This window comes from Phascolarctos cinereus, unplaced genomic scaffold (assembly GCF_003287225.1).
Source record: "Phascolarctos cinereus isolate Bilbo 61053 unplaced genomic scaffold, phaCin_HiC Scaffold_7;HRSCAF=346, whole genome shotgun sequence".
NCBI lineage: Eukaryota > Metazoa > Chordata > Mammalia > Diprotodontia > Phascolarctidae > Phascolarctos > Phascolarctos cinereus.
The window spans coordinates 98,600,146-98,672,234 of NW_027556180.1; the positions used below are offsets into that span (position 1 = coordinate 98,600,146).

The window sequence follows — 72,089 nt, forward strand, 5'->3', positions numbered from 1 at the left end:
AAAAATTGAAATTAACATTTAATAAACCTACTTGGATAACTTTTCTGATCTTTTCAGAAATAAGATTTCACCCATAAGCTGTTGATACAATTGCTTTGTTTAAATTTGTATAACCTTAAATATTATGAATGGTTATTAATCTTAAAAAATTAATCACTGCTAAAGACCATGTTTGCATTAATGACCATAGACATTGAATACCTACTAGCCATTTAAGACCGTTAATAATTTGGGGCAGCTAGGTGGCACAGTGGGTAGAGCACTGGCCCTGGATTCAGGAGGACTTGAGTTCAAATCTGGCCTCAGACACATCACACTTACTAGCTGTGTGGACCCTGGGCAAGGCACTGAACCCCATTGCCTAACCAAAAAAAAAAAAAAGACTGTTAATAATTCTATTGGTTTTTTTTACTCCTTTTAAGGTTGTTATCACTATATTCTGGATTGTCAATGTGCTAAGATATTTAAAATTCACAAGTACATGTGGATTGAGCACATTTTTAATTTCCTATAAGAAACCTTCCCCAATTGATAGGTTTAATGAATGACCATTTTGAAACAACAAGATAAATTAAACAGATAAAAGATAGCCTTCACAATAGAACCACAAATACCATACTAATTAGTGGCTTTACTAATAGTTATTCTTTCATTAGGGACAATCCTCCAATTTGGTTTTTGGTATATACAGAGTGAATGGGTCTTAATGAATTTCCCTAAGGTAAACAGGGCATGTACTCTGATGAAGTGTAGTGTCCTAGAAAGTGTCCTAAACTTGGAGTTAGGAGATCTGTGTTAATAAGATAATTCATTATTGTAGGATAGCACTTTTCTGACAGTTTTTCTTACTCTGTCATAATTTCCTGCACACACTCCTTCAGTCTCAGTTTCCCTAGCAATTTCCCAGGTGAAACTCCTACACACACACACACACACATACACACACACACACAAATCTGATTGGTCCCAATCATGAGAACTCTCAGACTATTTTTTCTTTTGGCTGGCTTGAAAAACGTTCTGTGATTCCTAAATGCCTCATTTCATTCCACCAACCAACCTGAACTAAGAGCGTTGCTGGCTGACTTTAGAGTCAGGCCTATAAAATTTGGTACAGTAGGCTGATTGGGAAAAGATGGCATTGAGGCTTACATCACAGTTGGTTGAAGGAAGAGCCCTCAAATATGGAGGAAGGTGGTATGAACACCTGGAAAAACAGTGCCTGGCTCCCAATCTCCCAAGGCCTCCTGAATGTGTATGGGCTTTGTGGTTCCCACTCAGGCAAATGGATTAGCTTGGGTGGATGCTGAGGGAGGCTGTCCAAGAGGATAAAAAAAGTGCCAAGGCCAGCATTCCTTGGTTATTGTTGACTGCATTGCGTAAAGTGGACAGATTGAAAGTAAACTAGATCAGTGCATTCAGTAACTAGAGGTTTAAGAGGCCAATCAATTAAAGCTAAGTGGCAATGAGCGTAGCTGATAACCAAAGGAAATGAAGAGATCTCTCCTGAGAGGAGTGGGGAATGAAGAGACCCAACTAGGAACCCTCTCTAAAGTCTCTGCTTGTTTTGTTTTTGTTTTTTTAGTGAGACAATTGGAGTTAAGTGACTTGCACAGAGTCACACAGCTAGGAAGTAGTATGTGTCTGAGGCCAGATTTGAACTCTGGTCCCCCTGACTCCAGGGCCCATGCTCTATCCACTGTGCCACCTAGTTGCCCCTCTCCCTAAGGTCTCTGATCCAGAGCCTCTGGCTCCTGCTAAGATAAGCATTACAAGAATACAGAAAGGAAACAGACTTGGCAAAGACTGGGGAAAACCTTAAATGGGGTCACAAAAAATTGTAGAAGACTGAAACAACAGAACAACTGGGAATTAACACCAGTAGTTAGATAGCCTCAGGCTTACCCTAGCACTGCCCTAAGAAGGATTCTAACTCCCTGCCCTGAGGAAACAAACTATGAGTGCAGTCTCTACCCAAGAGCTATGCTAGTTAAAGGAGTTCCAATGGTAATAGAGGAGTCCTTAGAACAATAGCTTCTTAGGCTGCGGTCTGAAGTTATTAAAGCTGAAAGGTTCTTTGATTTCAGACTTACAAGGCCTGTGGGAAGGCCTGTATGGCTTTCTTTTACAGAGCTAATTAAATATATTATACTCTCCACATGGAATGTACTCTTTATCTCTTTTTTGGTGGCTGAGATCTAGAGTTATTCATACTTGGCATTTTAACCATGAATTCTCCTTGCAGCCTTCTTGCCAATGAGAATCTCTAAGGGAAAGGGTGAAGTTCCTAAAGGAAATGGGCTTGATAGGTTAGATTTCTTTGGTACCCCAGTCTCAGGACTGCTCCATCCTATGCTATGTCTCTGGGGCAATTGATACTGATGTCTGGGTGAAGCCCCACCAGAATGGTTTAAATTTTAGCTCCTGGTCTCGCCAATCATTTAACTGTACAGGTGTTGGCTGATCAACTGGTGAAATTTGAACAGAATGTTGGCTTGCGCAAACACTACTGTCATTGCAAAAAAAGAAAAAAAAGGTCACTCAGGGAATGGAATAAGAATTTTTAGAACTCCACAGCCAGTGTTTCAGTGCTAGATGGGCGGAAAGGGCTGACACTATCCCCAGGAGAGAGCTTTGATTGTAGCTCCTAAAACATGGGAATGACAAGAAAGTAGTTGATGGCCAATCCACAGAGTATACTTGTAAAACTATACAGGGTAATTAAGCCTCAGGGCATTAGACACCCTTTAGTCCCACCCAAGCCTGAAGTATCCTCCAAAGCCTCTGCTCTATTTGGATCATTCAGAGAAGGCTACAAAGGGCAGTCCAAAGAGGAAAGGGGTGCTATGGGTTTGGTATTTGTGCACACCATTTCAGCAACCTATAGGCATCTTACTGTGTGTAGGGCCAAATAAAAACCCAGGTAGTTAACACTGTACAATACCAGGTCCCCAGGAGAGTGAAAGATATTTTTTTCTTAGTAATGGAGATGAAGGAAGCCGGAGCACTTCTTTATACCAAATCCCCTTACAACAAATTGATGCTGCCTTAGAAGGGCTCCTTTGTCCAGTGGTTTCTTGGATCCATTCTCCAGTTAGATTTTACCTGAGAACAATGAACTGTTTGGGCACATAGCTTTGGTTGATTCTTTCCAGTCTTTCCTAAACCTCCAGGTTTTTGTCCTCTTGGAGGGCTTCACATATCCTGGAGAATACCTCAGGTCCCCCTCAATAGGTAGGTTTCCTTTTCCATTCTGTTTCAGGGATCTGCTTCCCAGAAAAGTCTTGGAGACCATGGGGTGCTATTGTTAGGAGACATCTTCCTTTCTAATAGCACAGGGTAGATGAAACTGTTGCTATATAACCATGGTGGGTGTGTATATACCTGAAAGAAAAGAGATCCCTTAGTTGACTTAGTCATTCTGAGTCACTGGATGAGGGTGAGGAAGAATATTTAGTCACTGTGGAAGACTGAGGCAATCATTCCACAGACGCCTGTAACAAGGTACTCAGTGAGAGAGATGTTTTGTGAAATATTCCAGGGAATACTGAGTGGGTGGTGGTACAGAGAGAGCCTCGCTATCAACTTAGATCCTGAAATAGTTTTCATACAAAAAGCTTAAGACCTATTCACCATTTTACTTCAGATGACCTTGATGCAAGATGAAGGACTGCTGATTCTGTCAGAAGTATTCACGCACAAACCCTGATGTTACTAGAGCTACTCCTGCTCATCATTGGCCACCTCATTTCAGGAGAAGAGATACCTGTGCTGTTGCCTTGATGTTTTTGGTGCTGTCCTAATTCATCATCACCACTTTGTATTAGGAGACCCACTGTGAATTTCAAAGATGGGGCATCACCCATCACATGGACCAACCTGTGAGACTCTAAAACTTCATGTTTTTGAAGGAGTGGGGAGAGGCTTAGGACTTCTGGCTTTTGTATTCACATTTTTTTTTTAGTATTTTTTGTTTTTGTTTTTGTTTTTTCCCATTCTCCTTTTTTTCTAGTAAGCCATGGCAGGAAGACTGTCTAGTTACTTAAATGATGAAAGGTCCTCTGGAATATCATTAAGATTGTGCCACCAAGGAGTAGTGTGTCTAGGGCAGCAGTTTCCAGAAACAGCTGTCCTCACACTGGTGCAGCTCCCTCCCCACAAACAATTCTTACACAACTTCCTCTGACCCCAGATTCCTTAGTGGCTCCCTGATGGAGATTCCTCCCCTCCAACTCCCCAAACAAAACAAGATTAGCTTTACCTTCTCTGACCTATTTTCCTTGCATAGGGCTTATAAAAGGCCTAAATCATGAGGACTTTTTACCACTTGGACTTGAGGGGTGCCTAACACACCATGATAGCTATTCTTCACTGTGTTAGGGCAAAGTAAACTTCCTCCTTGGTTAAATGTTCAGTGACTCACAAGTGCCTCTCTTTTCATCCCAACATCAAACCTGAAGTAAAAGATACTGGCTTTGGAACCATGCCTACAACAGTCGGTCATTTTCGAGTTGTGAACTACTATTACTGGAGGCTGTGCAGGTACATTCAGGTGCAGAGTCTGGATAAACATTGGTCAGTGACACTGAAGAGGACATTGCATTGATGGATGGGTTGGGATGGATAATCTCAGAGGTCTCTAGAAATTTGGTGAATCTGTGATCTTGAGCTAAATTAAGGTATTTGAGAGCATAGGATTAATTTACAGAATGCTTTAGTTTTAGCTTTTTTCCCCATATTCTTGGACACCTTGGCCACCCTCATTTTCAGCCAATTATCCTTTATTCTTATTGAAAGAGATTTTCTAAGAGCATGTACTTCAACTCAATCAGCAACGACAAAAACTACTCTTAGCACATGCCTCACTAGTCTTGTCATATGCGTTATGTTTGTTAAAAAAAAAATAGCGTAAAGCATCTTTACTTCAACTTACCTGGCACTTATTTTCATTTCATCTGAAATGGAATCATTTTTGCTTAATGTTACTAAATTTGAGCATGTTTCCTTTTTTATTGTCAAAAATAAAGTGGGTTAAAGATGGTTTTCTCTCACAGCTGTCATGCAAACAGGGACAGTGCTTCAGTGAGGTAAGGTACAGGGATGAATAAATGAGGGAAAAAGTATTTATTTATCAAGTGTATACTATGACAAAACTGTGAGGAATTTGTGGGTGTGGCACTAGGAAGGAATATAAGCACTCAGAGAATCACAAAACAAGCAATTTATTACTTAAATGAATACAAGTGTGTTACTGCCCACCACTACAGTCCCATAGGAAAGTATAGTGACTAAGGTGTGGAGTGTGATGCCTAGCATGGTGGAGAGTTCAGATCTCTGAGTCTCATCCCTTGTATATGAGTATAATTGCTGGGCAGATTTACAGGTACTGAAAAGAAAGAGGACCTGAAGCGCAGTCAATCATCAACTGATCTAGATTGAAAACCCCTTTCCACCCCACTTTATCAACCTCAAGGGCATTGTGATAGGAAAAATTTGCTAACCTTGAATACTTGAATTAGATGAAATTTGATAAGCTAATTATAATCAGGAGAGATTTGCATTCCTTACCTAAATGAAGTTGATTAAACCAAAAGTGTATGCAGAGGAACTTTCTGGTACAAGCAGACCAATCAGTGGTCAAACATGGAGTCACTCCTGTCAGCTAGGGTGTAGCAATAGACCAATCCTCAAAACAAAACGAAACAAAACAAAAATGTAGCTGGATGATGTAGTGAGTAGAGTGCAGGGCCTAGAGTCAGGAAGACCTAAATGCAAATCCAGCCTCTAATATTTACTAGTTTGTGACCCTGGGCAAGTGTCCTCAACATAAAAGGAGAAAACAATAGCACTTACCTCTCCCAGGGTTGTTATAAAGACCAAATGATATAATTGTAAAAAAAAAAAAGAATTTGGCCAACAGTAGGCACTATATAAATGCTTATTACTTCCCTCAGTCCCTTCCTATATACTGGGGTTAAAAAAAGAAAAGCAAGATAAGTCTCTTTTCTCAAGGAACTCACATTTTTATTCGGGCAGAACAACAGGTAAAGGAGGTTTCAGCAGCAAATCACATGGAAAGTCTTAGGGGTCTGTACAGTATAGCAATAAATCATATGATAATGAATCTTTTTAAATATAATACTATACCTCTTTCTGATAGTGAACCAATGAAAGTATCAAGGTCTTTGGTGTCCAGAAATTTCTTTTCCAAAGCTTTAGGATATGTAGCTCCTGAGGAAGAGACAGGGGCTAAGGCACCTGCAAAGGAAACTGACTAGTCACATTTCCATGAATTTTGCTCTTCTAGACAGTGACTTCAGGGGCCAAAATAGTGCAGGATTAGTGTTCTTGAGAGCACAGTATTCCTGGGACTCTTGAGTTTAGTTGTGAAATTGTGAAATCTACTAACCATAGGTGTCCTGGCCACTATATTAGCCCCACCCCTTTTCCTTCCTTATATTCTTTCACCTGGTGATCTCATTAGCTCACACTGATTCAGTTATCATCTCTTTGCAGGTGATACTGTATGGGGTACAAAGACCCTTACCAATAAATTGGAGACTCAGAGATATTAGCAAAAAGAATAGTTCATTTATTGGCTTTCTCGAGAAAGGGCTCCCTCAGAGCACCCAAAAGAAGGCTCCTACTGAAGAGAGGCGAAGTGTGTTCAGCTCAGCAGATTATATAGATTCTAACCGCAATTCCCCCACACACACATACACACACACACACACACACACACACACACACACTGGCTCTTCTTCCCATTGGCTGGGCTTCTGAGCTCACAGTGTAGGCGTGAAAGAAAATCTTCCTATCCCATTAGCCGGGAGGTGGGCTTACATTCTAGGCCCTAAAATTCAAAGACAAAGAACAAGGAAACAGGGTATAGCCAATCCAAACATACATGTCCTTATTTAGTAAACCTAATGCTGACACAGCAGCGGTGTGGTGATCAGGAGGGGGTTTAGGGCCAAATTCCCATGAGTTAGGTAATTCCTAGGAAACCAAAATATACTGCAATTTCCCCTCCCTAACCTCCTTCCCCCTTATCCCAGAGACAAGAGAAGGTGGGAAGCTAAGGGCAAGCAGTTCAGGTTGGGGGCAGGGCTTATTCTTTCTGTTATGTGCTTAAAAACAGGGTGGGGGGGGAAGGGTTTTGAAAGCATCAATCAAGAAATATTAACAAGAACTGTTGATCCCCTGAGGACGCTTCACTTTTAAAAGAGCATCTCTCACAATACTCCTGACCTTCAGTTTTGCATCTCCAACTGAAGGGTGTTCAACTTGCATGACCCAAAGACATTTTATACTCAACATATGTAGAAAGGAATCCATTAACTCCTCTCCTCTCAAACCACCATTATCTTCCCTGTCACTGATGCTTAAAATCTAGATGTTATCCTCAACTCCTCTCTGCTGCATATCCAGTGACTTGATAGGGCCAGTTTATTCTCTTAACCATCACTCATGTACATCTACATTTCTCTTCTGACATTGCCACCACCTTACCCCTTAAAGGCAGGAACTGTCTTCTGCCTCTTTTTGTATCCCCAATGCTTAGCAAGGTGCCTGAAACATAGAAAATGCTTGCTAAATGTTTGATTGTTTGATTAATTGATTGATTGGTGCAGAGCAGACATTTATCACTGTTTAGAGGGACAATTGAAATAGTCTTCTGATTGATTTCCACTCAACACTTTCTTGGATTCAGCCCACAAAGCTTACTTATCTGATCAAGATGGACTATTTGACATTTGTTTTCAGTTGGACCTCTACAACACTTTCTTGTTCTACCCTTTGTGAAACATATCCCAGACTTTAAAGATTTTGACCCTGGGAAGGCTCTGTACAACTTGCTGAAATAATTCTGGTGGGGCTGATGGGGCAATGGGACCCCTAAAAAGGAAAAGTCCTTGAATTTTCCACAAATTTCAGCAACCAAGTCCCTGTCATTTCCTTGAGGCATCAGGCTTATCCCAGTATAATCTTTTTAAGTTCCCTTTCACCTTGGCTCTCCAGCCATTTAACTCATTCAATTGTCTGTACCTGTCACACTCCAAATTACTTGCCACTCCTGAATCCCATCCAGATCGTTCCACCCTATATAAAATACCAATCTAACCCCGATTGAATTGCACAGATTCTTAGAATCTAGCCCATTTGTATTGGCATCACAAATACCATAGACTCACTAGGAATCTCCCCCACCCACTTGGACTGAAAAGAATGCTTGAGTGGTTGAATTCTTTCAAGGCAGACCCACCCTGTAATCTTGCATTTAGGGGTTCCTGGCACACCTAGACTGCATCAGTTCAGCTCCCACTTAATTTTCCTTTCCCTAGGGGTGATTCAGACAACTCTTTCCCAGAAATGATTAGGGACAAGAAAGGATTTAATAATGGTAAAATATTTTGTTTTTTCTTTTTAATAATATAGAAATAGTAGAGAGGTGATATTACCTTTTTATAATCATGGTGACCAGGGCTTTACTTTGAAGAAAAGAGATTATTTAGCTAACCTAAAATTAATCTTCCCTGACTCAAGAGAAAAAGGAGTCTTCATTCAATACCCACAGAGGAGAGGAGTAACCACTCAGTAGGGAACCCTAAAGGAACTAAAATTTACTATTGTCACCCTGATGAGGTTCCCAAGGACAGGAAATTTTTATTCTCTTGCCATCTTAGAGATAGTGGAGGAAGAATAGTCCCAGTTTTTGTTCTCCTAGATGGGAAGCAGGATCTAGTACTAAGTGCTTACACCATGAACTTTTACTCAATTCCACTGAATAAAGATGAATTTAGCTCTACTCCATTCACGAAATCATTCTAGGCACACAGATGACTAGACTCTTGTAAACAAATCCAACTAAATATTGTTCATTTAAGTCATATTCTGCAAATGAAGCTTTTGCCTAGTCAGTGAAGTTAGAATTTCTGGGGTACATTCTCTGTTTAAAGCTTCAAACAGTGGGTAGTGGGTAGAAGGTACCTTTAATGCTTTAAAGTAGGAATTTCACAAATTACTCTCTAGAAGACTATAAGAGTGAATGAATTTAATACAAACCCCTCATTTCATTCAACAACATTCAGCAAACTTTCTTTTATGCGCTAGGGGAAAAAAACAACAACAATAACAACAACTCAAAAATGTTACCCAAGAAATTTTTTGGTTTTAGGTGCTAACTCAGCTACACTTAACAAGAAAGAATCATATTCTGTTTATTACCCATTAGCTTATATTTCTTTTTTACATTTACGTTGCATTTTACATTTTACATTTTTACATTTTGGTAATTCTTTTGAAAGTCAGTGATTATTTGGACTTGTTGAGTAATATTTTCCCCATTACTGAGTAAGAAAGGTTACAGTACCCTAGATATTTATTATTTTCTTCCACCACACACCCTATCATTTCTTGCTAAGCAATGTCAAATATCAGTTTAATGAGAATCTTGTTACTGGAGGCTTTTATTTGACCCAGAAGCTGCATTCCACCAATTAGAGTACTATATTTGCAAAAAACATTCATGTGCACATGAACAAATGTAATCGAAACTGCGACAGCAAAAAAAAAAATGAGTCTTCTATGCTCAATTCAGGAAAATAAAATAAATGGGTTTCATTCTTTTTAAAAAAATATTTCTTCCCAATACTGACGTAACTAGTGCCACAGGTTATCTCAGTTAGGCAATATACTCATAGGATTTTTGTTTTATCTAAAAGATCATTTGTGAGGGAAAAAAACATATAGATGAACTATTTTGTTATTTTTCTTATAAAAATATATTACATCCAAAATCAATAAAATCTATCATTGGTATCTCCCATACAAAATCATTTCCCATGGTCCTCCTTTAATTTAAATTCAAGACCCTTTCTACTCTCTTTTTCATGATAGTTCTTTTCTTCATATTCATTTATCCAGATAACAGTTTAGCTTTAAATCCAGTTCACTCTGGATCTCTTAGATTGGACAACAATAGGTCACTGCCCAAGCACTGCTTAATGGTTATTTTTTGGGCCCTCCAGGCTCAGAGTGAATGCAAATAGCAACAGTTTCTCTTTTGCCAGCAACCCTGAGGGTCTCCTCTCCCAGTTTTATTTATTTATTTACTTATTCATTCATTCATTCATTTATTCATTCATTCATTCATTTACTTATTTATTTGTTTGTTTGTTTATTTTTATTAAAGGGGCCATCCCTTGACTCACTCCTTAAAGAGGCCTATTCACTGAATGGGTGTTGTGAGAACTTGAAAAAACCTTAGCTTAAGACGGCCAGGGTCTCCCACTGTATTCTAGGCCATCTCCAGTCATCCTGGTTGATATCTGCAGTGTTGCCTGTTCTCTTTTCATATCTTATGTGATTACAAGGAAACATTAACAGTCATTTTGTTAGGAGTGGAGCTTTCTCTAAAGTACAGAAAATCAAAATATATACCACATTATGGAGTCAATGCACTGTATTGTAAACATATGGTTTTGCCCATGTGTGCCTTAATGTATTTTAAGTCTACTCCTTTTTCATAACAACTAAAATGGAAAGCTAATCACGTTTGTCTCCATGCTGTTCTCCAAACTCTGGATTTTCTCTCCAATACCAAAGAAACCTGTTCACCCTTGAAGTTCTCTCTACCTTGAACTTCTCATAGCAGAAATACCCTCTGCCCTTCAGCCTATTCCTCAGATTTACTACTTCCTCTCTGAATCTCCAGGCCAGCCATGTCTTTGTTCCTCTCCAGGAAACATTTCTAACTCTGCAGAGTTTTTAATTTTTTTTTTTACCATACTCCTGCTGAATTATTTCTTATCCCCCGTCTTTTTATCTTCCTTTTACGTTTTGCCTTCTGCTGTTAGAATATAAGCTCCTAGAGGCAAGGACTATCTTTCTTTTGGTTTGACTTTACAGAATAGGATTAATTCATGCATTGGCAGCATTAATGAGTCACCCAGTGAGTTAAAATAACATCTTGTTCTGATCTGCCTGACTACTTCTCCACTTCTAGTAGGTTATATAAGTAGTTTATAAGTAGTCAGTATGTAACAGGAAATAAAATTACAAAGGGGAACCTAGAAATCACTTACAAACTGTTCCACAGATTAAAGGAACATAACTTGCAAACTATATCATGCATTAACTAAAAATCACATCTATTACTATGCGCTATCAAGGGAAGCCAGATAGGCCTTGCTGATCATAGGAACTTTTTGTTCTATTGTCTATAAACATTAGATAACCTCCAGACAGTTTCACCTAGACCAGCAGAACAACAAATGTTGCTTTTAAGTTTGAAATTATATGTTAATGAACTAACCCCAAGGTTGCATATAAGAGTCTGTCCCCAACCAAAACCCTACAAAAATGAGACTTCATCCTTCTGCTACCTGAGACCTCTTCCTTCTCCATCTGGGTCTATGTTTCTAAGTTGCTCACAACTCCAATCTATGGTTGCATGAATGGCTTTCTGTGTCTCTCCCCTTCCCCATTTATTTCCCCACACTACCTACCTTCCTCCACCACCTCATCCTTTTCCCCATTCCATCTACCTTTATATCCATCTCCTTTGCACCATTTTTTCTATACTTCCTGTGCTATTTGCTCCTGTACCTCTGTGGCTTATTAAAATATGATTGAAGCATTACTTCCTGCTGGTATAGTGATCTTTCCTGGTGATTACCAAAAGAATTGGGCTCTCTGGTCCCCATTTCATAATTCTATGATGTAACTAGCAATTGACCATCTCTTAAAGCAAGTTCATTCACTCACATAGAGTGTAGACAAAGATAAAGGATGCTTTTTTTTTAACTAACAAAAGTGAGAGAAGTAGAAAAACCAGAGAAATTATAAGATCATTGCTATGATCAATTAAACCACGAACTAGCAAAAAAATTTTCTCATATATAAGGCATTAAAAAATGAAGCAGTCCTTGTCCCCAAGGAGCTTACCATCCATCCAAAGAAACAACATGAACACATATAAGTACATATAAAATAAATAAAGGGTAGTTCTGGTAGAGAGAAACTTGAAGCTGGAGGACCATGATAGGCCTCATGTAGAAATGATAGTTGAACTGAGCTTTGATAGAAATTAGGGCTTCTAAAAGGTGGAGATGAAGACAGAGTACATCTTTATAGGCAGGAGGATACAATGGGCAAAAAAATAGGTTATGGAATACTGTGCATGAAGAACACTAAGAAAGCTAGTTTGACTGGACCAAGGGGAGTGTTGTGTGTGTGTGTGTGTGTGTGTGTGTGTGTGTGTGTGTGTGTGAAGTAGAGAAAAAAATTAATAATACTACAAAGGCAGTTGGATCGAGGTTGTGAAGGACTTTAAATGACAGAGGGGTTTGTATTTAATCTTAGAGGTAATAGATAGCCATTGAAGTACACTGAGCCAGGAGAATGACATCTTCCCCACCAAAATCCTATGCTTTAGTAATATCACTTTGATAACTATGAGGAAGACGGGTTGAAAAAGTCAGACTTAAGGAAAGGAAACCAATAATAACGTTATTGTACTGTGCTAAGAAAGATGTGATGAGCGTGTAAACTAGGATGGTGGCCATGTGCTTGGTGACAAAAGAATAGATGAAACAAATATTGTGAAGGTAGATTCTAAAAAGAACTGAAAGCAAATTGGAAGCATAATGTAAGGAACACTAAACAGATGAAGATGACCATGAGGATATGAAAACTGGTACCTATGAAGTAGTGGAAGTAGGGCAGAGGTAGGTAGAGGAGGTAGAATAATAGGGAAATTGGGGACAGAAGTGAGTTTGGGGCAAGTTGTGTTTCATGTGTCTACTGGATATGTTTATATCTGTATCTATATAATTATATCTAAATCTATCTATGTCTAAATGTAATACTGTTACAATAATTAGCTGATTTTAAGCCAATTGGAAAAGATGATGGCCCTAAAGGTCCATGTGGTTCTCTTGTTTTCTGCTATAGGGACTTCATACAAACAGGTGAAAAACAAAACAAAACAATAATTTATTAGGTGGTCACTATGTGTTAGGCACTGTGTTAAGAACTGGGAATGGGGATACAAAAAAATGGTATAAACAGTCCCTGCCCTCTAAGGGGAGACAAAATGTAAACAACTATGTACACACAATCTATATAAAAGGATAAATTGGAGGTAAACTCAGAGGGAAGTCATTACTTTTAGTAGTGGGGAAAGCCCTCTGATAGAAGGTAATATTTTAGCTGAAATTTTAAAGAAGCCAGGGGAGCCAAAAAGTAGAGACAACTGAGAGAAAACTTTCTAGAAATTGGGAAGAGACCATGAACATGCACAGAGTATAGAAATGGAGTGTCTTGTTTAAGGAGAAGCAAGGAAGCCAGTGTAACTGGATTGTAAAGTATATGCAAGACAGTAAAATGTAAGAACCCCAGAAAGCAGTTATGAATTGCTTCAGGCCCTTAGTTAGGAAAATACCTAACATTTAGGCAAAGATTTTTTTTTCTTTAACTTTACATTTGTATTTATCTCTTGTTAACCCTTGTCTTCTTTGTGGTTGAGGCAAAATTCAACTTTCAAAAATGTTTGGATAAAGAAACAGCAGATTATATATAATATGTGTGGATAGGTACTATGAGAAGCTGGGGGAAAAAGCTGACCTATTCTTGGGATTTCCCTCAGCTTAAATTTTCTGTTACGAAATACCTGTAGAGTCAGTGACTCTCTTTGTTGTCTCCTTTCTCAGCCATATCTCAGTCCTACTTTTAACACTCAAATATGTGCTGGAAGGCCACATGCTGCAGTTTCTGGAATTCCTTACTCTAACTAACTTGATCCTTATATACTCTACCCAGAAGTTATAACAAAATCCAGCCAATTGAAATAGATCTCTTGTCTATTGTGATTTCACTTTCTCCAACAGTTTCAAAAGACTTTTCACACTTAGGCAAAGGTATTTTGATTATTTGACTTGTTCTCACCTAGTTAAGGTATCAGAGCTAAAATGGGGTAGAAGTAGCTTCAACCACACAATTACATTTTCCCACAGTTTTAATGTCTCCTCAGCAAATCTTATGGAGTTTGTTTCACATAGTTCAAATCTTAAAATAAATATTAATGACTTGAGGTTCTACATTTTTTTTATTTTGAAAACCTTCCTCATTACTTTGTTCTAAAGTGTTCCAAAAAAAAGTAAATATGACACAGTTCATAATCAAATTTAGCAATTAACATTCTTCCCACTTAAGATGATTTAAATTCAGCTATAGCAAGAAAATAAAAAGCAACAACAAACAAATAAAAGCCATGCCATCCAGTTCTGATCTTGAGATGGTTCTCTTTTTTCTAGAATTGTAAACAAGCAAAATTTTGAGGGCCTTCAGTGATCAAGGTCCCACTTTCAAGGCAGCCAATCCAAACATTTCTAGGTTACATTCATGAGATGATAACATTGGTAGTTTATGCAAAATATCCAGATCAGTTTACTGACAAATGAAGTATAATAAATAAACCACACAAAAATGCATAATGCTAATTTAAACAACAACAACAGTAGTACATTTAAATAACTTTGTAATTCCCTGCTGGTATGAACAAAGCAATGGACCTTCTGGCCATGATATGCTCAAATCTAAACTGCATGAACAGAGGGATGGTTTTGATTGGAACCAATTGAAGTCTATTTAGGATATATCAAAATGTAGGGACTCAATACCTGCACGCTTTGACAATCCATGTAGCTTGCACAGAAGAAGGCAGGAGAATAAGTCATGTGTCAGAGTGAACAGCATAATATCCTTAGCCTTTCTATCTTTGAAGAAGATGCTGAAAAAATTGATACAGATTCATGAGAAATATTGGAAGGAGTCATGTTTTCTGTAGATAAATGGGATATGCAATATACCAAAAGAATGACCAGTAAGATCCAACTCACCAACTCCTGACACTTCTGTGAAAGATCTAGAAAAAAATTGCTTCATCTGTGATGAATGATCTCAGAGACAATCTCCAGAACCTATTAGAAAAATGGCAACATCATATAATTCAACAGACCAAATCCACTACCCATATTTGTGATACCAAAGAAGAATGGAAATATGTGTGTGTCTGTGTGTGTGTGTGTGTGTGTGTGTATTTGTATAATGATTCCTATAATGTGAACAAGTGTTCAATCCTGGATTGCCTAACATGCAACTGATGGTTTTCTGCACTGAAGGTACTGTACAGTGGCTACCACCAATTCCTTTTGACAATGACAAGAAGATTTTTCATTTGCTTTGAGAGATTTTACCAACTTAAGCACTTGCCCAAAAGAATCTCATAGTTTTTACTACTTTCCAAAGACTGATGAAGAAAGTAGTGGGAGACATGAACTACTTGTAAGTGTTGGTATGAATACAGAGAAGCATGGAAAGCCTTACACGAATGAGTTGAAACAAGTGGAGGCAAGATGTTAACATACAAAACAGAAGGGAAACTGGATATTAGAGGATGATAAAAGATAAACATAGTCTCAGAGAAGAAATATGAGGAGATATATATCCTCACTCCATTGCAGAGGCAGGAGATCCAATGGTATGAAATACTGCATATATTATAAGACTTTTAAAACTTTGAATAATTAGTTTTAATTTTTAACTTTGATTAATTGATTTTGCTGATTTTTTTCATCTTTTTCCATCTTTAAAAATTATTTTTTCTATGGGATGTGTCAGAAAGATGAAAAGATAATGAGAGAAATTTAAGAACACCAAAACAAATGATATCAATATTTTTTGAAATGAAAGTATGCTGTTTTTGCTGGCACCAAGTAGTCTAGAACAATATCTTTTCACTCTCAAGGAGACCCACAATCTAAACACTGCAACCCTACTCTTGCATATAGGTCTCAGTCATATACACAGAGAGACATATTGAGATGATAAGATTTACCAAAGAGAGTACAGGCAGAGAAGCAAAAGAGTTATAGCGTATACACAGCTACTATGGATGATGTTCTGGCAAAGGAGATTGAGAACAAGTGATCAGAAATGTAGGAGGAGGTCAAACAGAAAGTACTACCATAAAAATCCATAGCGGACAGAGCACTCAGGTGATAGCAGTCACTAGTGCCAAATTTTGCAGAGATTTAAAGAAAGATGAGGACTGAGAAAAAGTCATTGGATTTACAAATTAAGTAATTGTTGGTATTCTTAGAGAGTGAGTCATTTTAGTTGAGTTATGAAGTTGGGAGCTAGATTTAAAGTGTTCGAAAAGCAAACAGAAAGTAAGTGAAGCCAACAAGTCATTCACATTTTAAAGGAGTTTCATTATGATAGGGCAGAGAGATACAGAATGGTAGGAAAGGTAGGGACAAGTGAGGGGTGTGTGTGTGTGTGTGTGTGTGTGTGTGTGTGTGTGTGTGTTTGGTATAGTAGAGACAAGATTATGTTTGGAGGCAACAGAGAATGAGACAGTCTATAGGAAAAGACTGAAGATTGTGGGAGGATGGTGGGTGGTCAGGCAAGCTGCTTAGGGAAAGAGGAGTAGATACAAACAAAAGTATAGAAAAAAGTGATGGCTTTGGGAAGAAGAAGGGCTACTTCTTCATCAGATACTAAAAAGAAAGAAGGGAGAAAGTGGATTTTGAACAGTAAAGAAAAAGGTTTTTTTAGAAAAAGTTTTTGAATGGTAGGGGAGAAGGAAGGACTTAAGATGACTGATCTTTTTTTAGAAAAGTATTTGTAAGGGTTCTCTGTTGAGAGACTAGGAGGAGGGGTGCTACAAGAGGTGTGAAAAGACGAAAAAGTTTTGAACACTTCCTTTAGGGATTGAAATAAAAAATCAATTAGATTGGGAGCACTTAAAAGAAAGCTTTGCTGCAGAGAGGGCATGGTTTAGATTAGGCAATATAAACGTGTAGAAGCATCATTATGTGTGACTACTATCAATACCATTTGGTAGTACCTCAACAGGAACAGCAGAGGTGTATTACGGGTTTAGTTCAAGGTTAGAATGTGGCAAGGTATGAATAGATGAAAGACAAATGATTAAAGAGAAGAAGATAGTGAAGTGAAGTAATGAATTGGTTAAATATATGATTAGGAAGTAGTGCGGTAGTAGAGTAATGTTCATGGTCTAGAAGTCAAGGGCCTGGGATGCATTTGTGTAAATGAAGAATAAGTGTAGGATAAACAAAGCACAGTGAGATATAGAATGCTAGAAAGTCATTGTTATATGGAAAGCTTTCCCTTTTTTTTAATTTTAGAATTGGAGAACTTGATGGCAACATCATATTTATTTACAGAACTGTCATTTAATTATTTATATTTATAGTCCCTTTGTAAATAACTATATCTTACATGATTGATAACATGAAAAAATGTATACTATATAACTTGCCAAATTCTATGTGTAGAATACATACTTATTGAATTGATTTTTTTTTTGCATTCTTTACTCTAAGGGTATTATTGGGAAAAAATGTAAGACATAAATTCTAATAATTCATTTTTGTGTTTTACTTTTTCACTAGCTAGTAGGAAGGAAATGTTGTTTAGTATTCTTAGTCTTCCACTAAAGCACAATTCTTCCATCTCCTTGTGATTTGAGGGCTATAGTAGTGAATCCCAAGCTCTGACAGAGCTTATCAACCCAGAAATGCTTCCAAAAGAGGCCAGCAAAATACCGAATATGTCACTTGAGGACCAACCTAAATATTTGAAGAAGTTCACCACCAGACAGCACAGGTCATAGACTGTGCTTGAAGTCAGGAAAACTTACCTTCCTAGTTCAAATCTGGCCTCAGATACTTGTTAGCTGTGTGACTTTGAGCAAGTCACTTAACCTTGTTTGCCTCAGTTTCCCATCTGTAAAATGAGCTGGAGAAGGAAAAAGCAAACTGCTCCAGATTCTTTACAAAGAAAACCCAAAATGTGATCATGAAGAATTGGTCATGACTGAACAATAACAACAACAATAACCAGACAATTAGCCATCGATTATAATTTTCTTTTTGCTATGATAATTCAATAAGACAATGTAACATAGTACAAATATTACAATTTCTGCTAACATGAACAATCAGGAAATTATGATTATTTTCAAATATTAGTTTTATTTGAAGGCATATTTCATTTCCCTTTTCTACTGCTATGCTCCACAGAAAGAAGAAGTTGGCCTTATATAACAGCACATAATCAGACATTATGGGTTCATAGCTGAGTGCTTTAGGAGAATGATTTCCCCTGGCATCTAAGTTGGGATTTCGAGGTATGACTGGTCTTTTTATGTCCTTTCTAAGCGATGCAGAGCCAGACATGAAGTAGGATGGAGAATAAGGAAAAGAAGGCTAAAATATATGACTAGGTAGATTCCCAATTGTATTGGGTCATAGCTGTCCGTTTTTTATGACAACTTTTCTTGCCAGTTTTATCTCTACAACATCTTAAATATGTTCTTCTCTTTGCTGTTAGGCTAATGATGACAACTAATTAATAATAATAATAATAACAATAATAATAATAATAATAATGAAACCAAAGGGAGCTCCAATAAAAACGGCATTTGTAAAATGTGTGTCCATCATTTCACATCATTGGCATAATAAATTAGTGTTTAGTAATACAATTGTCAGAGAAGACTAGACTTGACAATCAACATATGTGAAACTCTCATCACCTCTGGTCTAAACTATTACAATAGCCTCCTAATCAGTCTCTCTAGGTCCCTTCTCTCTTTTCACCTCCACAAGGCTTCCACGATGACATTACCAAGGAAAAGCTTTGAAAACATCGTTGCCCTATTCACTAGTCTCTCATTATCTACAGGGTGAAATACAAATTCTTATGCTTGGCATTAAAAGCCCCTCACAAGCTGGATGCATGTGATTATTTGAGTGTTATTATGTTATTCCCCTTATAGGCATGCCAAACTGACCTCCTTGTGGCTCCTCATACACAACTCTCCATCTCCTATATCTGAGCTTTTTCAAGGCTGTTCTGCATACCCAAAACATACTTCCTTCTCCACATTTCCACCTCTAAAAATAATTAAAATCTTTTAAAGTTCAACCCAAGTGCCAATTTCTAATACACCCTCCTCCATTATTATCACTTCCCCTTGCAAAATTATATTGTCATTTTCACATATGTCATAAATATTTATTTCACAGCACCTGGCATATATTGCTTAATAAATGTTTGTTGATTGATTAATAATAACAACAGTTACTGATATATTATAATGCTTTAAATTTTCCAATGTGTTATAGGAACATTATTTCATTTGAGCCTCAAAACAACAGTCCATGTGAAGTAAGTATTAAGGGTATTTTAGGCCCATTTATCAAGTGAGAAAACTGGCTTAAACAGGTTACCAGTCACTGTGTATGCATTCAATTTATTTATATGTTGTACAGCGTGCCTTTATGCTGCGGGCTGCCCATGGTTCTGACTTGCCTTATACCACTGTCAGATGAGATGAGTGATAATTCCTTCTAGGGTGGCAAAAAAAGGCAAATAACATTACCATCCATTCTCAGGGTTGATAAAATGAGTCACTCAACTCTAGATCAAGACCTCAACTTAAGGAGGAAAAAAGCAAGTGGGGATGGCATAAGCAGTGACTCTCTTAACCAGCCTATTCTGGGAAGAAGGCCTGAATTCATTGATTCAATCTCTCCTCCCTTCATTTGTTCTCTGCTTCCTTTCCTGACATTCTCATCTATTTAAATTTATTTTCATATCTTTCCTATAGGAATCAATATATTTAACAAAAGTACCTATTCAGTGCCTACTTTGTACCTGGAACTGTGTCTATAATGCAGTAATTGCTATTAGACCAGCCAGAATTTTTCCCAGAAATGTGTGAGCCTTGTTTAACCAGCAAGACAGTTAATTTACATTCCGTGCTTATACCTTGTTGCCAGTGAAATTTCAAAACAAAATGTTATTAGTCTACTCCTTTTATACTGGGAACTGATCAGGGGACTCCTGATGCAGTGAGTCCCCTAATCATTTTGATGACGTTCCAGAGCATAAGGAAAAGGTATCAGAAAAAAAAATGAAGTACAAGACTATGTTCATTTGAGTGACTGAATGATTTTATCCAAAGGATGAAAGGGGCAGTAATAGAGACAATGAGATCTAAAGGTAGCCTCTTTTAGATTTTGAGTCCTCCCATTACTAGTTTGTGAAGAGGGTAAAGCTCTAATTGGCCAATTTGCAGGTTCTGAACAGAATACCTTTGCATTCTGTGTCTTGTCTCAAGGAAACAGAACTCTGCATTGACAGAGACAATGTACAAGCCCCTAGCTGGTTAAGAGTGTAAAGGCAGAGAAATTACCTACAGAGATAACAAAGAAACTGTGGAAGAAGTCAAATTCTTCCCCTCTCCCCATCACTTCCCCTTGCATTTACAGAGTAAAGAAAATGCCCAGTGGTAGCAGGAGGTATTTTTTTTTTCTTGCCATCGACAATGGCACAGTATAGCAATAGCTCAGAGTGGAATTTTAACTATAGATTTGAGTAAAAGAAGTTGATGAGAGGACAGTGTGCTTGATGCTTGGAGTTTTCATCCTGCCTAGGAAATCAAAAGTCTGAAAGACAATTCTTCCTGCTCCTAAATTAAGAGTTATTGTTCTTTTCCAAAGTACAGACTAGTAATGTAGGTTTGAATTTTAGGTGACCCCAAATCTCAAAGGAATGGGGGCTTCAGCCAAGCAGAGAAGTAGTACCCAGCAGAGACAGTGAGAACAGAACTGTTGGGAACATTGCAATAACATCAGTAGCTCTGGAACCCTGTAGGACTGGAAGTGATGTTTGCCCATCCTCTTGTTTCCATTGTCTATGTATATTCCCTCTATCTGTGACTCTCATCTTGTAGACTTGACAAGTAGTCACTCTTCCCACTAACACGGGATGAATTTGTTAAATGTGGCCCAGGTTCATGAGATAGATTTTTTTTTGGTCATTTTAGTTCTTCTAATGCCATTTCAGGAAATACTCTTGATGAGATAATTGTGTCCTCTGACTGAATAGAGTAAAGGAAAATGCACCAGCAGGGGCTTGTGCTCTCGTTTTAGGAGTCTGGATCTAGAGAGTACCCTTAAACCTGGAATTCTTTATTCTCAGGAACACAACCTGGTAGTGAGAGTTGGGCGTAGGGAGAGATATCCTTTAGGGGGATGTTACATTTTCTAATATAGTACATTTTGAGGAAAACATTTTAGTCTTTTAAATAATATTTAAAAGTTTTATATAAGCTTCCAGTTCTTCTGCAAGGTCTTTTTTTTTAACTTCCTGTAATCAAGACAAAAATGTTAAAATGAACTAATGCATTAAAGGCATCAATCAAGTAAATCAAAGCTATTAATTTATCAACCAACTTAGATCTAAGTTATCTTACACAGTTTTAAGAAACATATGTGTGGACAAGTGAAAAAAAAATCATGATGTGTGTTGTATCCTTCTGGTAGAATCATTTACATTCACATGAATATCAACAGTGAATAGTATCTTCAGATTTGATAAATCTTCATCATGAACTATATGCAGGCCTCTCTTAGCTAATATATAATCAACAAATTTCTTCCCTGATATTCCTTAGCAGAGAGTCACCAACTATCTCTACATATCTCTTCTCTCTCTGATCCTTAATAGATGATTGCATGATTTTATTATTATGTGTCTAATTGCCAACATTCTTGAAGGTAGCTCAAAATATGCTATTTAATTTCTTCCTAAGTAATTCGGAAAATGTAAGTAATTCACTCACCCAGTTTTGCCCCTATGTTCCTCTTTGGTGCTTAATAAACACTTACTGAATGTCTTTTTTAAAAAATGTTTTCAAGTAATATAGTATCCATATTTTCTAAAGTGTCACCTCTATCACTGACTATCAAAGAAATGTTATTGTTAGAGTGTGTGAAACTTCCTTCCAAATAATTCTTGAAACTTTACCTGAATAGATTAAGTTGCTTCTTGAAATTGATTTATGCATAATTAATGTTTTAGCATAAATTACAGAGGTACATAAAAGAATATGATTGTTAGAAAAAATGCCTTTTAAAATATCTGTGAACACATATTTTAAGGGATTCAAATAACCGGGGTGGGAAATATGTGTTTGAGTCAATGTATCATGCATGTGGTCATATATAATCCACACAAATATACTCACATACGAATGTGAAGAATGACTATAAATTGACTGATATGTTCTGGCAAACATCAGAATTTATACATTTAAGTGAATTTTGTTTTTCAAAGTAGTCACCTAGATAGAATAATTCTAACAATGCCATACTCTAAAACATTGTGCTCCACTTTTGGAATTATTACAACACACATAAGAATTTCTATCTCTTTACATTAGAGTCACAATGGAGAGGGCATAGCCCTCAAATATGGGTTCTTAGATTGAAATGGGAAAGGATCCAAATATGTATATGTGATATATATATATATATATATATATATATATATATATATATATATATGTGAATATATTGCACAATATATGGACACACATGTGTATATATGTGTATGTTCACATATACATACAAATGTATGCATTTTGTATTAATTTACAAGCATTAGCCAGGACCAGATCCCATGTCATTTTACTAGAGGCCTTTATGTTGACATCAATCTATTAATCAGCATTTTGGGGTCTAATCGTTAAAACAATTGTTAAGCAACCTTAATTTTTCCATCTTGTTCATGGAGGTTTCACATCTTCCTTATTACAAGGAATAGAGACTGGATCTATAATTTTTTCAGGAAGCTGAGAAAACTTCCTCTCAGTTCAGATCAGCATCTTCTCTAAGATACTTTTGATACTAGAAAATTGCTGAAAACATGTCAAGGTTAAGTGACTTCTGTAGGGTTAAACAATCAGTTCTTGACAGAGGCAGGAATTCAATGGGACCTCTTATACCAGCTCTGTATCCTTGCATCACAGTGATTAAAAGTGTTGCCTGACTCGAGATTCCCACTTTATCCACTATAGCACTTAGCTTATTCTATCTTAGTGATCTTTGTGAACAACACCTCATTATTTCTTTTTAGATTTTCACTCACTATTCCTTTAATAATATTATATTATTTTACCAGGAATCTAAAGCAAGCTCACTCTCTTCCCATTTATTAAAATTGTCCATTTCCAGTCCTCTAACTTCTATCTTTTTCACCACGATTTTTCAAAAATAATGGATACTAATTTGAAAATAACTTCTACCTGCTCTTTCAGTGTATAGCCTAATGACATTAACTCATTGAAAGAAATTATTTGGCATATATCATCTCCCTCACTTACCTTTGGTGTCAGCTCCCTGACAACTATTTTTAATTCCTCATAGCTTAAAAACCATTATTCTTGATAAAGAAAACATGAGGTCAAATTCCATTCATGAACATTTAAGTTTGTTTAAATGAGGAAGAAAACATGTTAATTAAAAAGAGCTCATGGAAACTATAATCCACTACTGATTTCTATCTGTGAAACCATATAATTAACATGTAATGGAATGATAAAGTGAAGCAGCTTATCACAAAGTGAATGATATTATAGCCATTGTTCTTGAGTATCTTCCTCTAGTTTCCCTATTGATCTTCATAAGACAACATACAAAGGATCCGAATTTGGTGTTTTAATTGTATAAATCAGAAGATCTTAAGATTAGGCAGAGCCCTGAAATGCTCAGTGTTTCAGACACTTGTTCAAATTGGGAATTAAGGTGAGCAAAAGCTGTAGTAAGAAGAGGAGAACTTAAAGTTTCCATTGGTTTTCCTAAAATATTAAAATAAGAAGGTCAAATTTGGTGGATTCTTTTTATAGGATTTTTGGAATCATCTAAGAAGAATCTCACAGTCCTTATGTGTAAACCAACCAAATAACCAATGGACAGACTATTAAATGCTACTACAAATACTGTAAATACCTAGCTCCTAAATTAATGAAATAAAATTGGAATTTAACCCTGAACAATATTCTAATGAAAGTTATTTTTAAAAATCTTACAGGACCTCTGCTTCCTAAATTCTACTAAACAGACACAGGAATTTTAACGTTCCATGTAATCTAGAGCAGTGCTTCTGCTTTTTCATTTTTATTAATTTGACTTTGAAATGCACAAACTTGAAGCATGTGCCCTTAAAACATGCCAGGAAAGTTCTTTGCATCTGAGATTCAAAACCATTCTAATAACGGATAACTAGAGATGGCATTATAAATGATTTAATTCATGTTTTATGTATCTACATCTGAACTACTGGTTACATATTAAATAAACACAGAGAGAAATGTATCAAAAATTATATTTAAGACAACATTGAAGATGTGGCATTGAAATGATTAATGAAAAAATAGATTACTTTTATTCCCATCTTTGCCGCACTGAAGAGTGAAGGTTTCTCAAACATTGTGGCAAATTTCTGAGAAACTTTTAAAATGTTCCATTCAAAAATGTGTATGAAGTCTACCAGGCATATTAGAGCCTATTCAGGTAGAGTGATGGGAAGGGCAAGCCTCCTGGGAACTCAAGATTTATAGTATATTACCCAATTTTCTCCTTTTATTTGCTTAGGCATTAACACTACTTTGATCACACTCCATGCCTTAAGGATTAAAAAGAGAAATTGCTTAAAGGGGACTTGCTAGGTCATTCAGTTGAGCTAACAGCTGGAGGAAAGAACCTAATGATTGTTCTTAGAAACACAAAGGGAAAAAGTACCATTCCATGACCAAGAATGGAGACCAATAGTGATAATGAGCTACTACTGTGCTGGCCCTTCTGTTCTCATACAATAAAGAACTATAGAGAAGTAGTTGTCATCTTACACTTTGATGAATGCATTCTTCCTAAACATTATTATGTTTTCTTTTACAAAGAAATGCTTAGAATGTTCCACAAAATTACTTAAGTTAGCATTGTGGAAGTTGACAGCTTATTCTTACCCTTCTCTAGCTAGAACAAGGCTATCTGAGAATTGAAATTTACTTTAAAGAAAGAAAAAAAGATTCCCCCTGGAATTATTGTCTAAGCCCAAACTAGCAATATATTAAAGGTGAAAGAAATGTCAAGAAGGCATCAGCTCCAACCAATAGGTGACAGAGAAACAACATCTAATCCAGACAATGACAGTATCTTATTCGATTCAGTAAACTGCAATGATTAATCCTCTTGTTATAAATTAATCATTTTTCTAACCAAATTCTGCCAGTCACTTAAGTTTCTTTCCTCCTATTTAGTCCTCTGCAAAGGAATTCTCTGAAGTATCCTTAAAATTCCTCATATTCTAATATTCATACTTTTATTTTTGTCCAAGTAGAATGTATTTTCTCTCTTTTAAATAAATTTCCTAACTTTTGTAAGAATCATCTACAGGTCTTCTCCCATATTTTTCTAAGGGGTAAACCTCAAACTTTATGTATTTAACTTGAAAATAGATGTTTCCTAAGAAAATACTCAATATTTTAATAGATCACTAGCATTGTGTATTTCTCTTTAAAAGAATTCTGAGGCAGTTATTTTTGTAAAGTAAAAGATACTTCAGTGAGCTGATACTCATTCCTTAATTTATCTCTAGGTTTGAATTTTCATATATCTGATTTCCTTAAAGAAATTATGCCTAAATTTTAATTAAGGACTAATCATTGCTGAACAAAATAAGCTGATTAAACTCATAGCCCTGCATTTTATATTCCAACTAATAAAGTTCAGTATTAGTTTAGCTTTTCAGTGACAGCTATCCAGTTCTGACCCATGTTCATTGAATAAATTATGCTGCCCCAAATGACAGAATTAGAGACAATAGGTAATATTAAAGGGAGGCAGACAGGATGATAATGCAAGGATAGGTTGTGATTTGTATCAGTGAGAGGAATACCTATAAGGATAAAATCTTGGAATGTCTACTGTATTCTTATCCACATTAAATTCCAGTTATTGCTGTTCTGTGTAATTTTACACTTGTCCCTGATCTGTCTTTTTCCATATTATATCATGAAATTTGCTGACCCATCCAAAGTATTATCTCATAAAAAGCACTCCCTTAATTCATAAATGTAAGAAATTAATATTCCTGTTACTTCAAAGGGCCCTTGTTTTCATTCCTTTCACCAAAGCAATTCTCAACTCATTCTCACTTGATTTATTCCATACCATTCTTGGTTTTGTCTTTATTTAAATCCATCACAGAGGAACCAATTAAAGTGTATGTAGTGAGGGAAGGGCAAATGGTAGGGAGAGGGAGGAGGTTTCTTTCCTCTGTTAATTTTTAATATCTACTGTGCTTTCTATCTTTTATCTTTCAATTTTTACATCAGTAGCCCACTATCTTTCCCACTCGTGCATGTCCCTAATTGACAAAATTTACGCTACTCTCTGGTCATAAATCATCATAGGTAAATTGTTGTAGTCAATCTATCTTGACATTACCATTTACTGCAAATACAATTTTTATTTTTCTAAAATTATGGTGTTCTATAATACAGAACATATAGCATCATGAGAAGCATTGTTCTTTTGAGAATAGCTTTTGTAGCAGAGGAGCTGGTTATAATCATGGAAAGAGCAACATATGTTCCCAAATATATTTTAACCTGCTCTCTTCCTCCTATTCACCTAAGAGCCCATTTCCCAATCCAACTTCAGTTTCTTTTGAAAGTGTACATACAAATACACTATCTAAATGTGTTATCCACTGATATCCATGTGGCAATCCACACAGTATTATTCTCATGCTTTGCCCTTTTTACTGAAGTGTTTATGATAAGGTCTGTTTCTTAGGCATCAATCAACCAATCATCAAGTATTTATTAAGAACTTTTATGTCACAAAAACTATGTTAACTTCTGGAGGTACAAATATGAAAATGAAAAACATCCCTACTCTCAAGAATGAAAATGAGTCTCAGTGAGGAAGTTTTAATATTATAATCAGCATAATGTCTACCATGACCAGAAACATCTGGAGAATCTCATCAAAAACGATTTGAACTCAGGATAAAGCATCTTCCACAATAATGACCAACATCTTAGGCAATACTATCTTCCTGTCTTTCCATGTTACTTAATATTTTGCTTTTTTTTTTATTGATGCTTCTCTTACTGCATCACATTCATTTCTTAATATATCATTCTCTCCTCCCTTATCCAGTAAGCCATCTTCTTATGATAAGAAAGGAAAGAAGGAAGAAAACCAAGAAGAAGAGGAAGGAAGAAAGAGGAGAGAGGAGGAGGGAGAAGAAGAAAAGCAAAAATAGAACAAAGAGAAAGAGGGGAATAAGGAAGAGGAGGAGAAAGAGAAGAAGGAGTAAGGAGAAGAACAAAAAGAAATAACCAATACATTTATCACCTTATGGTATATGCAATGGTCCATTTGGCGTTAAAGAGAGGAAGATGTAATTTCTCAAATTTTTTTCCAGCAACAATCTTAATCATTAAAATGACATTTTTTAGTTTTATTTTGCTGTTCTTCCTGTTGATATTATTGTGTTTATTATCCATATATTATTCCTGACTCTGACATATCACTTTGTATCTGTTCATATATGCCTCCCAAAGCTTCTATGAATTCTTCTGGCACACTGTTACATGACTTTTAAATATATTTCATTCTATCCACATAGCACAATTTATTTGTCACTCTTTTATTAATGATCAATTACATTTTTTCTATTTCTTTGCTACCACAAAAAGTAACCATTATGATTAATTGCATATACATTTATCTCTTCCACATCACAAGTTTCCCCATCACAATTTCAATATGTCACAGGTTGCCATAAGAAATTAAATGTGAATTTGGGGGAAGTTTTGAGGAAGCTGCAGGTGAGACAAAGACCAGCAGACAACACAGAGCCTATGACCAAATACTTAATCCAAATTTTACAAAAAGGTACTGTAAACACCCCATAAAAGAAAAAGAAAAAAAAATTCATACTTCTCTCATATGAAGGGAGTATCAAAAGACTTGACACAGATTTTCCAGATCATGGGGGGCACCTCACCTCTAAGCCCTGCAATGTGAAAATGTGAAAAAATATGGAAACTATTTTCTGTTTTTGACTACTTTTGGGAACATGTATAGCAATGGAATCTCAGGATGAAAGGATATAGAAAATTTTAGCAATATTAAGCATAATTTCAAACTACTTTCAACAATAGTTTGACAAATTTATAATTCTATCAGGAGTGCATTCGTGTGCATTTGCTTCCTCGTAGTCAGTCCAACATTACCTATTTTCATCTTTTGGCATCATTTCCAGTTTTGCAAGATGTGAATTGAATCTTCAATTTTGATTTACAGCTGGTGACATAGTAGACATAGTGAGGGGCCTTGAGTAGGGAATACTTAAATTCAAATCTGACCTCAGACATTTGGTGGTTGCCCATGGGCAAGTCATATAAAATCTCTTTTCCTCAGCTTCCTTGACTGTAAAATAGGGATAATAATAATAATAATGCCTACCTCCCAAGGTTGTTCTGAGGATCAAATGAGATAATATTTATAAAACATTTAACATAGTACCTGACTTTTGTTAATGCTACTCATTACTATTAATCATTATTAATTTATCTTATTAAGGATTTGGAGTTAAATGGGTTGCAATTCTTTTGATAACCATTTGTTCATTGTCTATTATGACATGTTCCAGTTCTTTTTTGTTCACATATGTGTGTGTTAATTCCCTAAATATCTTGGATATCAGTAACTTTACAGAGGTATTTGATGCAAATATTTTCCCAGTTAATTTTCTCTCTTCTCCTTTCATATCCTATGACATTTATTTCGTTTGTGCAAAAACATAATTGAAATAATCTAATTCATCTTTTATTACTTCTATCCTTTCTTTGGTTGAGAATTCTCTCTGTGGTTATAGTTGTGAAACTCATGTGAATTTTTTCTTTTTTTTAAATATGAACTTTAATTTTTAGGTAATATAACTATTCTAAGCTTTTTGTTAAAGCATATTTTACAAAATGGTGGTTTAAATATTTTTTCCAACTGTTTTCCACTTCCTATGACAGTTCTTGTTAAATACATAGGTCTTACTCAAGTAGTTTATGTTCAAGACTATTAAACACTAGATTGTCTAGTAAACTTTTTTGTTTGCTTGTTTTTATTGCTTATCTAGCTTTTACCAGAGACATTTTTTTTGTTTTGTAAGTGGTATCAAATGTTTGTAATTATTAATGTTTTATAGTACAATTTGATTCTTGAAATGCTGTTCATTCCTTTTTTTTAACTATTTTTCTTGATATTCTAAACCTTTTATGTCTTCAAATGAATGTATTATTTTGTCTATCTATATAAAATAACCTATTGATAATTTGATTGCTTTATCACTAAGTATGTGCAATAATTTAGTATTATTTTAATTTTTATTATTTTGTCGTACCCCTACCATTAGCAGTAAACATCCCTCCAATTATTTGTCATTTTGGGGGGAGAATATTTTTAATAGTATTTAATTGTATGTCTTGTATGCTTTGGTAGATTGATCCCAAGATAGATAGATTGATAGATAGATAGATAGATAGATAGATAGATAGATAGATAGACAGATATTTTCAATTTTGTGATTTTTTAAGCAGAATTTCATCATTTCTTATTTCCTCCAGCATTTCGTTCTTACAAGGTAGAAATGCTGGTATTTTTGTGAATTTATTTCTATTCATCCCTAAATGTCCATCATTAAATAAAATTACTTTTGAAATTGAATCTGTCAAAGAAATTTGTATGATTATAACATTTGTGGGAGACATTCATTTGTGTAGAAGCTCTAGGACTACATTTAATACTATCATAAATACTTTCGTTTTGTTTGTTTTGTTTTAAACAACTGACATAGTGGAATCTTATTTTTTGCATCTCATACTCAATTATATCTGTTTACATGGCAAGATTTTTTTTAAAGATTTCTGGCTGAGGTGATTTGAAGGTTTTTGTTTCATTTTGATTTTGGTTTTTTTGGCATCTGTGTGAAAAAAAAAAACTGCTTTGGATCCACCAAGCTTCTCTTCACAAAGAAATTATAATAGAATCAATGTCTTCACTTTTGTCAATTATTTTGTATAATAGCCTGTTTAAACAGATCATGTTGGAGTTGATATGATCACATTTGGTGCTTTCTTTTTTTCCCTTGTAATTCACACTTTTATCTTTGCTCTTACAATTTGCACAAAGATACCTAATTCTGAAATGTGTTATATTTATAACTATAATTTTGCTAAGATGTCACTTTTATTGAAATTTGTCATCAATTTGTGATAAAGTGATTATGACCAATTTTTGAGATGTTTGCTTCTTGTTTTGTTCCACCGTCTCCTTTAAAAATATCTTTATTATATGTAAGTTCTGAGAGACTTCAGATCTCTACTTTCTATCATTTCTATAATCCATGCCAAAGTTTACAACTTTCTTTTTGCCATATGTTCTTGTGTCCATTTGTGCTCTGAAATCATAAAGTATCAATGTATTCATTGACTTAGTTTGGATAAACTTCTTAAGTTCTTCACATAATTGGTCTACATCTGCATTCTTGGCAACAATGGCACATAAGCTGCATTTATTTTTATAATGTTCTTTTGCTGTTGAATAGTATAAGCAATGCAAAGCAAGTTACACAAATGCTATAGAACATCAATAAAATTATTCATGCCATTTTCTGGACTCACTAAAGTCTTTGAGAAACCCCTCAATAAATCCTTCCAGGTTTATGCAAAGAAGCCAATAACTATTGGAATGGGAATCTCCAGAAATTAATTGAGTGAAATATGACATAAATCATATCATCATTGATTAGTAAGGAAAAATAATATTGAGTAGAATCACACACTTAACTGTTCAGAATAAACTTTTTATTGCTATTCCTTAATCCAAATTGAATGTCATTCTATCGTAGAAATAAATTAAATTGGGCTGGCCTGGTTTGTTCTTCACAAAGCCATGTTGATTTCAACCCAGAACCTTTTGCTCTTTTAGTAATTGCAAATTGATCGTTTCATGACTTGTTTTAGTATCCTTCCAGGTACAAAAGCTAAACTGACCAGTACGTAATTGTCAAGGTTGTCCTGTTCCCTTTAAAAAAAGTATGACTATAAGAGAAATTGGCATTATATTTGTCCTTTTCAAGTCACCAGAGACTTCCGCTCTATATGAGTTTTAAAAATAAGAACTAATGCCTCTATAACATTTACCAATTTCTAAGGTAGCCTACAATGCATATTATAATGCCCTGGTGGTTTCAATATGTCCATTTCTTCTCCATAGAAAATTAGCTTCATATTGCAAATAGTACAAATGTAATTTTGCAGCTGTTTGCATGATGGAGTTGTGCTATTATGATGATCTGCCAAAACCATGGACATCCCTGCCCTTTGAAAATAAGAAAGCATTTATGAGAATTTAAATCCTATGTTCCAGGATTCCACAATGTGCTTCAACCAAATGCTAAATCCACATAAAATTTCTGATTCTCTCCTAGAAAACCTTTTCCTTTCCCCAATTAACAGATTGATTTTAATAAAAAGTAATCAAAGTTTATTTAGTCCACAAAAATGTTGACCAAGTCTCCTTGTTTTAGAAATAATGCATAGATTTACATATTTCAATACTTTAAGAATTCATGTTTTCATCAGTATGGTTTCTACCTCAACCAATGACATTTGCAGCCCTCCATGTTTTAGAACATAACTTTTTTTATAAGTTTCTGATGACAGGAAAATCTAATACGTGTTCTTTTAATGAACTGATATAAATTAAGCTAGGTTAGTCATTGGATGACAGTCATTTCCTACACCCATAATCAAAGCCTTTGTGGCTTGCAAGGAACTGACAGAGATTGTACCCTCTTGTCACAGTAGTCAATTGATATCACATTGTTGACTATACTACCCCTCCTTCTACCTCTTCTCTTCCTAAGGAAACAATAGGTTTCACAATAGTATAATTTGTGTGACTAGATTGAAGACATAAATTTCTGTTGCTAAAATAGTAGAACCCTCTTTATGTAAATCATAACTGACTCTAAAAAGGAAAATAACCTTTGGAACTGGCCTAATTTTTCCAAACTAGATGGTATTATTTTGTTTCTTGCCCCTGGATTCAAAATAATAAGGAATTCAATTATACATAACTTGCCCAACCTGTAAATAGTGGGAAGAATATTTGAAATGTGCACACAAGACTTCCATATTCTCTTTTAGTTCTTTTCTTTCTTTTTATGCTAGAATGAGAAACTGCAGGACATAGTCATTCCTTTCTGACTAAATGGTTGAAGGCTCAGTTAATTTCTTTCCTGTTATTTCACACACACACACACACACACACACACACACACACACAGAGAGAGAGAGAGAGAGAGAGAGAGAATATTTCTCCCTCTTTTTCCCCACTTCTCTCAAAGCCAATTTTCTTTCTTTATTTTCAATTTATCTTTACTTAGCCTACCTACTACTATTCCTTAACATAACCCATGGTGATACTTAGTATTCTCCACAAAATCCATTACATTATTTTTAACTCTGTTCTTTGACCCTACTTATTTACTACACACTTAACATGCTCTCCTTCACAATAGTCATTTAAATCTTCCCCACACCTAACAGCCATGTTCAAGTCCTACCTACCTATTCCATGATGCCTTTCCAGATTCTGAGGTTTATTTAAAAGCCAATAAATAATATTTCATATAATAAACAAATGATCAATGGCACTTGTCTGGCATCTGACAATGTATGAAAACAAGTAATAAAATTTCTCAATTTATGAATGAGTGAAAAACTATAAGCAGTCTGTACAAATGTTAATTATAATAAAAAGAAAGGAAAAGAAATGAATCACACACATATTCAACTACACCTACATGCATGAGTAAACAGTCTTTACTAATGCGTCTTTGTAGATTGAAAACTATTCTGCAATTGATATTCTCAGAGAACTGCCTGGGATAAGGATGAGTTAAATGTTCATCATGCAACCATTATGTGTCAGATGTTAGACTTGAAATCAGATCTTCTTCACTCATAGGCTAGCCTTCTATCCGCTATGTAAACAAAAAAATCAAATCCACTATAAAGAAAGCACAGGTCCAGATCAAATCTATACATATGATCACTAGAACAAAGACAGAGCTAGAAGGGATCTTGAAAACCATCTTATGTAACCCTGTATTTTATAAGTGAAATCTAGAGAGATTAATGACTTGTCCAAGGTCAGTCATGGGGTAAAAGACGGAGCCTGGATTTTCATCCATGCCCTGTAACTGTAAACCTGGTGCTCTTTCTAATGCATTACCACTGTTATTTGCATCAATCAATCCAGTATTTATTAATCATGTGACATGTACTGGCTACTGTGCTAGGTGTCAAAGTTTCAAATACTGTGAATGACACAATAACTACAAACTCACACACACATACACACACACATTTTGAGAGGAGTAAATGGAATTATCTTAGAAACAACAATCAGTTTTGGTCAAAACAAATGATTAAGTCTTTATTGCTAACTATGAGACTATGACAGGAGATAGGCAGTGCTCTGATTGAAGAATAAGATACAAAGTTGTCATCTTAAGACTGTCAAATTGTTAGCAAGAAAAGAATCAGATGATAATGACCAAAATAGGTGAGCAAGGAGCTATAGCTTTTCAACAATGATGAAATAGAAGAGCCTGCTGGAATAATTAGTTTTGAAAATTATCATTTCAGAATTGGAGATGGTTGTTGAAATGTTCAAAATGAGAAAGAATGAGGAGTGTTAAAAATTAATTGCTGCTTGATGGCATAACAAAAGAGCCAAAGAGCTTAACTTTTCTTCTGGGAATTTTATCAAATATATTGTGGTTTGTTTTATTCTTGAGGTTATTTGATGTCTTTAATGATGTGTATTTTGCTTGTTATGTGTTAGATATTATTAGATATTATCAGCTACCATACAGACCTAGGCAAAACAAAGAGGTGAAAAGAGGCCCAATAGAATAGAAACAGAAACTAACTCATCATGGAAGAAATTTCTGTGTTCTACATTTTCAATCTTCTTAGGCAATGGATGATAGTTTCCAGATACAAGAAAAAATGCTTCAGAAGAAAAGTTAAATATGTTGGCAAGAACTACAATTCTTAGAAGTGCATCTCCAGCCCTCATCTTGCAGCACACAGAAGCACATTTTCTTATAGTAATACCACAGAACAGAGAAAATAATGTAATTTGTAGAAAGAGCTTGGTGTAGCAGTAGGAAGCTGTAGTTTTTATTGGCAGTTATTCTCCTGACTATTGATGGGGTTTTGATCCAGTGCTTTAAGCACTTGAGGTTTGGATTCTTGATCTATAAAATGGACTAAATGATATCTGATGGCAGGACCACATTTTAGTTGTCATTATATGTGTTCCAGTGCCCACCTAGTATAGAGCACTGCACCTAGAACAACATTAAGATCATTTGATTTCACCAAGGTGTCCACACATTCCACCAAAACACTGCAGCCTATGTAAAAATTATGGTGCCAGAGAGTTGCCCAGGGCTCAGCAAGTTGAAGTGACTTGCTCATGCTTACACAGATGATAAATGGCAGAGATAGGATTTGATTGGAGGTATTCCGGACTCTGGGGCAGGTAGGTGGCACAATGGATAGAGCACTGACCCTGGAGTTAGGCAGACCTGAGTTCAAATCTGGTCTCAGACACTAGCTGTGTGACCCTGGGCAAGTCACTTAACCCTGTTTGCCTTAGTTCCTCATCTGTAAAATGAACTGCAGAGCAAATGACAGACCACTTCAGTATCTTTGCAAAGAAAACTTCAAATGGGGTTACCCAGAATCAAACATGACTGAAATGACAACAAAAAATCATGACTCTACGCTTAACACTCTTCCCCTTAAGTTGCACTGCCTTAACATAAATGAAGCTGGGCTGCTCAGTGGATAGAGGGCTGGGTCTAGAGCGAAGAAGGCATGAATTCAAATCCAACTGTAGACACTTACTAGCTGTGTGACCTTGGGTAAGTCATTTAACCACTATTTGCCTCAGTTTCCTTATCTATAAAATAGGAATAACAATAAAACCTATTTCCCAAGGTTATCACAATGATCAAATGACATAACACTTAGAGAGTATTGGCTCAAGGCCTGGAATATAGTAAGCATTATAGAAATGCTACCTACTATTGTTGTTATGATTATTAATTTTTACACATTGTAGATATTTGTTTCTTAATTCATTTAAAAAAAATTCAGTTCTAAATCATTTCTCTCCCTCTAGGCCTTCTGTCATCTATTGAGAAGGCTAACAATATGATACCTATGTTATATGTAAAGTAATGTAAAACATATTTCCATATTAGCCTTGCTGTTAAAAAAGGCAAAAAAATTGAAAATCAATATACTTCAATCTGCACTCAGAGTTCATTAGTTGTCTTTCCAAAGGTAGATAACATTTTTCATCTTGAATTCTTTTTAATTGTCATGAATCATTGTCATGAATCATTGCATTGAGGAGAGTACCTAAGTCTTTCAAAGGTGATTATTGTTACAACATTGCTGTCACTGTGTACGATGTTCTCCTGGTTATGATCATTTCTCTTTGGGTCAGTTCATATATCTTCCTAGATTTTTCTAAAAGAATCCTCTTCATTACTTCTTACTACACAATAGTATCCCATCATAATAACATACCACAACTTGTTCAGCTGCTCTCCAGTTGATAGGCAACCACTCAGTTTTTAATTCTTTGCCACAACAAAGAGCTACTATAAATATATTTAAATATGGGTCCTTTGATTTCTTTGGGATACAGAAGATGTAATGGTATTGCTAGGTCAAAGGGTATACACATTTTGATAGTCCTTTAGACATTGTTCCCTGTTGTTTTTGGTCAGTTCACAACTTTACAAAAAACACTTAAATGCTGCCTATTAGTCCATATCACCTCCAGCCTTTGCCAGTTTCCTTTTCTGTCATTTTCAACCTAAGAACTATGAGGTGGTATCTCAGAATTGTTTTAATTTGCATTTTTCTAATTATTAGTAATCTAGAGCATTTTAACATTACTATTGATAGCTTTGATATCTTCTTCTGAAACCCGTCTGTTCATAGGTTTTCACTTCTTATCAACTGTAGAATGGCTCTTATTTTTTATAAATTTGGTTCAGTTCCCTATATGTTTGAGCAATGAAACCTATATCAGAAAAACTTCCTATAAGTTTCCCCAGTTTCTTGCTTTCTTTCTAATTTTGGCTTCATTGATTTTGGTTGTGTTAAAACCTTTTTATTTAATATAATAAAATTATTCACTTACTCTCCTATGATCCTCTCTATCTCTTGTTTGGTCATAAACTCTTCCCTTATTCATAGGTGTTAAACGTAATTTCTTCCATGTTCTCCTAATTTGCTTATGATATAACCTTATGTCTAAATCATGTACCCATTTGAAGTTTATCTAAGTATATAGTGTGAGATGTTGGTCTATGCACCATTTCTTCTAAACTGCTTTCCAGTTTTCACAACAATTTTAGTTGAATAGTGAGTTCTTGTCCCCAAATCCCAGAATTTTAGGTTTATCAGACATTGGGTTACTGTGTTAAAAAAAAAAAACTTCTATATGTCGTATGCCTAATTTATTCCGCTTATCCATCATTATTTCTTATCCAGTACCAGATTGTTTGGTGATTATTGCTTTGTAGTATAGTTTGAAATTTGGCACCACTAGGCCATCTTCTTTTATGTTTCGTTTAATCAATTCCCTTAATATTCTTGACCATTTGTTCCTCCAGATGAATTTTGTTATTTTTTCTAGCTCGATAAAATAATTATTTGGTAGTTTGACTGATATGCCACTGAATAAGTAAACTAATTTAGGTAGAATTGTCATTTTCATTTTAGTGGCTTAACCTACCAAGAGTAATTAATATTTTTCCAGTTGTTTAGATCTATCTTTATTTGCATGAAAAGTATTTTTAATTGTCTTCATGTAGTTCCCATGGCACATCTTAGCAGCTAGATTCCCAAGTATTTTATACTGTGGGCAATTATTTTAAATAGAATTTTTCTTTCTATCTCTTCCTGCTGTTGATAATATGTAAAAACACTGATGATTTATGTGGATTTATTTTACATTCTGCAATGTTGCTAAAATAATTTTTCAACTAATTTTTAGTTGATTCTTAACATTTCTCTAGACTACAAATACATGATCTGCAAACAGTGGTAGTTTTATTTCTTCATGGACTTATTATTCCTTCAATTTCTTTTTCTTTTCTTATTGGTACAGCTAGCATTTCTAATAGAATGTTTAACAATAGTGGTGATACTGTACACCCTTGCTGACCTTATTTGGAAGGCTTCAAGTTTGCCCCCCTCACAATGAATGTTTGCTTTTTGTTTTAGATTGATACTACTTATTATTTGAAGAAAAGTAATATTTATTCCTATGTATCTAATGTTTTTAATAGGAATGGGTGTTGTATTACATAAAAAATTATGTATCTATTGATATAATTACATGATTCTTATTTTTGTTATTGATATGGCCAGTTACTCTTATAATTTTCCTTATATTGAAGTAGGCCTGTATTCCCACCTGGTATAAATCCCACTTGAACATAATGTATGATCTTCGTGATATATTACTATAGTCTACTTGCTAGTACTTTATTTAAAGTTTTTCTATCAGCCTTCATTAAGAAAATTAGTTCACAGCTTTCATTCACTGTTTTTGCTCTTCCTGGTTTAGGCATCAGCAGGCTGTACCTAAGTAAGCCAGCAAGAGGACCCAAGCCCCAGGACAGGTCAGTGACTGAGGCCTCTTGCAGCCCCAGAACAGCAGCAGGTGAGAGGCCAGGACTCCTGTGGCCCCAGTGCAGCAGTAAGCAAGTCTCAAGACTCCCTTACACCTGCAGACTCAGTGTCAGTTGACAAGCTACCAGGTGGAGCAGCAGGTGAGCCACCAGGCAGGACAACAGCCAGCACCCACAGTTTTTGATGCAAGAAGTGTGGGATAGGGCTTCGTCCACCCCAGGAGCAGAGCTCAACATTAAAAGGTTAAAAAATGAACAACAACAAAAAAAGAGAACCTGACCATAAAAAGTTACTATGATGACAGGGAAGACCAAAACACAAACTCAGAAAAGGACAACAATATCAAAATGCCTACATGTGAAGCCTTAAAGAAAAATGAGACCTAGTCTTATATCTAAAATGAACTCCTAGAACAGCTCAAAAAGGAGTTTAAAAATCAAATAAGAGAGATTTTTAAAAAATTAGGAAAAGGAATAAGAGTTATGCAAGAGAATCATGAAAAAAAAATAGTCAAGAGCTTGGTAAAATAAGCACAAAAATAGAAAAAAAAAATGTACAAAAATCCACTGAAGAAAATAACTCCTTAAAAAGTATAATTGGCTGAATTGAAAAGGAGAGGGGAAAAAAGGTCAGTGAAGAAAATGATTCCCTAAAAATTAGAATTGAACAAGTGGAAACTGATGATTCCATGAGACATCAAGTATCACTCAAACAAAATCAAAAAAACTGACTATAATGCTTCAGATAAAAAAAATGGATATTCAATGAAATAGAGGACTTTCAAACATACCTGATTGTGGGGAAAAAAAGCAGAGCTGAAGAGAAAGTTTAATTTTGAAACACAAGACTCAAGAAATGCAGAAAAAGGTAAACAGGAAAGAGGAAAATAAGGGATTTAATAAGGTTGAACTGTTCACATCTCTACACAAGAAGATGATATTTGTAACTCTTAAGAACTATGTCAAATATCAGGGCATTTAGAAGGAGTATACTTAATAGAAGTTGTGGTATAAGTTGATTTTGATGGGCTGATATTCAAATGGGAAATAAAAAAAGGGGTTGAGAGAAAGGATTGCACTGGGAGAGCAGAGAAGGGAGAGGTAGAATGGGGAAAATTATCTCACATGAAGAGGTGTGAAAGAACTATTTCAGTGGAGGGAAAGATGGGGGGAAGCAGTGGGTATCACTTGAATCTTACTCTCATCATAACTGGCTCAAAGATGGAATAACGTACACACTCAGAGGGGTATAGAAATCTATATTACTCTGTAGAGAAGTAGTAGGGGAAAAGGAAAAGAAAAGGAGAAAGGACTGATAGAAGAAAAGGAAGTTTGGGTGAGTTGGTGGTCAGAAGCCAAACCAAACACTGAGGAGAAAGAAAAGAGTAAAAAAAGACACACACACACACACACAGAGATACAGAGACAGAGACACAGAGACAGTGACAGACAGAGACAGAGAGAAACAGAGAGACAGAGGGGAGGAGAAGAAGAAGAAGAAGAAGAAGAAGAAGAAGAAGAAGAAGAAGAAGAAGAAGAAGAACAAAAACAAGAACAAGAAGAACAAGAAGGAGGAGGAGGAGGAGGAGGAGAAGGAGAAGAAGAAGAAGAAGAAGAAGAAGAAGAAGAAGAAGAGAAGAGGAAGAAGAAGAGGAAGAAGAAGAGGAAGAAGAAGAAGAAGAAGAAGAAGAAGAAGAAGAAGAAGAAGAAGAAGAAGAAGAAGAAGAAGAAGAAGAAGAAAATGCAGAAGAAAATAGCTGATAATCATAACTGGGAATGGGAATGGGATGAATTTACCCATAAAATTGAAGCAGATAGGAGAGTGGATTAAAAAAATCTTACAGTATATTCTTTACAAGAAACACACAAAGCAGAGAGACACATGCAGAATTAAGGTAAGGGGCTGGAGCATAATCTATTATGCTTCAGCTAAAGTTAAAAAAAAAGCAGGGGTAGTAATCATTATCTCAGACAAAGCAAAACAAATACAGATTTAATTAAAAGAGATCAGGAAGGAAACTACATCTTGCCAAAAGATACCACAGACAATGAAGTAATACCAGTATTAAACACATGTACCAAATGGTACAGCATCCAAAATTTTAAAGGAGAAATTAAATGAGTTACAGGGGAAAATAGACAGCATAACTATATTAGTGGAGTACCTCAATTTTCCCCTAACAGAATTAAACAAATCTAACCATAAAATAAGCAAGAAATAACTTAAAGAAGTGAATAGAATTTTAGAAAAGTTGGATATGACAAACCTCTGGAGAACAAGTCATAGAAACAATAAATGATGCTGTAAAAAAAAAAGAGAGAGAGAGGATGACAACAATGATACAACAAAACCAAAAATTATGGGATGCAGTCAAAGCAGTATATGGGGAAATTTTATATCCCTAAACTTTTACATCAATAAAATATGCAGATTAATGAATTGGGTGTGCAATTAAAAAGAATAGAAAAAGCACAAATTAAAAATCTGCAATTAAACACCAAATTAGAAATCCTGAAAATCAAAGGAGAAATTAATAAAATCGAAATGACATAATTGAATTAATAAATAAAGCTAGAAGCTGGTTTTATAAAAAAACAACAACAACAACAAAATAGATAAACCAGTGCTTGATTTGATTTTAAAAAAGGAGAGCAGAAAATCAAACTTACCAATATCACAATTAAAAGGGGTAAATTAATCACCAGTGAAGAGGAAATTAAAACAATTATTAGGAGCTATGTTGCCCAATAACATACCAATAAATATGACAATCTAATTGAAATGAGTGAATATTTACAAAAATAGAAATTGTTCAGATTAACAGAAGAGGAAACAGAATAAATAAATAACCCCATATTTAAAAGAAAGAAATAAATTGAACAAGCCATCAATTAACTCACTAAGAAAAAAATCCCCAGGGCCAGATGGATTCATAAATGAATTCTATGAAACATTTAAAAAACAATTAATCCCAATATTATATTAACTATTTGAAAATAACAGATGGAGTCTTACCAAATTCTTTTTATGACACAAATATGGTGTTGATGCCTAAACCAGGAAGAGCTAAAATAGATAAAAAGATTATACACCAATTTTCTTAATAAATATTGGTAAATTTTTAAAATAAAATGCCAGCAAAGAGATTATAGTAACATATCACAAGGATCACACACTATGATTAGATAGGATTTATATTAGTAATGCAGGACTTGTTAAATATTAGGAAAACTATCAGCATATTTGAACATGTGAATAACAAAACCAACAGAAATCATATATAAGTTTGACAAAATACAATACACCTCCCTATTACAAACAGCACAGAGCATAGGAATAAATGGAGCTTTCCTTAAAATGATAAATAATATTTATCTAAAGCCATCAGCAATAATCATATGTAATTGGGACAAGCTAGAAGCCTTCCCATCAAGATTAGCGGTAAAGCAAGGATGCCAATTATCACCATCATTATTCAGTAATGTATTAGAAATGTTAGCTATAGAAATAAGAAAAGTAAAAAGAAATTGAAGAAATTAGAATAGGTAATGAAGAAACAATACAATCACTCTTTGCAGATGATACAATGATATACTTAGAGAATCTTAGAGAATCAACTAAAAATTAGTTGAAATAATTAACTTTAATAAAATTGCAGGTTACAAAATAAACACACATAGATCATCAGCATTTCCATATATTACAAACAAAGCCCTTCAGTAAGAGATGGAGAAATTCCATTTAAAGTTACTATAGCAATAAAAAATACTTGGGAGTCTACCTGCCAAGACAAAACCTAGAATCATATGAATAATATGAACACAATTACAAAACACTTTTCACACAAATAAAATCAGATCTAAACATTTGGGAATATATCACTTGCTCATGGGTAGGCCAAGCCAACATATTTAAAATAACATTCTACCTAAAGTAATTTACTTATTCAGTGCCATGCCAGTCAAGCTAAAAAAAAATGTTTTATATAGTTAGAAAAAAAAAATAACAAAATTCATCCAGAAAAACAAAAGGTTAAGAATGTCAAGAGAATTAATGGAAAAAAAAAGTGAATGAAGGTGGCCTAGTTGTACCAGATCTCAAACTGTATTATAAAGTAGTAATCATTAAACAATCTGGTACTGAGTAAGAAAGACAGTGGCTGATCAGTGAAATAGATTAGGTACAGAAGACACAGTAGTAAATGATCCTCATGATCTAGTGTTTGATAAACCCAAAGACTTCAACCTTTGGGAACAAGAATTCACTATTTGACAAAAACTTCTAGGGAAACTGAAAAACAATATGGGAGAAGCTAGGTATAGATGACCATCTTACAATATATACCAAGATAAAGCCAAAATGAATACATGATTTAGACATAAAGGGTGATTAGACATAAAGGGAGAGCAAGGAATAGTTTACCCGCAAGATCTATGCAGAAGGGAAGAATTTATGACCAAACAAGAAATAGAGATCATTACAAGATATAAAAGGAATAATTTTAATTATATTAAATTTAAAATATTTTATAAAAACAAAATCAATGCAAGATTAAAAGGCAACAGAATGATGGGGGAAAATTTATATGTCTCTGATAAAAGACTCATTTCTCAAATATATGGAGAACTGAGTCAAATTTATAAGAACAAAATTCATTCCTCAATTGATAAATGGTCAAAGACATGAACAAGCAATTTTCAGATGAAGAAATCAAAGCCATTGATAATCATATAAAATTCTCTAAATAACTACTGATTAGAGGATACACATTAAAACAACTCTGAGGGGGCAGCTAGGTGGTGCAGTGGATAGAGCACCCACTTTGGATTCAGGAGGACCTGAGTTTAAATCCAGCCTCAGGCACATAACACTAGCTGCATGACCCTGGGCAAGTCACTTAACCACATTGCCTAGCCAAAAATACAAAAACAAGCAAACAAACAAAGCAACTCTGAGGTACCACCTCACACCCATGAGGCTGAATAATATTACAGAAAAGGAAAATGACAAATGTTGGAGGGGATGTGGGAAAAATTATATGCTAATGCACTGTTGGTAGAGTGGTGAACTGATCCAACCATTCTGGAGAGCAATTTGGAACTATGGTCAAAGGGCAATCAAACTGTGTGTACCCTTTGATCCAACAATACCACAACTAGATCTATAGCCCAAAGAGATCATAAAAAGGGAAAATGACCTATCTGTACAAAAATATTTATAGCAGCTTTTTTTTGTGGTAGCAAAGAATTGAAAATTGATGGGATGCCCATCAATTGGGAACTGGCTGAATAGATTGTGGTACATGATAATAATGGAATACTATTGTTATATAAGAAATGATGATCAGGCTGATTTCAGAAAAACCTGGAAAGACTTACATGAACTGATGCGAAGTGAAGTGAGCAGAACCAGGAAAACCTCGTACATAGCAACAGCAGTCTTGTATGATGATCAGCTATAAATAACTTATCAATTCTCAGCAATACCATGATACAAGAAAATCCCAAAAGACTCATAATGAAAAATGCCATCCACATTCAAAGAAAGATTTGATAGTATTGAATGCAGGTTGAAACACACTATTTTCACTTTATTTTTTGTGTTTTTATTTTTTCTTCTTCTGATCTATTTCTTCTCTTACAACATGACCAATATGGAAATACTTCTTACAGATTGCATATATATAACCTACACCAATCTGCTTTAGTCTCTTACGGAGTGGAGAGGTAAAGAAGGAAGGAAATGCGAAACTCTGATTTTTTTTTAATTGAATGTCAAAAATTGTCTTTACTTATAATTGGGAAAAATGTATTTTAAAATATTTGTTATTTCAGATATTTCTCCAGAAGGGGGAGTGGAAGGAATGCAGGAGGAAATTATGATAATGTAATAAAAATCAAAAATACATCAATAAAAACTTAAGATAATTTTAAAAGAAAAAAAACAACAACAAGAAATCTCTGCTCACCTTGCCAGGGGAGGTCACTGTCTCAAACTTCAGGGTGTTTTGCCTTACTTTTTTCATAGCAGTTCTGTGGACCTGTAAGTTTTCATTGTTTCCAATATGATATAATCAGAGAGAGATGTGGACACTGCTCCCTTCATTCTGGTCTTTACACAGGTAGAGTTCTTGCTCTCTTGGAACCTTAACTCCTGTTCTTCCCTAGAACTGCAACCTGGAAGTAGGGCCCCTACTACTTTGAGATCACAAGTGCTCCTCTCTGCCCTGGAATTGCAACCCAGAATGATAATTCCTGACATAAGCACTCCTCTCTTCCTTGGACCTGAGACCCCAGGACAAGAGTCTCTACTCCCTTGAAATCACAAGCACTCTTCTCTGTCCTTGGATGGCACCTTGGAACTGCCCAATAGAGTTGCCAAATGGCATACACTCCTATGCCCAATGCTAACCCCTACAATTTCTTTCAGACCAAGTGTTCAACCCCCTTACCATCTCTGGGAAATGAAAGTTCCTGGTACTGTTGCTGCTTCTATCAACCTTGCCACCAAGGACCACAGCTGGTGTTGCTATTGTGCTGCACTACAGGCTAGCCCCCAACCCAGTGCCACAAACCACTCATTCTTACCTCTTAAGTTATCCTATGCTAATTTTTTTTTCATCCTGAGCTTCCATTAGTTTTTAAATGACACTTTAACATTTGATTTGACACATCATTTTAAAGTTGTTTAGATGGAATTATTGGAAGAGTTTGGCTAGAATTCTCCCTTTACTCTATTCCCTTTACTTGGTTCCCTAGTACATTGTGATTATTCACATGGTAGACATTTCATAAGTGTTTGAAAGATTGAAGAGTATAATGAAAACGACACTGGATTTAGACCCAACAGATTTGCATTTGACTCCTTGGCCCTGTGATTTCCTAGGCATGTAATTATGGGCAAGTCATTTAAACTCCCTGAGCCAAGTGGTCTCATTTGAAAATTGAGAATAGGGCAGCTAGGTGGCACAGTGAATAGAGCACCGGCCCTGAAGTCGGGAGTACCTGAGTTCAAATCCGGTCTCAGACCAAACACTTGACACTTACTAGCTGTGTGACCCTGGGCAAGTCATTTAACCCCAACTGCCTTTAAAAAAAAAAAGAAGAAGAAGAAAAATTAAAATTGAGAATAATACTATTTGCCCACCTTCCCACATAGCAGTGTTGTGATGGAAGTATTTTGATTACTGGACATTTCTCTATAGAAATGTGATCACCATCTCCATTATTTTGGAAGTCAATGGAAATATCAAATTTGCTTCTCATATTTCCTTTATTATTAGCTTTATATTGCATTCCATTAAGTAGAGGTAAGCTAGTGGGTTTCTTTGTTTGTTTAAAAGCAAAGATAAGCCAACATTTATTCTTTTTTTTTCTTGCAGGTAAGGAAGATGTTGGTAGATCATTGTATATGGCTTAACTTGTTAATTATTTTGAATTAACCAAATAAAAATAAGATAAAAATCTCTAAATTATACTTCCTCCTACCACCAGGAGCTGTAGGAATATTTCTGTGATTGATTTACAACTTTACAATTAGAGAAATCTGGCCAACAACTAGGTTTACATAGGAACATTTTTTTTTCATTTATGAAACAAATGAAAAAAAAAAGTTGTGACTTCATAATCTAGAGTGTGTTCTGATTCTTCTGGGTGCAAAGGCTCTAATGCAAATAATGCCAAATTTTCATCACAGTAATTGTAGAATTTGTGCTGTGCTAAAAAGAGCTCATTCTAAGGATCAGGAGATCAAAATTCTAGCCACTAAGTCTCTTTGTGACCCATAGTAAGTCATTTAATTTTATTGGGCCCCATTTTCTTTGCAAAAATGAACAAATTGTACTTGATGAACTCAGAGTTTGTTGCTGTTTCTTTCTTCATGATGCTTATATCTCCTTAACTTTTATCTGTGTGTTTGACTCAGATGTGTGCTCTTGCACATGTACATTTTCAGACCTGTGATTTAATTTGTGTAGGGAACTGCCAGTGTGGAACCTCCACAGATGGAGTCTTAGTTGCCTGGGGTGTTGAGAAATTAAGTAACTGGGCAGTGGTCATAGTTAGCGAGAGAAACAAAATATCAGGCCTAGTTTTCCTGACTTCAAAGTCAGCACTCTATTCAATATACAACACTGTTTTTCTTAAGTAGGATATAGCTGGTTTAATTCTCAAAGGCTCAAAACACTAGAGATATTAGATCTCTAAATTATAGCACTGGTATTTCAGGATGCTGCTTTCGTTAGTATGTTGGGACTGGGAAGTGAGGGGGAAATGATATTTTTAAGAAAGCTATCTAAAATTATGTGCAAGGTCTTTGAAACCTCAAATACAAAATTAAATATTTGTGGCTATAAAATTAACATTTCTCTTCTCTTGTTATCTTGGAGAAGCTGCCTTTCTTTTACTTTCCCTTTCTGAATACACACACACACACACACACACACACACACACATATGTATATTTTATGTATTGTTGTGTACTGTGTTCTATTAACTTCATCTATATATATTTCTGAAATAGAATTAAAGTATATTTTTCCATTCTGCATGACACAATGTCATACCTGACTAAAGAAAAAAAGAAAAATGATCATTTCTGTCATTCGAGTTACTGATTTTTTTCCCTTAAAGGTGGATCAAGACCTGAATCTATTTATAACAAATCATAGTTTAATTTTCTTCAGAAATCATAATTTCAATCAGGATCAAATTATACAGTAATTTAAAAGTCAATAACTCTTAGAGAGTTCAGAAAAGTAGCTTATGATGAAAAACATTTTAAGTTTTCTAAGGCAGCTTTAATCCAAGTATTCTTGTATAAGGTGTTAGGACAATTGTTAAAAGATCTCTAAGTATAGGACTTCATACAATTTCACCAAATTAAAACATGCATATTCTTTTTTATAGAACATCAAACAAATTTTTTGTTGCTATTTGACTAAACAGATTTGTGAACAGGTCTCCTAATATTTTGCATCTCTGTTCACCTGAAGCATCCTTGTTCAATTAGAAATGATAGAAAAATCCACTTCTACAGCAAGCAAGAATCTAAGGATACTTCAACCTAAGGGTCCAGGGCACTGATTTATTTGATAAACCTTGTAATCAACAAATTCACCACAGATGAAGCCAATGCTCATTTACTATTGTCCCAGAAATACATTACAGAGCCAAAGCTAGATATTAGGCATTACTATGGAAGACAACTTAGATGAGCATAATTAAAAGGAAGTAAGGCTGATAAGTTACTTCATAAGCTCATTACCTTTGCTCATCTCAGAAAATAGTTGTGTAATTCTATGTGTAAGATCCCAAGTAAATGGTATTATTTCAGAGAAAAGAATTCTAAACATCAAATTCTTTCCTATCCCTTCTTTTAATGATGCAAAAAAAAACCCATGAAAACTTGCCTGTACAGAATCATAGAATTTTTTCCTAGGATGATCATTGGTGTTCATCTGGCAACATCTCTTCATTTTAGGGATAATGGAAACTAAGACTCAGAATGTTTAAGTACTTGGTTCTATCACACAATCAATAAGTGATAGAACAAGGATAATTAAAATCTAGGTATTTTGATTTTTGGTTGTCTTCCCATTATATGATACTGCCTTGAAGATAATAAATGTAAAGCACTTTGCAAAGCTTACATAAATGTTAGGTATCATTGTTATTAACGTCATCCCTCATCATGGTTAATAATTGCTTAAACATCATATTACATTAATTTTCTACTTAACATGAAAGCTCTTTAGATGTTTGGAGAAATCCATTGTATTTAATGAAATGTTTGATACACTATTCTGCTATCCCTGTCCGTGTTTCCTACAAAACTCTCCCTTTCCCAACACTACATTTTCCCCCCATTTTGCGACAATTCAACAAGCATTTATTGAGCCCCTACTGACTTCCAATCAGCCTCCCTGGGCGCCGTGGGACCATACCCTGGAAGGAGAAAGAGGAAGAGAAAGACCCGCCTCTGGCTCGACGTCATGAAGATCATTTTGCCATAGCCAGTCTAGGAGGAGGCTTGACTCAGAGCACCAGCCAAGAAGAAGCTGTTGCTGTTGCTGCGGGGGCAACCTCTGTGCAACCCCACCCCCACCCCGACCCCTACAACCTGGATACACTGGAAGGGCGGGACCAACCCAGGCAGCCACATGCTGGAGGGCCGGAGCAGCTGCGTGTTCAGGCACCTGCACGGTAGTGTGACCCTGGAGCACCCTTCGTTGTCCCTCTTCCAAGAATTGCTGCAGCACCAGCGTGGGGGACTAGCTTCTACCAATACGACCTGAATCCCACCTTCGTGAACAAGGTCCGAGTGTCATTCTCAACGGCAGCCCAGTACACGTGGTCCGTGTTCTCAGCTTTGGGAGGAGTCACCTGACTCTTGCCTTTCAGGGACGAAAAGATAATAAAGAAACAGAATCCCAGCTAAGAGTAATTCATTTGAAAGCTTTGCATAAGCAACAGGAGATAAAATCAGAGAATAAGACGTTGTGTGAAGACTCTGATGAAGAAGAAACATGCCACAGAAGAGAAGTACTAGTAATCAAGATGTCAAAATAGGGTGTGTTTGGGGAGTGGGCGAAGATGCCATTGGAAAAGAATTTCAGCAGGAATGCGAAAGATTATCTATAAAGGATCCCCAGAAAAGCCCTGCAAGGGTTTTTTGAAGGAGAAGGAGAATTAGAATATTGATATGATGAAGAAGGACATACCACTTGGCTTTGAAGAGTTAGGTTGCCTGTGGATTTTTCACTAGGAAAACAATTGGTGGCTGAGGTGGTTCACTTACTAAAGTAAAAGGAAGCAATGATCCAGTGCTCCCTGGAAGCCTATTAGATGTTTGAATCCTTGGGTTTGCTGTATAGGAGGCAGTAACTCGAAAAGAGAAAAACTAAGGACTGGGAGGAAGAAGATTATTATGACAGTGATGATGACACACTCCTTGATCAACTGGCTCGGTTGAGCAGAAGAGTCCTAACAAGATGAAAAACGTTTGAACAAGTGATGGTAAACTGGAGACCTATGATTCACTGATTGGAAGTTAAGTAATGTAGAGAAAGAATTTGCTGAGATTTCAGAGAAGCTGAAAGTCTCAGGCAAAGACTTTTCAGAGCCTACACCTCAGAATTCTTTGGATGCTTCATGACAGAAATCAAATCTGGGAACATATTAGATGGTATGTCTGGGGAGGGGAGCATGTCATTTAAGAACCATTGAGCTGAGGAAAAAACAGCAGAGATTTAAAGGAATGATTAAACTTGTGAAACCAACAGAGACAGCAGAACTTAAAAAGACTGAAAACCAGGCTGAAAATCTGGAAAATAAGACTAAAAATGTAATATTGCCTCTTTTTGGTGACATGAAAGGAGGAAGCAAATTTAAATTAAAACGTGGAACAGTAGGAAAATTCCACCCTGTTTCTAGCATTCCCTCCAAGTTTAATGAGATTGAAAGATGAGCCTGAAGAAGAGGAGGAGGTAAAAAAATTTTTTAAAAATTTAAAAAGGGGGAGTTTGGTGGCACAATGAATAGAGCACCAGCCCTGAAGTCAGGAGGGCCTGAGTTCAAATCCAGTCTCAGACACATGACACTTACTAGCTGTGTGACCCTGGGCAAGTCACTTAACCCCATTTACCTCACCAAAAAAGCAAAAAATAGAAAATAAAAATAAAAAAAGAAGAGGAGGAGGTAGAAGAAGAATGAAAAGAAGGATCAATGGATCATGGACCTCTTAAAATGGAGATGCAGTCAGAAGGAAGCAATGCAAGAAACTTATCCAACTCCAGGTCTTTTAAGTCAAAACAAACAGATGGTCACCAGGCATGGAAAAGGGTTCCGACTCAGCCTAGCTAACAAAAGCAGAGTAAAGGATGTTCAGAGGATAAGGAAATGGCCTTGGTCCAAGGGGAGTCTTCAGAGCCAAACAATAGCAGAAAGCAAAGCAAACAAGTACTAAAGAAAGGGTTTTGTGGCAGATTGCCACAAATGTTTTCTTCTCAGTATCCAGAAGATGATCCAGAAAACATGCGTGGGTACCACCTGAAGGCCAGAGTAGTGAAAGCAGGACTGATCTGAATGAAAAATATGGTTATTGATTTCCACAAAGTCTCAAGTCCTTCCTTTTATTCAGTACTGCTTAAGAGGTGACATTGTGGCAAGCACATTGATCAGTTCAGCTTGTCACCATTTCAAGTTGAATGGCCAAGAATGAAGCATTTGAGCAACCATTTGTAAAATCTTTATGGCTTGATCTCTTCACCCAGATTCTTGACCTTCTGAAATAATGACCTTTAATCTTTGTCTTCTTTTGGGCATGAATCATGTGCTTGATGTTCATGCATCAAAGTGAAAGTTTATATACGTATAAATCCTAAGAACTATATATTTCAAGACCAAGCAAAGCATTGAAAAAAAATGTTTTCATTGGTTTTCTATATCATTTGATTGAAAAAGAAAAGAAAAAGAAGTACATAGAAAAGGTTTGTTCTCTCACCATCAGCTCCATAGGAAAACTAAGAGTGTTTACCAAAGACTTATAGGGACCCCCATTGTGTCACCTTATAATTTTTTAGAGAGGCAGTGTGGTATAATGAGTAGGGTACTAGACTTGGAGTCAGGAAGTTGTTGTTGTTCACTCATTCAGTCATATCCAACTCCTCATGACCTCACGGATCATAGCACACCAGGCCTTTTGGTCCTCCAAAATCTGTAAGTCTGCCCATGTTCATGTTCATTGTTTCCATATTATCTATCCATCTCACCCTCTGCTATCCTCTTTTCCTTTTGCCTTCAATTTTTCCCAACATCATGGTCTTTCCCAATGAGTCCCATCTTCTCATTATATGGACAAAGTATTTCAACCTCAGTATTTGAATTTCCAGTAAATAAACTCAATTAATTTATTTAAGTATTGACTGATTTGATCTTCTTGCTGTCCAAGAGACTCTAAAAAGTCTTCCCCAGCACCACAATTCAAAATTATTGATAAATAATAAAACACTTTAAGGTTTGCAAAGGATTTTATGATTGTTATTTCATTTAATCCTAACAACACCCTGTGAAGCAGGTAAGATTATTATGCTCCCCACGTTATAGATGAAGAAATTAGGGCTTTGAGATTAAATGATATTCCCAAGATAGCACACCTAATAAATGAGTGTCTGAAGCAGATTAAAACCCAAGTTTTCCTGACTCAAACTGCAGTGGTCTAGTCTCTAAAGAATACTGCTTTTTAGAATCAAGGTTTCCATAATTCCATTGGCAATTAATTGAAGATTCCCTAAACTTATATATCTTCCCAAGAATAGTTTTCTGTAATGGGTAGTCTTGAGATATATAAAAGTAAATTGGTAAGTATATGGTCCTATATTTTAATATGAATTCTACCACAAACTAAGTGACAATAACATTTTCCCAACCAATTAGTTTTCCACTCTGTCTAAGGTTTCTGAATACATTATTTTATTTTTTAAATTGTATTTATTTTTTTCCCCAGTTACATGTTAAGAAAATTTTTAGCATTCATTTTTGGGGGTAAGACAATTGGGGTTAAGTGACTTGCCCAGAGTCACACTGCTAGTAAGTATTGTGTGTCTGAATCCAGATTTGAACTCAGGTCTTCCTGACTCCAGTGCCAGTGCTCTATTCATTATGCCACCTAGCTACCCCTTTAGCATTCATTTTGACAAGAATTTGACTTCCAAATTTTTCTCCCTCCCTTATGAAAACTTGAAATCCTTCTATTTCATTGAATGACCATTTTTCCCTTGAGGTATTATGCTTAATTTTGTCAGGTAATTGATTCCTGGTTGTAGTCCTAGCTCCTTTGCTTTCTACGATATCATGTTCTTTGACCTCCAATTCTTTAATGTCACAGTTGCCAGATCCTGTGTGATTCTGACTGTAACTCACTGATATTTGAATTGTTTCTTTCTGGCCACTTGTAGTATTTTTCCCTTGACCTGATAGTTCTGAAATTCAGCTATAATATTCCTTGTTTGTTTGTTTTGGGTTTTTTTTTTCTTTTTAATTTTGGGATCTCTTTCCTGAGGTGATCAGTGGATTCTTTCAATATGTATTTTGCCCTGTGGTTCCAGGACATCAAGGTAGTTTTCCTTGATAATTCCTTGAAAGATGTTCTTCAGGTTCTCATTTTGATTATGGCTCTCAGTTAGTCCAATGATTCTGATATTGTCTCTCCTGGATCTATTTTCCAGATCAGATGTTTTTCCCATGAGGCATTTTACATTTTCTTCCATTTTTCCTTTCTTTAGAATTTGTTTGATTGATTCTTGATGTCTCATAGAGTCATTAGCTTCCATTTTCCCTAATTTTAACTTTAATTTCATTTCCATTTGACCAAATGTACTCTCTAATGAGCTGTTTTCTTTAGTGGATTATTGTATCTCCTTTTCCATTTGGTGAATTCTACTTTTTAAGCACTTTCCCAAGCTGTTGACATTTTTTTTCATCATTCTCTTGTATCACTCTAATCTCTTTTCCCATTTTCCTTCTCTTATATAATTCTTAAGCTCCTTTTTGAGTTCTTCTATGAGTTCTTTCTAGGCTTGAGACCACTTCTCATTTTGCTTGGGATTTTGCCCATATATATATATATATATATATATTTTAATGCTGTCCTCTTGTGTCTTGGTCTTCTCTATCACTGTAACTCTCTATGGTGAGGTTCTGGTTTTGTTTTTGGGGTTTTTTTGCTCACCTTTTCTTTTTTTTCTTTTTTTGGCCTTCTTTCTTCCTTTTAATTTGAGTTCTGCTCCCAGGATGGAAGGGGAACTGTCTCAGGCTTCTTGTACCAAGAGCCACACACCCTGGTTGTTTACCTGATGCTGAATGGATATTGCCCAAAGGTCCATAGAGGACCCTCATGTCTGGTGCTATGCTAAGGGAGTGGTTTAGGTGGTAACTGGTATTGGTGTAGGATTTAGGGGTCTGGCAGCTTACCTAGTGCTGAGCTGGGGTCCTAATGTCTGGACCAGTGCTACCCGAGTAGGGTGTTTCTCCATTTCCCTGGCTTCTTGCCTTTTTGCCCCGGGCTGTGCTGAAGCACTTAGTGGTTTTTGGATGTGGAGTCTGCCAGTTCCCCAGGCTGTGCTCAGGAATGTAGGCGGTGCTGGTGTTGGTGTTCGCCTGCTCCACCACGCTGGGCTCAGGGGACTTGCTGCTGGCATTCTAGGATGCTTCCTGTCCTGGAATATGCTCCCCTTTTACCAGGGACAGACCTTTCTTGCTTATCTTCCAAGTTTTTTGGGCCAAAATATTGTTTTACCCCTATGTTTTTGTTGGTTCTTCTGTTCCAGGATTTGCTTTGGGGTGCTATTTATGGTTTCTTGGAAGTGAATATGGGAGAGTTACAGCAACTTACTGCTTAATCTGCCATCTTGGCTCCCAGAAGTCCTATGAATAAATCATTTTAAAATGTAATGTTAGGGGGTTTTTTTGTGGTTTTTTTTTTGACAACCATAGTTTCTCAACCAAATATCATTAGCAAGCCTTTGGCTATAACTATTCCCTGCTATTTAATCCATGGTGATGCATTAGAGTGGGATTTTTGTGGAGTTGTAATCAGTTATACTTAGTTTTCAAAAGTATTTGAAAGACTTATGTAGAGGAGGGATTAGAATGGTTCTAATTGCCCCAAGAGTGGTAGTTAATGGTGGGAAATTGCAATAAGGCTGTTAGACTTTATGCAAAGAAACATCACAACACAACACAACTTGCAATAATTAGATTTGCATCAAAATGGAATGCTCTGCCTCAAGAAGTGATAAGTTATCCCACCTTGGAGATTTTATGTGTTCTTACTGAGGATGTTTTCATGTGGGTAGTTTCCTTTGGGGTCTGGGCTAGATGGATAACAAGGTCCATTCCAGCTTTCAAATTGGGTGGTTCTCCGTGATAAACATTGAAAAAAGAAACAGCACAGGATGTCTTCTCTACCACTGTAGATTGACACTAATCTTGGTACCATGAATTATCATGGCTAAACAAACTTCATCTTGTGGTGGCCAAACCTCTTATGAACATAAGTGAAGATAACATTTATACTTATACTTGATGATTTTCTCTCAACCTCAAAAGACCTACTAGATTTTGTAGTTCACTGACAAAGTTTTCAAGAAAGTAGGATTGCTTCCATTCCGTAATGATACATTAGGAGAAGGCTTTTGTGAATTGTACGGCCATTATACTTAGTTTAAACCTTTCTCCTCTGTATATGTGTGTATATATAGTTTTCTTTTGGAAGTAGCCTCTATTCTTATTTGAAATTAGATGGCTGATAAATATTATATTAGAAATGTCAAAATACAATGGATACAGTCCTAGAATTGGATCATAAAGTACTAAATTCAAATTTGACTTAGTTTACTAGCTTGGTGACCTAGTCAAGTCATTTAACCTATCTTAGCTTTAATCTTCTCATGAGTAAAATAGACGTTATAATAATAGCTTTAATATTTACTGCATGCAGATGTCATGAGAAATACATATGAACATGTACATAAAATGCTTTGAATCAATTAAATTGCTATAGAAATCTCATTTATTGAATGAAGTATAAGAACAAAAACTTGCATTTGAAAGTAAAATAAAAAATGAGATAATCATTTTAAAAATCATTAACATAAATACACAACTCTTGAACAATTATTAGAAATCATTTTAGTAACAACTCAAATTTTGGTTGACCTCTTTTAAAATATTCCTTCTATCTCCATGTTTTTTGGTTATTTTTATGGCTTCAGTCCTTTAAATTTTTCTTTTCTACTTCTCTAACTGAAAAATTAGAACTCAAAACTAACTTAGTTAATTAATCCAATCTAACCCCTTGCCAATGTAAAGTTGTTTTGTATCATGAATTTGTGCCAGTATTCTGCCAAATTTCAGATTTCTCTAGCAGTAATGAGATGTATATACATAAATCTCCAAGTATGCTCCTTGTTTAATCTGATAAATTATGTTGAATAATTACCTTGTCTCAGTATTTTCAGATATTGTTCGTACTTTTCACCATCACAATCTCTCCTTGTTCTAATGATTGGTTCATTAGCTTTTTATTAGTCTATTATACTACTTTACTGCAGAAAGCATAGCTCTGATGGGCTGGCCATGTTTGAATGCCAAACATATACTTGCCAAAAAGAATATTTTATGGAGAACTCACACAGGGCAAGTGCTCACATAGCAGGCAGCAAAAGTCATATAAATATACTCTCGAGGTCTCTCTTAAGAACTTTGGAAATCAATACAAATCATTGGCATTTCTATATATTACTAACAAAGCCCAACAGTAAGAGATAGAAAGAGAAATTCCATTTAAAATTACTGTAGACATAAAATATTTAGGAGTCCACCTGCTAAAACAAAACCAGGAACTGTATCAACACAATTACAAAAATGTTTCACACAAACAAAGTCACATCTAAATAATTGGAAAAAAAATCAGTTGCTCATGGGTAGGCCAAACTAATATAATAAAAATGATAATTCTATCTAAATTAATTTACTTATTCAGCACCAAATCAATCAAACCACCAAAAATTATTTTATAGAGCTAGAAGAAAATAATAATGAAATTCAGCTGGAAGAACAAAAGGTCAAGAATATCAAGGGAACTAATGAAAAGAAATGCAAAGGAAGGTGATCTAGCTGTATCAGATCTTAAATTGCATTATAAAGCAGCAATCAACAAAACTACTTGGTACTGGCTAATAAATAGAGTGGTGGATCAGTGGAATGGGTTAGATATGCAAGACATAACAGTCGATGACTATATTAATCTACTATTTGATAAATTCAAAGACTCTAGCTTCTGAGATAAAAAAACTATTTACTGAGATAAAAAAAACACTATTTAACAAAAATTGCTGGGAAAACTGGAAAATAGCGTGGCAGAAATTGGGCATAGAAAAACATCACACACCCTATACCAAGATAAAGTCAAAATGGGTACAGGATTTAGATATAAAGACTGATACTATAAGCAAAATAGGAGAGCAAGGAATAGTTTACCTGTCAGATTTATGGAGAATGGAAGGATTTATGACCAAACAGGAGTTAGCGAACATTATGAAATTCAAAATGGATAATTTTGATTATATTAAATTGAAAACACTTTTGCACAAACAAGGCCAATGCATCTAAGATTAAGAGGGAAGCAGAAAACCAGAAAGAATTTTTATAATCAGTGTGTCTGATTAAGGCCTCATTTCTAAAATATATACAGAACTGAGTCAGATTTATAAGAACACAAGTCATTCCCCAATTAATAAATGGTCAAAGGAAATGAAAAGGCAGTTTTCAGAGGAAGTCATATAAATAATATTCTAAATCACTATTGATTAGAGAAATGCAAATCAAAATGATTCTGAAGTACCACATCACACCTATCAGACTGGCTAACATGACAAAACAGGACAATGATAAATGTTGGAGAAGACGCAGGAAAATTGGAACACTAATGCATTGTTGGTGGAGTTGTGAAATGATCCAACCAAAGGGCTATAAAATTGTGCATACCCTTTGACCCAGGAATACCACTTCTAGGTCTGTATCCCAAAGAGATCAAATGTGGGAAAAGGACCCACATATACAGAAATATTTATAGCAGTTCTTTTTGTGGCAGTAAAGAATTGGAAATTGAGGGGATGACCAAAAATTGGGGAATGGCTGAACAAGTTGTGGTATATGAATGTAATGGAATAATGTTGCGCTATGAGAAATGATGAGCACGCAGACTTCAGAAAAACCTGGAAAGACTGATGCTGAATGAAATGAGCAGAACCAGAAGAATATTGTACACAGTAATAGTCACACTGTGCAATGACTGACTTTGATAGACTTGGCTCTTGTCAGCAATACAATAATCTAAGACAACTCCAAAAGACTCACAATGGAAAATGCTATCCACATTCAGAGAAGAGAGTACAGAGTTTGAATGCAGATGGAAGCACATTATTTGCTCTCATTTTCCTTTGTTGTTTTGTTTCATTGCTTCATTCTCATGGTTCCTCCCATTAGTTCTAATTGTTCTTTACGTCACAAAGGGAAAATATGTTTAATATGAATGTATAAGGAGAGCTTATATCAGATGCCATCATGAGGGGTGGGGAGAGAATAGGAGGGTGAGAAAATTTAAAACTCAGAATCTTATGGAAGTGAATGTTGAAAACTAAAAATAAATAAAATTAATTATTAAAAAAGAACTTTGGAACTGATTGTTTGTCATGGGAGACACTGGCACATGAATGCCCAGCATGGCATACCCTCATGAGAGAAGGTGTTATGCCCTATGAAGAAAACAGAATTGAAGTAGCTCCAAAAAAATGAGATGTGTAAATAGAGAATCCACCCCAAATGTTCTCTTGGACTATTTGTGCTGACCTGTTGTAGAACATTCTGAGCTTGTATTGGTCTTACAACCACAGTTGAATACACTATAACTTGACTCTAATATAGTGCTGTCATTTTGGTCCTCTTCAAGAATGACAGATAGTAATCAACCAACCAATCAATACTATTTAAAAATATTTGATATACCTGTTTTTTGCTCTAAGTTAATATTGTACTACTTTTTAATTTATTCAGTACACAAACATTTATTGGTATACCATGTGCAAAGCATTCTGGTAGGTACAGAGGTGAATATAATAACAATATAACAGCAGAAACAACAACAACAAAATAATAGTAAATAAGTAGCTCTTGTCTTAAAAGAGCTTGCAAATAAGTACTAAAATGAACTAAAATAAATATAAAGTGAAATGTAATAAGTGCCCCAAAACAAGCATTCAAACTCCCCACAGAAACACACATACATACATATATACATACATGAAGGAAGTTATGTAGGTAGCTTTATGGAGGAGAGCTGACATTTAAATTGTGGGTAGTATTTTCAATAGTTAGCTGTTGTCTGAGAAGAAGGATGCTCAACCACAGAAAGAAGACAGAGTAAACCTATGGTGGTAGAAAAATCTATGAACACGTTAAAGAAATGACAATTTCACCAATCTGGCTACAGCACAGGTTATTTGAAGGACACAAATCCATTTATATGTAGAAGTGGAATGGATCTTAGAGGACATCTAAACTAAATTCCTCCTTTTACAGAGGATGAAACTAAGTTCCAAACTTAAGTGACTTGCTAAAGGACATACGGTTGGTAAGTGGGATCATTCTATGTTTAGTGCTGAAATCATCAAAAGAAAACATATATACAGAGAGATATGTTACTTCAGTTAAAGAGGCAGAGAAATGGGAGGCAAAGCAAATTTACTGTCAAAGCAAGAGAAAAGTTATGGAGAAGAATGGAAGCTAAGAAGAGGAAGATCTAACTTCAATGTAATGAAAAAAAGAAATTATTAATAGAACTTGCGTAGTACTGGAATTGCCAATGTCCAGAGGTAATGGAGTCCCTGTCACTGGAAGTCTTCAGGTGGTAGCTGGACTACAAATTGCAATCTTGGGATTGTTGTAAAGGTGGTATCTGTGTGACTGTGTGTTAGATGAATGACCTCTAAGGTTCCTCCCAATTTTGGAATTTCAACTTCTGTGTAGGAGGACATTGTCAACAAAAATAGCTCACCATCATTACTTCGGATTTTGCTTCCACAGACCCACATGGTGACTGGTATTTTTATTTAGTGTTTATTCACACATAATACAAAAGAATTTTATTCTTTTTACTCCATTTTTAATTCTACTTTGTGTGATGTTAATACTGATAGGTATATATCTCAGTCTTTTAAATTCTTGTATTCAGCCTTTAGTTTATTTGAATATCATCATCATCAACTTGAACACCTCTTCTTCTTTCTTCCTTCTCTACCAAACATTTAAAGAACAATTAATTATAATACTATATAAACTATGTAGAGAAATAGCCAAAGAAAGAGTTTTAACAAATTCCTTTTATGACACAAACATGGTACTGATACCTAAATCTAGAAGAGCAAACACAGACAAAAAAATTACAGACCAATTTTCCTAGTGAATATTGATGCAAAATTTTTAAATAAAATATCAGCAAAGAGATCATAGCAGTTCATCATGAGGATAATAAACTTTTAGCCGGTGAAATTTCTACCAGGAATGCCTGGCTGATTCAATATTAGGAAACTTCTCAGCATAATTGACCATGTCAATAACAAAAATAACATAAATCATGTGACTATCTCAACAAATGCAGAAAAAGTGTTTGACAAATTATAACACCCGCTTTTATTAAAAACACTAGAGAGCATAGGAATAAATGGAATCTTTGTTAAAATGAATAAATACCATTTATCTAAAACAAGCAGCAAACATTATATGTAATATGGATAAGGTAGAAGCTTTCCCAATAAGATCAGGGGTAAAACAAGGATACCCATTATCACTAGTGTTATTTAATATTGTACTAGAAGGGTTAGCTTTAGCAATAAGAAAATTTAAAAAAAACAATTGAAGGAATTCAAATAAGCAAATAGGAAACAAAATTTTCGCTCTTTGCAGATGATATGACGGCATACTTAAAGAGTCCCAGGGAATCACCTAAAAACCTACTCAAAATACTTAACAACTTTTGTAAAGTTGCTGGATATAAAATAAACCCACATAAATCATCAGTATTTCTATATGTTACCAACATAGCCCAGCATCAAGAGAGAGAAAGAGAAATTCCATTTAAAATAACTGTAGACAATATAAAATATTTGGGAATCTACCTGCCAAGACAAAACCAGGAACTATATGAACACAATTACAAAACACTGTTCACACAAATAAAGTCAGAGATCTAAACAAGTAGAAAAATATCAATTGTCATGGGTAGGCCAAGCTAATATAATAAAAATGACAGTTATACCTAAATTAATTATTTCTTCAGTGTCATACCAACCAAACTACAATTTTGTTACAGAGCTAAAAAAATTAATAACAAAATTCATCTGGAACAACAAAAGGACAAGAATATCAAGGGAATTATTTTTTTTAAATGCAAAGGAAGGTGGCCTAGCTATACCAGATCTAAAACTGTATTACAAAGCAGCATTCATCAAAACTATTTGATACTGGTTAAGAAAATGGTTAATCAGTGAAGGAGGTTATGTATACAAGACACAGTCATCAATGGTTATAATAATCTACCATTTGATAAACCCAAAGTATCCACCTTCTGGAATAAGAATTCACTATTTGGCAAAAAAAAAAACTATTGGGAAAACTGGAAAATAGTATGGCAGAAACTAGGCATAAACCAATATCTCATATCCTATACAAAGATAAAGTCAAAATGAGTATGTGATTTATACATAAAGGTTGACACCATAAGAAAATTAGGAGAAAAATGAATAGTTTAACTCTCAGATCTATGGAGAAGGGAAGAGTTTATAACCAAACAAGAAATTGAGAACATTAGGAAATGTAAAATGGATTATTTTGATTACACTTAATTAAAAAAGTTTTTGCACAAACAAAACCAATGCCACAAAGATTAGAAGGACGTCAGGACATCTGAGAAACAATTTTTACAGCCAGCATTTCTGATAAAAGCCTCATTTCTAAAATATATAGAGAACTGAGCAAAATTTATAAGAATGCAAATCGTTCCCCAAATGATAAATGGTCAAAGGATATGAACAGGCAGTTTTCAGATGAAATTAAAGCTATTTATAGTAATCTGAAAAAATGTTCTAAATCACTATTGATTAGAAAAATGCACATTTAAACATCTCTGAGGTATCACCTCATGCCTTTCATATTGGTTAATATGATAGAAAAGGAAAATGATAAATGTTGGAAAAGATGTGGGGAAATTAGAATACTAATGTATTGTTGGTAGAGTTTTGAACTGATCCAACCATTCTGGAGAGCAATTTGGAACTATGCTCAAAGGATTTAAAACTATACATACCCTTTGATCCAGCAATACCACTACTAGGTGTGTATCCCAAAGAGATCATAAAAAAGAGAAGAGAACCCATATATGCAAAAATATTTGTAGCAACTCTTTTTATGGAGGCAAAGAATTGGAAATTGAGTGGATGCTCATCACTTGAGAAATGGCTGAACAAGTTGTGGTGTATGAATGTAATGGAGTACTATTGTTCTATAAGAAGTAACGAGCAGGCAGATTTCAGAAAAACCTGGAAGACTTGTGTGAACTGGTGCTGAGTGAAGTGAGCAGAACCAGGAGAACATTGTAAAAGCAACATCATGTGATGATCAACTCTGATAGATGTAGCTCTTCTCAGCAATACAGTTCCAAAAGACTCATGCTGGAAAATGCTAACCACATTCAGAGAGAGAATTGTGGAGTCTGAATACAGTGCAAAGCATTCTATTTTCCCTTTTTAAATTTTTCTTTCTTGTGGTTTTTCCATTTTGTTCCTATTCTTCATTCACAACATGACTAATGTGGAAATATGTTTAACATGATTGTACATGTATAACCTATAACACATTGCTTGCTGTCTTGGGGAGGAAGTACAGAATGGAGGGAGGGAGAAAAAATTGAAACTCAAAATCTTACAAAAATGAATCTGGAAAACTATATATGTAACTGAAAAAATACTATTGAGAAAAAAAAAGAATGACAGAGCAAATAAGTCATTCTGACTATTATAAATACTCAAATTAACTACAAAGAACATATGAAGGAAGATGTTATCTGCATCCAGAGAATGAATGAATTGATAAATAAAAATATATAGAATAATTTTACAGTTATACACATGGATACACATGTACATTTATACATATATACACACACACATACATACATACATACATACATACACACACACTTATTTGTGTCTAATTGTAGCTATTTCTAAGGCAGGGTGGAGGGAAGAAAAAAGGGAAAGAAAGAAATTTACAAGATAACCTTGTTGTGTATTTAAATGGAATAGCAATTTGTACAAAGTGGATTTGTGATTTCATGTGCAATCACATTTTTTTTTCTCGTACCATGTTATGGAAATGTTTGTTTTATTACATAAATTAAAAAAGAAAATGAAAGAAAATGTAGTTTTGTGGAAATTCTTATCAACTATATAGGTGTTAACTTTTCAACAAAGAACTTGTTCCAGTTTGTACAAGACTTTGCCAGGGGATATGATGTCATATATCCAATCAAGTGCAGTTTCATTTACTTTTTGATTCGTCTTCCAAGAGTCAGTTCTCTAAATTGGCAGTTACTACACATCCTATTGGCACAATCTCATATTTAATTTTTTACAATGCCACAACTAGTATTTTTTTTTTGTACAGAAGACAAGGGATTCCAGAGCAAACAGCACAAAATGTACTATCATATTGTGATACTTGTTCTGGATGTAGACACCCAGGAAACAAAAATCCCAGAATAAGAGCACCATTTGGCAGAGATTATTTCCAGGAGAAAAAGTTTTAAGGGGAATCAGGTAAGGTAATGTCATATGAGGAAGACAGAATTGTTCATTTGGTAACTTATTTTATAACTTGGTGCTGAATTCAGTTATTTTAAGTTTGGCCTGTCCCTAGTACTCAAATCTTTGACATCTTTAATTTAGTAGATACAACAAACAGCCAATATATGAACTAGAGTAACCAGAATAGGACAGGAAGATGTCTTGGAACAGGAAATTAAAAAAAATCTTTAGCTCATGTTTCAGTCCAAAGTTAACTGGACCTGTGTACCTAAGTCAAGGATGTATCAATGAACTGTATTTTTCTTTCCTCCACAAACAAAGATTTGTTAGGTATTTAAGAAAAGGTGTAGATAGCTCTTGTCTTCAATTCATCAATTTTACTTAATATTAATATATCCAACCCTAGACTTTTTCCTAAACTTCTATCATGTATGACATAATAACTGATACACTTCATCCACTTACAGGTAAGTCTTATAGGTAAATAAAATTAAACATATCTGAAAGAGACCTAAGCTTCTCCCCACCTCCTTCCAAACCTATCCCTCTTTCTAACATCCTGATTTCTGTCCCACAGTACAGATTTTAAGTTACTCAGGTTCACAAACCCAGAATCATCTTTAACTCATCCTTTTCCTTCACCCCAACCTTTTAGCTGATCAATTATCCAATTACCACTTGTTTATTCTGCTTATACAATGTCAATTATAGCCATCCGCTTCTTTCCACTCACTTGGTTGTCATCTTTCATGTCCTCATCACTTTTTGCCTGAATTATTGAAAAAGCATACTAATAAACCACTATGACTCATTTTCTATTCAATTCATTGTCTACATAGCCATTGAATTCCTTCTCTCCAATCCACTGACTGAGGAGCTACCAAATCACATTTATGAACATGTCATTCCATTACTCAAGAAACTCAAGTTGCTCTCTCCTGCCTCTAAGATGAAATACAAACTCGTCTATTTGGCATTAAAAACCTATTAAATCTGGCTCCAAACCCCAATTTCAGGCTTAATTTGTACAGTTTCCTCCTTCATGTAACTTATCTTCCAACCTAACTGGCCTGCTTGCTGAACTTTTAACATGATGTTCTATGATCCACCTGTGTGACTCTGCAGTGTACCCCTTTACTAAAATGTATCCCTGCTAATCTCCCTATTATAGACCCTCAGCTTCCTTCCAAGTTGAGCTTAAATGCCACCTCTTAAATGCCACCTATACTATCACCCTAGTTTCTGCTAGTATGGTAAATAATATTTGCTTCATAAGAATTTCTTTCTTTATTTATAATGTACATATATAATTTCACCCTATTTATAATGAAAGATTCTTAAAGGTAGGGACTGTTTTGTTTCTATTTCTCCAGCACCAAAACTTATTCCTGGCATATAGCAGGTGCTTAATAAAGGCTTGTTGGAAGAATGAATGAACATAGGCTTTTTGCAAGTCAATTCCTAGAGAGAGAATAAAGGCAAGAGCTTTATTGATCATACATTTACAAACTGTTTGGACTAGAATATATGGAAGATGCTTTTTTGTTTTTAAGAAATGATTGCCCCATTTACATTAATTTACTCATACTCAAAATATTTGTTATGCAGACATGGAATGAATGTAGTATTACTTCTGTGTTGATCTTTCTTTGTTGGGATTTTAAGTTTACATTTTGATATCTTTGGCCAAAACCAAGTTGCCTCTTTCATATGATGTTTTTTCTCATTCTAACACTGCATTGCTTGGCTTGCTGTTTCTGCTGCTGCATCAACTCGGTGTTATGCTCCTAATCATCCTCTTCCTTTTCTTCTTCCTTAAAAGGAATGGGTTTGTTACAGCCGAGTTCTGAAGCATGCATAACATCGTAAACACGAGGCACTCTTTGCCCTGGGAAAAGTTGGAGGCCTTGAACAGATGTGTCTGGGATAAAAACATATCTTCAAAATTCCAAATGTTCTTTACAACAGATCTGGTGGAGCAATGCACTGCATTGTAATGTACTTCCCCAGGAGTAGTGAAATTCATAAAAGTTGTTGTCAGCCAGTTCTCCAGAGGATGACTTCTGCTTCCTCTGATGTTTAATTTGAATGTTTGGCTGTAAAACATACCTGTAAGATACTAAAATGTACTTTTTTGCCTGAAAACTAAATCATGTAGAATCAATAGGAAAAAAATACTTGGCATTGTGTGTGAGTGTTTAAATTTAGAATCTGAGATAGCAACTTCACCATTTATCATTCATTCAACAAATGACCATTTATTGACTATTTTTTGTATAGTCCCATGCTAAGATCTGCTCTTTAAAACACAGGATTGTACACTATTCTATTTTCAAAAAGGAAAAAAAAAACTCCTTAGGATAATAAATCTTGAGATGCAAGGGAATGTTATATATTATCTAGTCCAATTCTATTTTATAGTGGGAGAAACTGAGGCTCAAAAAGTTTAAGATTACATAAACAATAAGTGATAAGCAGAATTTGAAATAAGATCCTTTGATTTCAAATCATTGTTTTTTCCACTCTACTTCCATTTCCCTTTCAAATGATCTAGTTGAGAAAATAAGGTATCACTAAACAGGTTATTGCAATGGAAAGCATTTTGAGACTTGAGTCAGAGGATCTAAGTTAAAATTTTACCTCTGATGTTTAGTGCATCATAGAGCAAATACATTATATTTGCAATATAAAAATATTGTAAAAAATATGCAAGATTCCAGAGAGGACTTCTGGGAGCCAAGATGGTAGAGCAAGCAGTGAATTGCCATAAGTCTTCCACATTCACCTCCAAACAACCATAAAGTATTGCCCCAAAACAAATCCTGGAACAGCAGAACCAGCAAAATGCCAGGATGAAACAATGTTTTAACCCAAGAAACTTGGAAGATTAGCAAGAAAGGTTGATGTCATAAAAGGGTGACACCACAGGGAAATTAGAAGATCCAGGAATAGTCTACCTCTTAGATCTATGGGGAGGGGAAGAATTCTTGATCAAACAAGAGATATAGAGCATTACAAAATATAAAATAGATAATTTTGATCATATTAATTTAAAAGTGTTTGTACACACAAAACCACTGCAACCAAGATTAGAAGCAAAGCAGAAAGCTGGGAAACAATTTTATAGCAAATGTCTCTGATAAGGGCCTCATTTTTAAAATATATAGAGAACTGAGTCAAATTTATAAAAATACAAGCCATTTCATAGTTGATAAGTAGTCAAAGTATATGAAAAGGCAGTTTCCAGATGAAGAAACCAAAATTATATAGCATTTGAAGTTCTCTAAATCACTTTTGATTAGACAACTGCAAATTAAAACAGCTCTGAGATACCACCTCACTCCTATCAGATTGACTAATGTGACAAAAATGAAAAAAAAATAAATGTTTTAGATGATGTGGGAAAATTGGGACATTGTTGCATTGTTGGGGGAGTTGTGAACTGATCCAACCATTATGGATAGCAATTTGGATTATGCCCAAAGTGTAACCAAACTGTATATCCTTTGATCCAGCAATATCACTACTAGATCTGTATTCCAAAGAGATCGTAAAAAAGAGAAAAGGACTTACATGTGCAAATATATTTATAGCAGCCCTTTTTGTGGTGGTAAAATATTGGAAATTGAGGTGATGTCCATTGATTGGGGGCATAGCTGAACAAGCTACGGTATATGAATGTAATGAAATCCTATTGTGCATAAGAAATGATGAGCAGGCAAATTTCAGAAAAACCTGGAAAGATTTATACAAATTGATGGAAGGGAAGGTGAACAGAACCAGGAAAACATTGGAGAGAGTAGCAGCAACATTGTGTGATAATCAACTATGAATGATTCAACTCTTCTTAGCAAAACAATGATCTAAGACAAATACAAAGGACTCATGAAGTAAAATGCTATCCACTTGCAGATGAAGAACTACAAAAAAAGAATGCTAAAAATTGTCTTGACATATAATGGGGAAAAATTAAAATAAAATAGTATTTTAAAATTATGCATGATTCCAAATCACATATATCCATAATAGCTGTAAACTTCTTCATTGACACCCATGAATACATGTCATAATTATATAAATACATTTATCATCATTTAATAATATAAAACCTTCTCTTTTGTGAGTCATGCAAGACTTATTTTAGACTTTCTTCTTTTTTTGCCCCTATTACCTTGCTCTTCTCCATCCTCTCCTAAATTCCTCTCTCCATTATACTCACTAGCCTATAAGCATAGCCATAATTATTATAATCACAACTGATGTTTACAGAGCATTTCAATGTATGCAATGTACTATATATAATTTGTTTGATAGATTGTTTACCATTACATATCATAAATAATATAATATATTTCCATATAATTAAATATACATAATGTGTGCATGTGCATATATTTAAAACTTAATCCTTACAAGAACCTTTGTTATTATATTATTATCCATTTTTCAAATGAGGAAACTAAGGCTCAGAGGTCAAGTGACTTGAACAGAGTCCTACAGTCAGCAAAATCCCATTAGCCACTGTATCTTCCTCTGACTCATCTGCCATTAGTGTATGACCTAACATCTCAGAAGCCATTCGCTCATCCTATTCCATAAAACATTCTAGGATACAGTAACTTCTTTATGATTTAATTGCATGGAATAAAAGTTATATAAGTATATGAGTCCAAAACCACCCTTACAATTGGGGTATACTGGAGACAACTGAAACTGGCTTAGGAGAGCACATTGTTAAATTTTCAACATGAGCATTTACACCACTGAAATTTTTAAAAAAATGTTAGGAATCAGAGCTTAATTTGTTCTTTTGTTGATTGTCTATATTTAAGAAAGTGATAGGGAAAATGTTAACAATACATATTAAACTTAACAGGGTATCATGAATGTATTTATTTACTCATTTAGAGAACTAATTGTTAAACATTTAACAGAAAAGCCCTGCTTATAACATCAATCTCTGACCATTATAACTCAAAGTTATGCCTTTGAGTGAATCAGTCTATTTATCTGAGCCTCAATTTTCTCCACTCTAAAATATGAATCTTAGATTCAGTTTCTTCTACTTAGCCTTCTGTGCATCAATGATTTGATGCATCACCATGTAGAAAGAGGATTGATGCAACAAGTAGTGTTTATGTAAGGAATGTCCTTGTAGGAATGCTTTTCTAAGAGTGTTAAATGGCAAAACATTCTCTTGTTTAGCATTCATATTGTATGTTATCTAGAGGTTTAAAAAATCATTAAAAAGATTTCCCACAATTCTTTACACAAACATCGAAAAGTCAATAAACTACAGCAAGAAATATAGTCTACATTGGTACCTTATCCAACTGGTTAAGTACAATTATGATTAAACTATGCTAAAAACACACATCAACACAGAGACAAATACTAAATTGCATTATGCTCCATATCCTCAACACACTCTGAAGAATAAAAAGTGTTAACCAAGTTAGCCTGACTTTCATCAAATGCCGTCTTTATTCATTGTCATCTCCCCCCAAAAAACTCTCCACTTGTACTGCCCTTGATACTTGTTGATGACTTAAATTACCTTGAATATTCAACATGGATTTTTTTCAATTCAAAATTTCCCATGCAGCCTTCGTCTATACATATGAAGATATCCATTTATGCATATATAGACATACACATATGTATATACATGTTGTTGCTTGTATTTATTTTTCAAACAGGACCAATGACATCGAGGGTGGTGACTTGTGCATAAATTAGATTTAAGTGAAGCAGAGTTGCACAAAGTCGTCAATTTCATTCTCTCTTCCTGTTTCATTGAAGCCCAGTGGCAGGACAAGGGTCAAGATGATTGGCAATGGTCTGAGATTCAGTGAATGATCATGCCATCTTCAATGCTTAACCAAACTTTAAGAACTCCACAGCAACTGCTTCAGCTTCCTTCATGGCCATTGGAAAGAATCTTTCACCAGCCTATTCCACCGAGGAAAACCTTCACATGCATTGAGTGGACATCCCCTAACTTACCCACAGGTTTGAAGCCTGTAAATTACCCCTAACCTGGTTTAGCCCATCTGCTGAGACAGTTTACTGCAGTGTGGCTGCTGCTCATGCTATAGCTTCTTGGAGTCACAAGTGAGAGTTAGGTGAAGGTAGACACTCAAAGGTAGATGAGCAACCCAAAAAAGGGCTCAGCAAGCCCTCACACCAGATGTGCAAGTTCTCCCTGAACACCCCATACACCATATGCATGTATGCATTTGCATATGCATAAATAGTTTTTTTTGTCCCTCCATTATTCATAGTTGTGCCTTTCATTAAGGTTAGAGTCAATATTGTTGCAATTTTTTTTACTTTCCTGATACCTCACATGCTATCCTACAAAGAGCAGATGATAAATCATTTTGTGTTTTTTGGTAGAAACTCATTTATTCATAATTTATAATAATGACAATTTATTTGTAATGTCTACTAATTCTATCCCCTTCCTCAACACCTCTGAGCACTGATGGAAACAATGCCCTAAAAAGTTCAAGTTACGGGAGCAAGATAGCCTTATTTAGGAAGAAGAAAATGCAATCTTCCATTTCTTCTGATCAAGATTTCAGCGTTATCACTAATAGTGACCATTTCCACTATTTTTTTTGTCTAGATTCTCCAGTATTATACAACTTCTCACTGTACTTATTATTAAAGTTAATTGAGGTTAAGTGAGGCAGAAGGTAGAACTTTCTTGAGTATCTAACGACCAAATGCCTGGCACACAGTAGGTACTAATAAATGCATATTGATTGATTGACTTAATATTTTGAATTATCTATACATTCTAATATGGTACATTTTCCTCAAACAAAACAAAACAAAAAAAAGATTTCATTTTTCCTTTAACTCTAGTGCCTTTCTAATTAGCATCAATAAATGAAAACAGTAGATGGTAAAATACTCTGCTGAATAACAAAATGTCACCTAAACATTAATTGTTTTTAGACTGGATTTTTACCAGAAAATGATATCATAGTGACTTATAAGAGTTGAGAATTTTCAAAAGTGCTTTATTCCTTCCTTGAGATAGGCTTTGTGAATTACTGGTCTACACCTTCAAATTATATAGATCACAAAATCGAAGCAGATTCTGAGTTTTTTTTCTTCTTTTGGAATTTTCCTCCACATGCAATACATTGTTATAGACCTCCAAATAAATTCCACTTGTTTTATATGATAATATTAATTTTTATCATTATTGGCATATTTAATACTCAAAGAGATATATGATCTCCTTGTTGTGTTCCCTACCTCCATTGATGAAATCATATCATATCCATAGCTGGCCAATCTTTGGGACTCTTGTCCATGTCTTCCAATAAGATTGGTACAAGGGCTCCACCCAACATACCAGGAAGCTTCCTTAACATCAAGCCCTCCAAAAATGTAATGCAGCACCTTTTAAAATTTAATCTACATTATAAACATTTTCTCCATCACTTTCTTATGTCTAGACAATCCACAAAACAATCCTTGATTTGTTGCATTTGCCTATTTCTGAGGTATAAATATACACACTTAACATTTAACACTTGATTTTCACAACCACTGTCTCCATAAAACTACTAGACTTCTTCACTTTTTCTTGACATCTTTAAGATAAAATGGGGCTCACTGTCTGCTTATCAACTGATTTGCCCACCTCTTTCTCTCACAATGTGATTAGGAAATCTCTTTTACTCTTATATCTTTAATGAAATCTATTACTGTAGTTCTCCATAATTTATGGTTTATGTGTTGTATTTTACTCACATTTATTCTGTGTCCAATAATGTCCTCTTGCTGATAATAGTTTTCAATTATTTGGAAACCATTAACATTGTTTTATAGAACATATGATGTCATTTGATACATAGACTCATCAATACATCATAAAATGTGAATTATTCCCATAATATTTGTCATTTATGAGGTTAAATCAATATTTGGAGAATTATTAAATGGAATATACTTTAGATAATAATGAAAAATGTTCAATTTATTCCTTCATTCAACAAATGATATCAAATGTGAAATAACATATTTTGGATTTTGCAGAAAAATTCCTCATTTGAGATTCTTGCCAAGAAAATAGAATTGGAGGAAGCATTTTAGCCTACCTCCCTCCCCCACCCCATGACTAGATTAAAAAAAAAAACACTTTTGACTACAAAAATGACCCAATGTTTTTGTACAAACTAATCCAATGCAACTAGGATTGGAAAGGAAATAGTTAACTGGGGGGAGATATTTGCAACAAGTTTCTCCAATAAGTCTGCAATTTCCAAAGTAAATAAGAAATGAATTCAAATTTATAATAACAAAAACCACTCTCCAAATGATGTGATCAAATAATATGAACCGGCATTTCAAAGGAAGAAATTTAAGATGTGTATTGTGCAGGAAATGATGCTCCAAAATTAGTGATAATTAGAGAAATTTAAATGAAAGCAAGTCTGAGATTTCACCTTACACTATCAGAATGTCAAATTTGAAAAAAAAAGTGTCATATGTTGGAGATGCAAATACAAACAGTCATATCATTTCACATTTGGTAGAAGTGTGAACTAGATTAGTCATTCTAGAAAGCAAGTTGGTATTATGCTTAAAAAGATACTAAATTGTGCATATCCTTTAATCCAATGATGCTGATATTAGGACTATATCCCCAAATAGATCAAATAAAGAGAAAAGGAATCCATATATAATTGATTTTGTAATTAAAAAATAACCAAAAGTATTTTTGTAAAAATTCCCTCAGTTTTTTTTCAATCAAAACATGTGCAAACTTGAAATATTATGTTCAAGTTTAGGAAATTAATCCAAAAAAATCAGAAAAGTCCTGTAGTAACAGGAAAAACAATTATCCTTAAGAGTTTTCAAGGCATTAATTTGTTACACAGATCATGATAACTAGTATTTCAAATACACCTTTGATCCTATCAGCATAAATACTCCTTACACCCATACAATAAACAGGCCATCCAATTTTTCCTCGCACTATAGAATTCTAGCTCATGTCTTTCTTCCAATTTACCATAGTAGACCCAGCCAATACACTAGAGGCCTTCCTCTGAGTCTTTTAATATTCCATAGATACCAGTATAACATTCAAGCTGTCTATCTATTATCCCCTGTTCATGCTACATGACCTTTTCTAGTCATATATGTCATGGTTGATGTCTTTTATGCCACTTCTCATGTGTAAGTCATTGCTGCTAATATGCTACAACCCACCATTCATTTTTCCATTTCCCACTGTCTGTGATTTTCTTTCTTCTGAGAACATGATATTCCATGATTCACAGCCATATAGCACCACTGGGAGAATATTAGTTTTTAAAAGATGAGCTTAGGCAGCAAAGAACAGTTATGGAATACTGAACATGCTGCTCAGTTTCCCAAATGCAATGCAGCACACTTTTCCCTTCTTATTAAGTTCTGATACCAGCTCAGAACTTTAAAGTGACTTTTATAATCCCTCCTTCCTTCCTTCCTGCCTGCCTTCCTTCTTTCTTTCTTTCTTTCTTTCTTTCTTTCTTTCTTTCTTTCTTTCTTTCTTTCTTTTCTTTCTTCCTTTCCTCCTACAAGAATTTATAAATCACAAACACCATGGTCCAGACACTGATTTATGTGCTCTGGATGCAAATACAAAGTGAAAATTTCCCTATTTTCATGAAGTTTGATTTCTATTGGAGAAAGGGTGGGGGAATATACAAAAATAGGCAAATATGTGTGTGTACATATATACATATATGTGTATATGTATATGTGTGTGTGTTTGCATAAGGATGACACAAACAAATAGAGGAATTGGGATAGTCTATTGCTGGAGTTAACACAAGCTGAATCTCTAAGGAAGATAGGGCTTTTAAGACAGAATTGAGGATCTGATGGAGTAATTTTGTAACGTTTATA

General features: G+C 35.0%; 1 pseudogene; it reads left to right on the forward strand.

The window, feature by feature from the left end:
* The first annotated feature begins 4,483 nt into the window (after window positions 1-4,483).
* On the forward strand, window positions 4,484-49,856 carry LOC110196760 (kanadaptin pseudogene; annotated as a pseudogene).
* The last annotated feature ends 22,233 nt before the right edge of the window (window positions 49,857-72,089 follow it).